Here is a 72,089-nt window from a genome sequence, read left to right on the forward strand (position 1 = left end):
ACCTACCCTATTGGCAAGTCCTGGAGGTCCATAGCTCGATCGACGTGATGCACCTGATGAAGAATCTTTGTGTGAACCTGCTAGGCTTTATGGGTGTGTATGGAAAGCCTAAGGACACATTTGAAGCACGACAGGACCTGCGTTGTTTGAGAGAAAGAGACAACCTGCATCCAGAGAAGACAGATGATGGACGCCATTACTTACGTCCTGCTAGCTACACTCTAAGCAAAGAGGAGAAGGAAATCATGTTTGAATGCTTAAACAACATCAAGGTACCATCTGGATTCTCCTCGAATATAAAGGGTATTATAAATGTGCCAGAGAAGAAATTCTGTAACTTAAAGTCCCATGACTGTCACGTTCTCATGACGCAATTACTTCCAGTTGCATTAAGAGGAATTCTACCTCCAAATGTACGTCTAGCCACCGTAAAGCTATGTGCATTCCTCAATGCAATTTCTCAGAAGGCAATTGATCCAACTGATCTAGCTAAACTATAGAATGATGTGGTTCAATGTCTCGTCAGCTTTGAGTTAGTGTTCCCTCCTTCCTTCTTTGATATTATGACACACCTCCTAGTTCACCTAGTCAAGGAGATTTTCACTCTCGGTCCTGTGTTCCTACACAACATGTTCCCCTTAGAGAGATTCATGGGAGTCCTGAAGAAATATGTTCACAACCGTGCTCGCCCAGAAGGAAGCATCGCCAAGGGCTATGGAACAGAAGAGGTCATTGAGTTCTGTGTTGACTTTATTCCGGACCTTGACTCGATTGGTGTTCCTGAATCGAGACATGAGGGGAGACTAAGCGGAAATGGGACACTAGGGAGGAAAACATATATTGGTACGGATGATGATTATTTCAATAAAGCGCACTACACAGTTCTACAGAACTCCTCTTTGGTAGATCCGTATATTGAGACACACAAGGATCTCTTACGATCCGAGTTTCCAGGGAAGACTGAAGCTTGAATTACGCATAAGCACATGGAAACTTTCGGCGGTTGGTTGCGAAAAAAATGTCAAGGTGATGAGAGCATCCATGAGCAACTATATTTATTGGCTATGCAACCATCATGGCATATCGTCACATACAAAGGGTACGAGATAAATGGGAACATATTCTACATAGTAGCCCAAGATAAAAGGAGTACCAACCAAAACAGTGGTGTCCGCATAGATGCCACAGACCCGAATGGGAATAAGCAGACATATTATGGACGCATAGATGAAATATGGGAACTAGAATATGCACCTACTTTGAAGATCCCATTGTTCAAGTGCCAATGGGTCAAGGTGACCGGAGGCGGGGTAACAGTAGACAACGAGTATGGAATGACAACAGTAGACCTTAGTAATATTGGGTACAAAGACGAACCATTTGTCCTTGCCAAGGATGTGAATCAGGTGTTCTATGTCAATGATATGTCTACCAAACCAAAAAGAGGGAAAAACGATAATGACTCAACCAAAGAGCCAAAGCGCCACATAGTTCTTTCAGGGAAAAGAGTCATCGTGGGAATTGAGGACAAGTCGGACATGTCAGAAGAATATGAAAAGGATGACCGAATTCCGCCCTTCAAAGTGAACAAAGACCCTAGCATCTTGGTAAATGATGAGGACACTCCATGGTTACGAAGCGATCATAACCAAGGGACATACGTAAAGAAGAAGTTCACTGCTGTGCCCACTTGATGATATAGTGATTTAATATAGTGTGTGTTTGAGATATTATGTAATAATTGTGAATTCAGATGTTTATTATGTCATGTTTCAAATTAAATCAATGTTTGATTTGGTGGGATTTCTCTCTCAAAAAGGTAAATTAGGATACTGAGTGATGAAAAATTAAAATATTAACGTTAAAATGATGTGAAAACAAATTTCCTGTCCAAAACCAATAATTTTAATAATTTTAATTAAACACTACATTTTTGCATTAACGAAATAATAAATATTAGTTACATTATGTTTTATAATTCTAACAAAAAATAAAAAAAGTTTAGTTATCAATTTTTCCTATGTGCAATAAACAAAAATAAAATTCATATTTTTAACAAAATAATTTTATGCCTTTTATTTAATTTACTATGTATTTAATAAAAACTATTGCATTTCTATTGTATTTAACAAGACTATTGCTTAAAACAGGCGGGAAACGAAACTGCAGGCCACCTTTACTCCCGGGTGGGAAGCCCACCCGGGAGTAAAGGTGGGCTGCAGTTTCGTGGCCCGCCAAAAAAAAGCCTTTACTCCCGGTGCGTGTTACCAACCGGGAGTAAAGGTATACCTTTACTCCCGGTTGGTAACACGCACCGGGAGTAAAGGCACCTTTACTCCCGGTTGGTAATACGCACCGGGAGTAAAGGGTTTTTACTCCCGGTTGGTGGCTGGCACCGGGAGTAATTCTCCTCTGCTATATAACCTCCAGCGCCTGGCAGATCGATTCGCTCGTCTTCTTCATCGTCGAACACCGCCACCCTCTTCTTCCTCGCGCCGCGTCCGTTCGCCTTTCGTGACACCGGCGCCGCCGTCTTCTTCCTCGTGCGGCCTCCACCGCGCGCGCCCGTGCCCCTCCTCCGCGCTTGCCCGTGGCCCTCCACCGCGCCCTCCTCCGCGCCCGAGGCCCTCCACCGCGCGTTGCCCCACCACGCCGGCCCGAGGCCCTCCAGTACGTACACTGCCGAGCTTGATCGAGGTGATATATTCGTCGATCTCTTTGTACATTTGTCCGAGCCCTCCACTGCCGAGTTATAGATCACGTCGAAAACTACAACTTTGGTGTAAGCCATGTCAACGGTCGAGGTCGATTGAAAATTCCAAATTTTGAATCACAAAATCTAGAAACTAAAAATGAATATTTGGAACTCTAAATGATTTTAAATAAAAACATATCTTAAGGCAAGTTTTGAATATTTGGAACTCTAAATGACAAGTATAATTAAGGATCACCAATGAAATTACTTTAGAAATTAATTAGATCGATGTAAATCCATGGCTTGTATAATAAACACGCTATATATTATTTGGAAACAACGCTACGAACCATCCGCTAATGATCCAGCCCATCAACCGCCATATATTCATCACTATATGATATGCCATTATTTCAAGATGCAGTTTCAATAGAAGAATTTTTTCTATCTTCATAGATCAATGTTTGTTAACGAAATTTTATCCAAATATATTCATGTAGGGTCTTTTTTTTGAAGGATTTGTTGTAGGATATATAATGGTCAAATAGGAACTCAATTTTGATACCCAGTTTGTAAACTAAGCGTTTTTTAGTTTATCAAAAATATCACATGTGATGATGTTAGCAGTTTTTGTTGGACTTGCATGCATGGCTACAGACAAATGAAGGAAAACTTCAATGTTTCTTCATTTGTGAACTTTGAATATACAGATATAATATATTAATGTTGCTAAAGTAATATGAGCATTACATATTTTTTTCCGGGAAGACTATCTTCAAACTTTATATCATAGCATCAGAGATCGCCTGTAGAAGAAGAAAATAAATTCTTATCTTTTTGGAAATAGTAATGGTTATATGAGCAATAAGACACATATACTTACATTTCATAATGACTTATACTTACATTATTAACATAGAATTTTCTCATATGATGAATGACTACATGGTTCACATGGTACATAGGATCACAACATCACGCACCGACACCGCCCCGGCCCGCCTCACGTCGTCGTCGTCGTCAGCATGCCGGCCCGCCTCACGTCATCGTCGTCAGCACACCGGCCACCGCGCCGACACGTATATATACGTCATTTGTATTCATATGCATTTCGTCCATGCGTTTCTATGTATACGGCGGAGCACCGCCGCCCTCGTTCACCCATGTGTACAGACATATATACGGCGGAGTGGAGCACCGCCACTCTTGTCACACCGCCCTTTCTCGTGCCCTAATTCGCCCTAGTACCGACGTAGTTCGTCCTAGTGTGGCGAATTGCGTTCGTGATCGAGGGGCAAGATTTAATAATGCATATTGTTTGTAGATTTTACGCATGTAATAAGCAAAGATTTGACGTACTATATATTGGTTTTGTTTTTTGAAGCTAGATGGCCGACCCGAGAAATATGGATGAGGAGGAGTTGATGATGAATTTGATCAACACTGGCACTCAAGTTGCCGGCGATGATGGTGCTAAAAATAACGTGCAAGAGGATGTAAATGACGGGAGTCAGTACTTAGCTCTTGAACAAAATGAGCAACAACATATTGGCCAAGTATATATTTTTTATTATTAGCTATATATATATGTTATCATATGTCTTATGTGTGCTCATGACATTAAAAATAATGTTTATGTTTTGTAGCCCTCTGGATCGACATCAACAACTACAACGAAGAGTAAAAATGTTCGAGGTCCCAAAAAGCCATTGGAGGGTCGCTTCATCATCTCGGAGTTCAATGTGGATACAGGAGAACCGGGGGGGGGGGGCGAATAAAATAAAATTTGTGCACCACTGTGGTTACCTTGTACGGGACCGGCTCCTGATTAGTACCCGTGAATGGAAGAAGAAGACCAATGCTCCTCATATTAGTTTTGTCTCCGATCGTGACAAGGCGTTAATTTGGAATGATGTCTTGGTACATTTCACGCTCCAAACAGATGATTATGATGATATAATAGATGGTGATGAATTGAAGGAGCGAGTTAGGGATTGGGCAATGAAGAAGATGGCCACCCAGTTTTAGACTTGGAAGAAACACCTATACACGACGTATGTCAAGAAGAACATAGCACCAGATTTTACTGTCCCAGGCCTGATCTCAAAGCAGAGGCCCTATTGGGATGAGTTTGTACAGTACAAGACTTCGGAAGAGGGTGTGAGTCGGGTGATAAAGAACCAACGTAATGCCCAACAGAAGACATACCACCATACCTTGGGATCAGGTGGCTACCCGACTGCCATTAAGAAGTGGAACAAAATGGAAGCAGACCTTCTTGCCAAGGGTATCAGACCAGAATCACTCGAGTGGGGAGAACGTGCAAAGAATTGGTTTTTCGCTCATGGGGGAACACTAGACCAGGAGACAGGGAAGTGCGTTTATGGCGCAAGACTGCAAGAAGCAGCAGAAAGATTGTTTTATGCTCAGAGAGCTACTACTAGTGGTGCGTTCAGGCCCAACAGAGAGAAGGATGAGCTGACATACGCCATCGGGACTATTGAACATGGTGGCCGAACTAGAGGCAAAGGAAGTGTCTCGTGGGAGCATGGATTCCCTCAGGATAGACCTTCCTACAGAAGTCGCCAGAGAAAGAAGGAAGAAGAGGCACACCGGCTCCAGAGGTTGGAGGAAGCGGTGCGTGAAGCACAGGAGCGGGAAAAAAAACCTTGAAGCGAGAATGCAGGAGGAAATCAAAAGGCAAGTGCAAATAGCAGTGAGTGCAAGCAAGCAGGCATCAGAGCCAGGAATCAACATTAGCCAATCTGTTCAGTTGAAAAGCAGCTGCGCTTCCACGGAGATATCAAATCAAGGGGACACAGGACTGCGCTTCCCTGTGGATGACGTCACTGAACCTTGTACAACGTGTGAGCTACACATTCCGAAGGAGAATTCCACAATCAAGGTGGCTATCGGTCTTGTTAATCCTATCGACCGAACCAAGACACCAAGGATTCATGGGAATATAATCCAAGAAGGATATGCTACCATCTCGGTAGATAAAGCTGAAAAAGGTTTTAGTGATTTGCCTCTTGACATTCCTGGAGGTGATGGCTAGAAGACTCTAGGAGAAGCGGAGAAGACATTCATTCTATGGCGCAAGCGCTACATCATCATTCCAGGGATGTCGGCTCCACCTCCTCCTGAACTACCTCACCATAGGTACGTGCGGATGAAAACACTACATCATTAATTTGTATTGGCTTAAATAATTAACAATCTGCTCATAATAATATGTCATTCCTTTTTTTGTAGCAGATCCTCCCCCAACCTAAATCCAATTGTTCAATCGCAGATCATCATAGTGCTCTGTACAATGACATTGTGTTGGAAGACGAGGCTGCATCCACACCCTCTCCAAGGAGGTCTCCAACGCCGCAGCCGCCACCTCCAAGGAGGTCTCCAACGCCGCTGCCAACACCTCCAAGGAGGTCTCCAACGCCTCCCCCGCCCCCGCCTACCAAGAAGCCTAGCAAGAGGCCAGCCCCTCAAACGAAGAACCAGTCCCCGCCTGCAAAGAAAGCCACCGTGAAACCAAGGGCTATTCCCAAAATAATATCTGAAGAGAAGGAAGAAGGAACTGATGCATATAAAAAAGACATGTCTAGATTCTATGACAAACTTAAAATGAATCAAGAAGCAAGGAGAAACCCAGAGAAACCGTACTTCTTCGTAGCTCCGGATATTTTAAGAAAAAAGGTGACTTCTTACCAGCAACAACAGCGGGAATCTCGTAAGCCGTCCAAATCAACGTTATCAGACTATGACCGCACTCTCACCAAGTCAATTGAGGCGGCACAGAAAAAGAAGCGGGCAGGGAAAGGAGTTGCCCAACTCGGACAACAAGCGCACCAATCAATCCCCCCGCTAGTTGTTGGTAATGAATATGGTTCGAATTTAGGATTAATGCATCAGGCAAACATACCTCCGGATGTCGATTTGGATCACCTTGGTGAATTTCTTGATGAGACTGGTCTCGACCTTTACCAGATGTTTGGTGATGGAAACATTGAGAGTGCAGCGGAGGTTGATATTTGGAAGAAAAAATTTATACTAGGCCAGAGTCTATACAACCCTCAAGCCTTATCTGATCTGGGGACGCAAATGTACCTGCTAAACAAGTGGTACATGCAGGCGTCTACCAGTGGAGACTTCTGCATTGGTGTCAGAATTAGAGATGAACATTGGTTCCGTGGCGATGATGTTATGTATGTTGACTTTGCAGAATTTCATCAACTATGCCACCTGACCTCTCTGGATAAAGTTATCATTAGTTGCTATTGCCTGTAAGTAATAATTCTTTCGATCTATTATTAAACTCATCATATGTGTGTATATGCATATAAATTATCCTAACAAGTACTATATATATGCAGATTTACAATGACAGAGCTCAGAAAGGAAGGCTGCAATGAAATTTGTTTTGTTGATCCCCATATAGTATTCAAAGACCCAATTACTCCAATGACTAATTGGAAGTCTGAGTCAGAGAGTAACATCATGAACTTCTTAGTGAACCAACGCCACAAGAAGGATATACTCTTTCCCTATAACTTCAAGTGAGTGTTAATCATGTCGATCATAGCCTTAATGGCTCATATGTTGATTCTAGTTAATTAATGAGTGTTATGCGTTATATCCTATAAACACATGCAGCAATCACTGGATATTGATGGACATCGATCTGGTGAAAAGTCACTTGATAATCTATGACTCGATGAGAAAACCACAACAAGACTACCAAGATATGATAGATATTATCCAGAGGTAATTTTGGGATCTCTAGCAACTATATATACACACAAACATGATGATTAACTATATCTGATGACGTGGCAAATTTTTTATTGGGCAGTGTTTGGAAAACCTTTATTGAGAAGCAACACATGGAAAAATGCAAAGCGCCACTGAATGTAATCCCTTTGAAACTAAGTCCCTTGAATCGCATCATCTTTATTAATTAAACATATAGCTTTCACCGGATCACCAGATTGGATGACAAATCTTTTTCTCGTAAAGTGGTGTCTGAGGCAGGAACAGGGGAACAACTACTGTGGTTACTATGTTTGCAAGTTTATCAAGGTGCTCTCCCAAAGAACTCCTACAGAGAGACTCAAAGTACGTTAAAAATACACTATATATTCATTTAATTATTATTATTGATTGTGTTACTATGTCTTTATATATATATATATATGTACATATATTAATTTATTTTCCTTTAATTCAAACCTGTAGACTCGATGGTTGGAGGAAAAGGTCATACGTCAAGACCAAATCAAAGCAATTCAAGAGTCTATAGCCGGATTTTTTAATGAGCAGGTCATCGATTCCAAGGGCGAGTTCTACTTCGACCCAACACTGCCATTGAAGCCAAGCTAGAGGATGAGAGGAAACTTGTTATGTCACAACAACTATAATGCAATCTTTTGTAATATATGCACATGAAATAATATAATGTAAAATACACATATGCATGCATGCATGTAAATATATATATGATGCATGCATGCATATATATATATATATATTTCTATGCTTGAATTGTGTGATTTAATATGTTCATTGTGCTTGAACCGAAGCATACTATATGCGCGTATAAATGTATAATTAGCATCGTACAATACGACTTCGAAAACCTATTTTGAAAAGAAAACAAAAAAATGAAAAGAAAAGAAAAAAGAAAAAATCCTTTAGTCCGAGTTCGTATTACCAACCGGGACTAAAGGTGCCGGCCATCGTGGCATGTCAGGAGGCACCTTTAGTCCCGGTTGGTGTTACCCACCGGGACTAAAGGTCCTCCTTTAGTCCCGGTTCCTGACCCGGGACTAAAGGACCCCCCTTTAGTCCCGGATGCTTACTCCCGGGTGGGGAACCGGGACTAGAGGGGGTTCCCCACCGGGAGTAAAGCTCGGTTCTCTACCAGTGCTCGCATTCATGTGAGTACCTCTCATCACTACGGGATACACGAGCTTTGCCGAGTGCCAAGGGCACTCGACAAACCCCCAAAAACACTCAGCAAAGCGTTTGCCGAGTGTTACACTCGGCAAAGGTTTTGTTGGCAAAGAGTTGTTTGCCGAGTGTCAAACATCGGGCACTCGGCAAAGACTATGCCGAGTCCCCAAAAAACACTCAGCAAACATTTTTCGGGAAAAAAAACAAGTCGCCAGCGGCAACACCACGCCGCCGCCGCTGCCGCCGCCACCACCGCCGCTGCCGCCGCCACCACCATGCCCTGCCACCCGTCACCACCACGCCGCCCGCAGCGAGCTCCTCCCTGCCGGATCCGCTATCAAAGGGCACCTCCCCACTGAATCCGCCGCCTCCACGCTGCTGCTCCCCGCCGGATCCGCCCGCCGCCGCCGTGGATCTGATCACCGGCGAGGGAGAGAGTGAGGGAGATTTAGAGAGGAAAAGAGAGGGATATGGGGAGAGCTAACCTACCTCGGACCCACGCCGGCCGCCGCAACCCCATCGTCACCGGATCTGAGCCCTAGCAGCTGGATCCGACGCATGCCGCCGTCGCGAGGCCCACCCGCCGCGGATCTGCCGCCGTGGAGCTCCCTAGGGCCCTCCTTGTCGTATCCAATGCCAGCCGCCGTCGCGAGGACCACCCGCCGCGGATCCATCGGCCTAGAGCTCGCCTTGGCCCTCCACGCCGGCAGGGGAAGAAGGGAGGGGAGGGGCGCCCGGCAGGGAAGAAGAAGGGGGAGGGGAGGGGCCGGGGCTAGGGCCGGCCCATGGCGGGAGGAGTAGAGCCGGATCTGGGGCGGTGCCGGTGAGAGGAGGGAGGTGGCGGATCCGGGGCGGCGTGATGGATCCGGGGCAAGGAGGGGAGGGGCCAGGGCTGGCCGCCGGCGGGAGGAGAGGAGGGGAGGGAGGGGCCGGATTTGGGACGGTGCCGGCGAGAGGAGGGAGGAGGCGGATCCGGGCCGGCGGGAGGAGAGGATGGTAGGGGCCAGGGCCGGCCGCCGGCGGGAGGCAGTGAGAGGGAGCGGGGGCTGGGAGAGGGCGCGCGTGTGAGCGGGAGGATAGGAGGGGAGGGGCCGCGTGTGACCGGCGGGTGTATGATTTTAGGGCGTGGGTGCGTGGGGCTTTGCCGAGTGTCTTGGATCGGCAAAGTTTTTTCCTCATTTTTTCCTTTCCCCTTCTTTTCTAGAAATTTTTTTATTTCTTTGCCGAGTGTAAAAAAAAACACACGGCAAACCTCTTATTTGCCGAGTGTTTTTTTGACACTTGGCAAACCCCTTATTTACCGAGTGTTTTTTTTGCCGAGTATTTTTAGCTCAGCACTCGGCAAAGAGCTTGTTTGCCGAGTGCCCGAGGAAATATAGTGGGCAAATATAAAAACACTCGGTAAATTTGAGGATTCCGGTAGTGCATGCTCGTTATTTCACATATTACACAGTAGCGATATCCACATTGTGAATGCTTTTACTTGCTACAAGTAGCTGCCCTTACTTCATTAGTTTTACTCTATGCCGCAACACTCTGATTGTTCTCCCATAATAGTTAAGCAACTATTTGAATTAGCGACATGAATTTTAGCTACGCGACTAGAATTTAAGTCAACGAGCTGAGTTCTGGTTTACCTTTTTCCCTCAACATGCGTCTGGATGTGGTCAACAAGAGCCAGTGGCTGAATATCCAAACTAAGATAGTGGGATATCTTAAAATCCACGTGTACAGCTTTCAGAATCTTGTCTTCACCTCCCTTTCGCGAGACGAACACGCGGGATTGACAATGAAATTTTTCTTCGATCTGGTTGCAAACTTCGCCGGCAAGGGTGGTTTTCCCCAGTCCTCCAGCTCCTACAATCACGACCAACATGAAACCAATATTTATTACGGGATTGTCATCGTCGCTACCTGCTTTTGGCGCATCGCCAATGTTGAGCCAGCTGATGATCTTGTCCCTCGGATGATCAATATCCACGAGACGACTGACATCTTGCAAACGGAGAGGCAATTGACGGGCGTCCACCCCGCCACCGCCGGAATCCTTATTCAATATGTTCCACATGCCTTCCGCAGAAGCAGACGCATGTACGGCGTTTCCGATGTCTTCTTCCTTCGAATAATAATCTCTGATGCTCCAGATTTTCTGCAGTATCACTTTGATTTGACGATTTTCATCAGAAGTATGATTCTTGTCACCGCGATGCTCAAGCTCTCCCGTGAGATCCTCCATATCACAGATGAGCTCGCGCGCGTCGACAATCCATTTCGTCTTATCTCCATCTGGATCATCCAAACCATCTGAGGGCACGCGGAGCTGGCATGCTATATATGGCTTTTATCTTTGTCTCCAGCTTCTTCATGTCTTCATCACCGTAGCGGGGGCTGATATGTTTCCAGAAGCCCTTAACGGCCGACCCCGCAAGAGCCCCCAGCATCTTCGTCACAAACGCTTGCACCATTGTTGTGATGGAACAATGAATTAGTAAGTGGTAGTAGGTATGGTCGATAGCTCTTTGTAGCCCCCAATCTTATTTAGCGCGCGTGTGCCCGTAAGGTTAGCGCGGCGTGGGTGGGGGGTGGGGGGTGCGGGGGGGGCAGTGTGCGGAACAGCCGGCGGCGAGGTCACCATGTACGGGGCGGTGCACGAGGTGGCGGCGGAGGTGGTGATTGCGCGCTTGCTCGTGGTGCTTGTAGAATGAGCACATTTTCAGCTCTGCTAATAATACCAGTACAACCAACTAATCAGGGACGAAGGTAGGAAAAAATTTAGGAGGGGCTAAACAACGGCAATTAGCAAGAAAATAGGTTCAACAAATCTTAGCCCCTCCTACCTGTACATCTACAGCTGAAATTTCAGACGGCAGCTCTACAGGGCTTCGCTCGCTCGCGAGCGGTAGGGGGGCTGGAGCCCCCCTAGCCCCACCGCTGGCTCCGTGCCTGCAACTAATAACAGGTATATAATATAAATAAAGAAGTACAACGTGACAAGGTGGGCCCTACCTCGAGCGGGTGTTGTCGCTTGTCGGCAAAGTTTCTCATTTTGTATTCATCCTACAAAATGATAGTCATGGTGCCCGAGACAAAAACAATAAAGATTCCCATACAGTTCCTCACTTTCGCGCGTGGCACCATGTGTGGATGCTCGCGATGGAGCCTTTACATCTGCAAAGGCGTGCAAGCATGATGGTTCTCCTCTATTGTATACAAAGATAGATGGCTTATTGCTCTCATGAAAAGCTAGTCTCTTGACAGTCCCTTAGTATTTAGTTGGTCACTACTTATATTTTCTCTAATCATCTACCTTTGATTAGGACCACCACTACTACAGAAAATAGCTAGCCATATGCCCTGGAACTGTCTGTTCAACACGAGTCGGCAATGAACAAGCAAAACGGTGCCTGTTCGATAAATCTTATAAGCTTGTTTATGACCAAAATAAGATGAAACCAGTGGCCAAGCGGTTCAATTTTTCTGCAGTTTATTTTGGCCCGGCATATTCCCACCATTCTCGTTGTTAATAAGAAACAGAAACTGGATCAAACAAAGCTTTTACCCATCTGTACAGCTTCAAATGCTAATATACTGGAAACCACATTATCCCTATGTGCTCAAGAACCGTCAAGGAAGCTGAAAAAACCGTCAGGGAAATAAATTCTGTCGGGCAACCAACAGGCAAATCCCGTCAAGGATAGCTCGACAAAGAAATTCTTTTTGCCTTTGAGTTTCCCGTCAGAAAGATATCTCTGACAGTATTATTTTGACAGCAAGCTCACAGAAAAATTGTGCGTCCTTGGGTTTAGGAAACCATCAAGTTAAATGTTTTCCCGTCAAAGATATAAGTATTTTCTCTGTGGGTTTCGTACAATACTCTGTCAGGCAGCCCTCAGGAAATGTATAGCTTTTTCTGTCGCTGCCACACTATTTCTTTGTAGGTTGGCCTTCAAGGTATTTGTAATTTTTGTGTCACAATAGAACCATCAAAGAAAACTGGTTGTTGACAGAAAATTGACACCATTCTCATTGATTTCCAGCTGATTCCAAGAAGCACAAATGTACCAAACAACATAAGACACATTTATAGCACATAGATTAGAATTTCCACCAAATCATTGTACCACCATCCTACCACCAGCACATGCTTCCTAAGTTATTCATGTACAGCCATGTTACATGCCACATCCTGGTTTTAGCTAAGACCATCTAACATTGTACTAATAAGTTATCTAAGCTCAACCATACATGTTCAGAAGACAAAAGACAGCTACTAACACATAAGCTGTTCAAAAGACAAGTCCTCGCCGTCCATATGTCCTCGCTGTCCATGTCGCACCATAGGTGTCCCCATCAACATGAGATGAACTAGTGGGTAGCTGCAAAACAGATAGTACTATGTAAGTATGAGTAGGACTTTAAATTTTCTATAGATTAAAAGGGTAACCTACTCATTCTGTAGCATTGCTTATGGAATTGTTCTCTGTAACTGTTTTGACTGAACTGAGTGCTATTTGAGTGATTCTCGATCTAGTAGAACTATCTGATCTAGTGTATCTATAAAACACTAATCTTCCTTTGGTAAATACTATATAAGTACCTTGATAGGTCACTATGTAGGTACCATGATAGGTCAATAAAAAAGTATGAAATATTACTAAATGAACTGATTACAAAGAAGGGTAAAGAGCAAATACATGAGAATCTTTTAGCACCTTGTGATGCCATTGTAACTGACAAGAGGCTGGATGTCCGCACCATAAGCCGTCTCGTTAGCAATTATGTAGCATCACACTTATCAAGCATGAGAATACTTAAACAGAATGTGTATTATCAGCTTATGAAGTACAATCCTAGTGGAAAAACTCCACAGGAAATTTCTTACTAATCCTAATGTTCTGTACAATACTAGCTACTAAACCAAATTATGCTGGACCTACTATTTAACCAAGTCATGCAGGATCTCATCTTTGCATTTTCCTCGGTAAAACTCGATCATTTACAGGAACTGAAAAAACAATCATTAGAGTTAAAAAAGAAGACAGTAGTGTGCAAAAGATAATGAGGCATAGCTGATTGGAATGTATTATAATTTAAGGACTTCATTTTTTCCATAATGGAAAATCAGTTTCAGCTTGGACAACGCTACCATACTAAAATTGATCACTTAGAATAGGTACAGAGAAGATCGTATCTCCTTTGAAAATGAAAAATTCATTACACTGAAAATACAAGGCCATACACAAAGATCAAACATGAGCAGCTTTTTAAGCATTCATGGTGCTCTCTGCAGCAATCCATCATCTCTGCACCTGACTTGAACTCAGCAAGGTACCTGCAAAATCATCATGAGGAGAAATCAGATACCAAGATATATGTGCAGTGGCAGTGTAGTGTGTGTGTGGGTTTAGAGTTGTGTGTGTGGCTTTGTGTTGTTTTGTATGGGTTCTTGTCCCATTTTTATCTTCTTAATATAATGATGCACAGCTCTCCTGCGTTTTCGAGAAAAAATATATATATATGTGCAGTAGGGGGATAAAAATCCATGGATCACAAATTCATATTCTTCAAGCTTCTACTATAAGAGACACATCACATCATGTATCATATAGACAAATTCATAGATAGCAACCTCAGCATGCACCATAAATAAAAGCAATTATGATTATGATGATTTTGCTACTGAACCAAGTCATGCTAGACCTACCTACCAAACAAGACATGCAGTACATACCTTCATAGTGTAGAAAGTAATCAATCCTAGGCATAATTTGGTTTAAAAAAATTGAACACAAGAATCAACAAGTCAAAAAAAAAAAACAACACTATTTTAACTTGTCCCAGATTAGAAATTACCAGCATGTTGTATTCAATCAAAAAAGAATTATGGCCTAGCATCTAAGTACTTCAGATTCAATTTCGAGCAGATCTGCATGGACAAGGTCTAAACTAATATAGTGAAATCGAGACAAAATTCTACACCCATGCATACTACATATGGAATTTTACCAATCAAGCATAGACAACAACTACAGCTGGGGAGGCAAGAGGCATGACATTGGGGAAAACTTGCCTGAACTCCCAGCAGCCGCCGCGTTGCCTGAAATCTCCCCAGAGCAGCAACAAATTGTGCAGCCACCTTCCTCGACCTCGCCCTAGAGCATCAGATGTTCATAGCCGCCATTTGTTGAACTTGCCCCGAATCCACAACAACTGGATCTGAGAGGGGAGCGAAGGAAGCACGCGAATCTGAGAGGGGAACCAGAAAGAAGCAGTCGGATCTTGGAGGGATGGAGGCGGTTGGCGGAGTGCGGGAGGGGAGCTACTTATGGCAAAGACGTTCCCGGCGACCCGGTGGCTTGGAGGTCGCCTCTCGTGATGAACCGCTGCATGAGCCAGCGGGAGAGGCGTGGATCCTTTGGGGCTGGTCGGCGGCGTGTAGGCAGGAGGTGGCGGTGGCGACGAGGACGCGGCCGACGGTGGCCAGGAGGATGCCGCCGCACCGCCGGAGGCGCCCGTTGGGCCAGCCTGGAGGAGATCAACACTAAGGGGGTGTTTGGTTGCCCCTCCTAAATTTTAGTTGCTGTCCCATCGAATGTTTAGACACATGCACGGAGTATTAAATATAGACTAATTACAAAACTAATTGCATAGTTTGCGACTAATTTGCGAGACGAATCTTTTAAGCCTAATTAGTCCATGATTTGACTATGTTTTGCTATAGTAAACATGTGCTAATGACGGATTAATTAGGCTTAAAAAATTCATCTCGTGGAGTACTGACGGATTATGTAATTTTTTTTATTAGTATCCGAACACCCCATGAAACATCCTCCCGACATACCTTCTAAATTTTAGTCACCGGATCCAAACACCCCCTAACACCCGTGGGTTGGAGGAGCCGCTGCGTTCGTGAGCATGGGTTCGGGAGGAATGTGAGGAGGCGGCGGCAGACGGTGGATTGGGAAAGGAAAGGATAAGGACGGGGCTTTTGAAGGGATGTTTTTTGGCTTTGGAGGCGCGAACCATTAAAAATAATGCGCGTGCAGCCAAAATTTTCGCACCACTAATTACTCTGTCAAATTGCACATGTATCAAAAAAATTGCACAGAAAAAATTGCTTTAATTATCCTGTGAGCCAATTTTCCTATGTGTTCCATCAAAACCTACATGGATATTTCTTTTTCCCTGTGAGGCATGTGAACTCACAGGTTAAATATTAATTTCCTTGTGAGTTCTGCTGCACTCGACAGAAAAAATGTCCAGGACACAGGAAAAATGCAGTTTCCAGTACATGGAGTATCTGCCTTAAAACATCCTAATATAATCTATAACCACTGCTGGTTGCAAACCTCTTAACGCTGCTGGTTTCACGAGCCGATAGTGTGCAAGCGGCAGTTATAATTTCAACTACCAGTGCCGGTAAACTACTGTTAGTATTGATGTTTTAACAAAAGAAAAAAAGACGCAACAACCTGCAGGCGCCACAACTGCTGTGTTCCGCCAGCACGTCATACGGCCATAGCTCGCACGCCATCCGCTGCGCAGCACAGCACGCCACTCGCTACCGCCGTACTCCGAGCTAGCGCCATCATGCTCACCACTGCAAGCGCTTGTAAGCGCTACGCCGGATGCCGTCAGGCTTTCACGAAGTGCCATGCACCACCGAATCTGGGATAGGAAGAGAGAATGGATCCACAGTTGTGGTAGCCGTGGCGCTGCAAGGACCCATGCGCCTGTACGTCGTTGGGCCCACCTCCACTTGTGCCCATATATAGCCAGCGTGCTACAGGGTCTAAGCTACCGCACTACCATTACCCACGCGTGCCTCCGTGTCTCAGGCACAAACATCTACGCACTAGGGGCCGCCGTTTGGATGTCACCCTGGCCTGGGCGTGCCTGCCAGGCAGCAGCATCCGACCGGACGCCTGGGATGGCTGCCTGGGCCAGGAGCATCGGGTGGCTCACCTTGGCCCCAAGAGGAGATGGAGATAAAGAGGGTTGGCAGAGAGAATGGTTGTGGGAGAGTGGAGTGCGAGAGGATGATCGAGGGTGGTAGCACTACGCCAGAACATGCAATACTGCTAGAGCATTACTGCTGGTTGTGCTAGAACTGGCAGTGTTTGCTTATCACTATCGGTTCGTAAACCTAGGATCTTGAAAGTGACGGGTCAAACCACATACCGACAGTGAAACGTGTCATATCACTGGCAGCTCATGCTAAGACATCATAGTGATATATCACTACCGGGTCAAGCCACGAGCCGGAAGTAATACTTTGATATCACTGCCAGCTTTTAGGTTGACCCGGCAGTGTCTTTTAATTGTTGGATCCACCAAACCATCAAATGATTTATTCTCCACCGTTGACCCACCAACCACCATTACTTCTAGTTATAAAAACGGTGTCTGGGCGCCTCCACGGCCAGAGCAGAAAGCTAGGTCCCCTGCATGCATCTGTGCCAACCATTAATTAATTTGTGTATATTCTCTATATGTGTTCTTTGGGTGGGAGAAAGCTCTCCACATACACCTTCCGTTTTATAGTCAAGATTATGCATAAGAGGTACTAGAAGAAAGTTTGTGAAGATAGAGCCACGCCGAAGCCAGGACACGCTGGTAGGGCTGTTATGTTGTGGCCAGCTGCCAGAGGCATGGGTTCATCATGGCTCCAAACCCTTGGCTATTGGTCAGCGTTGAGCCAGAGACATGGACTCATCATGGCTCGCAGCCAAAGTGGCCCTCCACCCCCTCTGCCATGCTCTTGCACCTTTAAGACCCACTCTAGCGCTACAAGAATGTCTGTGAGGTGGTTATATTATAATGTGTTTGTGGACTTCGATCCTAACATTAACCTAGCTGGTAAAAGGTTGTAGCTTTCCCGAAAAGGTCTATGTTATCATATAAATTTATTGTAAGGTCTTTGTTATCTTAGGTTTTATCTATCCTAAATCTTTCTAAATTCATATTTGTTATTGTTCAAGAGTGTCAGATTTATTTCGAATGATTCACTATTTACCGGAACCTTTCTAAATTTATTGTAAGGTATATAAAACATGCATCATAATAAAAAACATGGAAATATTTTTTAGTACATCTTTACCGGCAGTTTTTTGAACATTTTTATGTGAAACAAGGATTGAAACAAATTATCTACCAGTATTGGTCGGTGTTTATATATCCAAAGGTGGACAGCTCCTGCATGTACGGGATTATTAGTGTTAGTCTGAGATAGGATGGCAGCTATCTGAACAATGATTAGGTTTGTGTACATGTGGCAGTAAGGCCCCATCACTGCCGGTTGAAATTATGAATCGGCTGTGATATTGGATCATCGCTATAAGTTTATAAGAGTAACCGTTAGTGATGTTGGATCATTATTGCCAGCTATTAAAAGAAACCCGACAGTGTTATTGATATAGTACAAAACCCCAAACCAAGCCCTTCTTCCTCCTCCGCCCAGACCGAGCACATCCATATTGGAAGGTGGTGTCTTTTAGTTCTCCACTGTTATGGCCATTTCTCACCAAATTGCTCATGGAGGGGCTAGATTTTTGAAGGATTTGTTGGTGGCTAATAAATGCTAATTCTAACCATCAACATTGCAGCAAAGTAAAGATTAAATCAACATCGAGTGTAGTATTTTGTTACAAAATAATGTGGTTCCACTTGTACATGAAAGTATTTGGATGCAGTGGAAAATTTGCAAAATGTTCAAATATGAAGCTCTAGGAGTACGCGGGAGAAGGCAGGGCAACCAGGGGCTGCCTAACGGGGTTGGCTGACCCCACCAAGGACGCCCGACCTGGTGTGGCCCCTCCACGTCATCAATCTGTGGCAGAAGTGAAGAAGCACACTTTCTTATGATCACAACCCTTGATCCCATGTCCGTTTGATGTGAGAGCTCACAAGGTTGACCACAAGGATCCATGGTCCCACCATTCACAATTGGACCAGACAAACCGACGTTCAACCACCATACCACAATTGTCACCGACTTGGAGGAATGCTGGGAGTCGTTGGATGCCATGGCAGTGGATCCATAAGGTTGGCCGACCCTATAGGTGGTTGCTTGACCCCACCTGCTAGCTCCATGGCCTCAGCTCAGCTACAAATACCCCTTGCTCATGTACACTATAAATAGGAGCATTTGGCTCAGTTGTAAAGAAGTTAAGAGAAGAATCACTTGAGAAGCTAGTAGTCCACTCTTTAGTAGTTAGGCTAGTAGTGGGAGTTGAGTGAGTTGAGCTCATCTCAGAGTCCGAAAGCAGTCTTTAGGAGTCTCTGGTGTAGCTCTTATATCTCTTTAGTAAGACTTTTATTATTTCAATATATTACTTTCGATTTGTGTACTATTTCAAGTCTTGCTACATTAAGTACTAGTCTTGATCTCTAGTTATACTTTGGTGATACTTATAACTTCCTTGTTTAGTATAATTGCCTCTCACAACACGGGATCTTCGTCACAAGCTGATGCTCTAGTCTTAGCACGAGATTACACAAGTATCCAATAGTGTAAGCGTGATGCTTATACTACCGGTTACCTTGGATTGTGGCTAGTTCTCCGGATAGTTTGTGGTAAGTTATTAAATCATAGGGATCATTGCATATCCATGTTAATCAATCTTCTCGGTTGATAGGGTGAACTACGCCTCGAAGTGGTGTTGCATGCTACCTTATTATTTTTAGTTTATCTGTATCACTATTGTTCCTGGCTAGAGTTGTGCTTGATTAGCAGTATCTTAGGTTTCTTATACTTACTCCGTGATCTTCCATTAGCTATGACATGTCTCTACATTTCTCTACTTGATCGTACCCCTCTACTGTGGCACATGGCCCTCGCGAGGGTTCTGCCATGCCCACAGAACTAGCACCTCGTTTCATCCACTCGACCGACATGGTGCTAACCCCGGGGTCATGTAGAGGTCCACGTAGTGGCAGTCGCAACCTCCCCTCGCTTAAGTTATACTCACAGGATCAATTGTAGAAGTACAGTCCAAGAACCAATCATCAAGATTCATATAACTCACCATCATACAACCAAGACTAATTTAACAAGTTACATCATTGCTATAAAGGGGACTAGAAAAATAGGGTGAGGTTACATATAAGCCAACTCATCATTATTAACCCGACGTTCTAGACTCACTCATACTCTCTAGCAAATAATCATCAGAGTGACTGCAGCTTGTAGGGGACGCCCATCCCGCCGTCTACAAATCTTCGACTTCACCCAAGCTTAGCCTAGGTGGTCACCAATTCTAAAGTACCTGTAAAAGCTTAACAGCAGTACCATGAGTACGATTGTACTCAAAGAACTTATTCCAACATAAATATTTCGTGGATGCAAAGGAGATTAATAGGCATTTGTTATTTGCATAAAAGCATGGTGTATGTTAATAAATGATATGATCATGCATCTAACTTAACTAGTTATGAGTAGTGAACAAATATGACAATTAAGTGATCTGTATCATATTCCATCTCTTTAGGAAAGTTTATTCGATCTCACTACACTGAGCCTAGAACAAAGAACAACCGAACAACTCAGTCTAAAGACTTTGGGCTTTCGAAAAGATCTCTGTAGAGGTGTACAATTGTACAATTCTACGAGGGAGAGCGACAACGGTCGTGGAAGACCGTGTTCCCTTCCTCGTAGAATCGGAGCTCTTCCTTGACCAAGTACGGTGCCGTCCGGTGGAGAAATGCTCGCCGAGATGATCACGTAAGCAAGGTCAACTAGTACGGATGGTTATTTATTCACATGTCCCGATATCATCGCAGTAGTCTATCAATCACCATACCTAAACGTAGTATATATAAATAAAAACTTAGAAAATAGTTAGAAAATTATAGAAAATCCGTACTAGTTGAACTTGCGGACCGTGTTCAGCTCGGCAAGCATGTTCTCTGTTGAGCGGTAACGGACATCAAGGAGGAGCTTTGATTCTACGAGGGAGAGCGACAACGGTCGTGGGAGACCGTGTTCCCTTCCTCGTAGAATCGGAGCTCTTCCTTGACCAAGTACGGTGCCGTCCGGTGGAGAAATGCTCGCCGAGATGATCACGTAAGCAAGTTCAACTAGTACGGATGGTTATTTATTCACATGTCCCGATATCGTCGCAGTAGTCTGTCAATCACCGTACTTTTTATTTTAACTTTTTATGAAATGAAAAACTTAGAAAATAGTTAGAAAATTATAGAAAATCCATACTAGTTGAACTAGCGGACCATGTTCATTTCGGCGAGCATGTTCTCTGCCGAGCGGTAACGGACGTCAAGGAGGAGCTTTGATTCTACGAGGGAGAGCGGCAACGGTCGTGGAAGACTGTGTTCCCTTCCTCGTAGAATTGGAGCTCTTCCGTGGCCAAGTACGGTGCCGTCCGGTGGAGAAATGCTCGCCGAGATGATCATGTAAGCAAGGTCAACTAGTACGGATGGTTATTTATTCACACGTCCCGATATCGTCGCAGTAGTCTGTTATGTGTGTACACTCCCATTCTTCTGTTAATTTGCGGAAATATCATGTGAATTACTTACCTGTCGCAGTAAAAGACGAGAACACAATGACCATTAAAAATATCATTGTTTAGAGATCTAGATAATTTTATAGTTTGTTAATTTTATTTGTTTATAAAAGGAGAAATTTATAGTGTATTAAAAAATGAGTATAGAGAGTAGATGGCAACTGCTTCCGGGTCCTCGGCCTCTCATGGGTTTCCAAAGCGACTTAGGCCGGGCCTTCCTCTCATTCCATGCGGCAAGTGTCGTGATGAGACGAAGATTGTGATGGAGTACCGAGTGAAGAAGGAGGGTCCCAACAAGGATCGTATCTTCTACAAGTGTCCGGATCGCAATGTGAGTTATTTTATCGTATTTAATGATTATGGTTAGTTTATACCTATTTTCATGATGGTTGTGATTAAAGTTCTAATTTTTTGTTTTAATTTCAGTGGGATGGCAGTGGACGATGTTCAGGCTTCTACTGGGAGGAAGAGTATGTTGAACTCGTGCAAAAATATCTTGCACAACAGGCAGATACGGCGGCTAATGAGGCAGTGATCCAGCCGAAGAAGCCCAAAGATGTTGCACAATCGGGGGATCTGTCTGTTTTAGTTGAGATTGGTCGCGAAATCCTTGTGCTCCTGAAATGTATTTTAACTTTAGTTCTTTTAGTGGTAGTTGGGATTGTCTACATTGTAGCGATGCTTTCATAAATTTGTATCTTTTGTAGTGGCACGCATGTTGTATAAATAATTAATTATGATCTAGGTTTTAATATGATATTTATGTCATGTAATGCAGATGAGCCGTCATTGGATGTATAATGCTGATCGCCGCTCCCAAGAGTTCATTGACGGCGTGCATTCTTTGTTACGTGCGGCCGAGGCAAACAAACGCGACGGTTTCATGTGCTGCCCATGTGCCATATGTAAGAATACGGTGGAATATCCTTGCTCAAGGACTCTTCATTCACACTTGTTCAAGTCGGGTTTCATGCCAAACTATATTTGTTGGACAAAGCACGGAGAAACCGGTGTTGTAATGGAAGAAGGTGAAGAAGAACAATGGGACGATAATGATATTATTCATGATGGTGCGTGCTTCAATGATACTGCAATGGGAGAAGCTGAAGAAGAGGTAGCCGCAGAAGATGAGCCGGCTAATGATCTTTGTCAGGTCATTCGTGACGCACAAAGAGAATGTGAAAGTGAAAAGGAGAAGATCAAGTTCGAGCGGATGCTAGAAGATCACAAGAAATTGTTGTACCCAACTTGTGATGCAGGGCAGAAAAAGTTGGGAACCACACTAGAATTGCTGCAATGGAAGGCAAAGAATGGTGTATCTGACAAGGGATTTGGAGAGTTACTAAAAATCCAAAAGAAGATGCTTCCAAAGTACAATGAATTGCCCGCCACTACCTACGAAGCAAACAAGTTGTCTGTCCTATGGGGCTAGAAATAGAGAAGATACATGCATGTCCTAATGACTGCATCCTGTACCGTGGCAAAGAGTACGAGAAATTGGATGCATGCCCGATATGCCATGCGTCGCGGTATAAGATCAGGCGAGATGACCCTGGTGATGTTGAGGGCGAACGTCCGCGTAAGAAAATCCCTGCCAAGGTTATGTGGTATGCTCCTATAATACCACGCTTGAAACGTCTGTTCAGAAACAAAGAACATGCAAAATTGTTGCGATGGCACAAAGAAGACCGTAAGGTAGACAATATGTTGAGATACCCTGCTGATGGGTCCCAGTGGAGAGCAATCGACAGAGAATTCCCGGAGTTTGCAAATGACGCAAGAAACTTAAGGTTTGCTTTAAGTACAGATGGTATCAATCCTTTTGGAGAGCAGAACAGTAGTCATAGCACTTGGCCTGTTACTCTAAGTATCTACAACATTCCTCCTTGGTTATGCATGAAGCGGAAGTTCATTATGATGCCTGTGCTCATCCAAGACCCGAAGCAACCTGGCAATGACATCGATGTGTACCTGAGACCACTTATTGATGAACTTCTCATTTTGTGGAATAAAGAAGGTGTACGTGTGTGGGATGAGTACAAACAGGAACACTTTGATCTGCGAGCATTGTTGTTCGTAACAATCAATGACTGGCCTGCTCTAAGTAATCTTTTAGGACAGTCAAACAAGGGATATAATGCATGCACACACTGCTTCGGTGATATTAGAGGTGTATTCTTGAAAAAATGTCGAAAGTTCATGTACCTTGGCCATCGTCGATTTCTTCCTACAAATCACCCCGTAAGAAAGAAAGGCAAGCATTTTAAAGGGAAGGCAGACCACCTGACCAAGCCTCGCAACCGAACCGGTGAGGATGTACTCGATATGGTCAATGATGTGAAAGTCGTCTTTGGAAAAGGACATGGAAGCCAACCTATTCCGAAAGACGCTAACGGTCACGCACCCATGTGGAAGAAGAAGTCCATATTTTGGGACCTACCCTATTGGCAAGTCCTGGAGGTCCGTAGCTCGATCGACGTGATGCACCTGACGAAGAAATTTTGATGTGAACCTGCTAGGGTTTATGGGTGTGTATGGAAAGCCTAAGGACACATTTGAAGCACGACAGGACTTGCATTGTTTGAGAGAAAGAGACAACCTGCATCCAGAGAAGACAGATGATGGACGCCATTACTTACGTCCTGCTAGCTACACTCTAAGCAAAGAGGAGAAGGAAATCATGTTTGAATGCTTAAACAACATCAAGGTACCATCTGGATTCTCCTCGAATATAAAGGGTATTATAAATGTGCCAGAGAAGAAATTCTGTAACTTAAAGTCCCATGACTGTCACGTTCTCATGACGCAATTACTTCCAGTTGCATTCAGAGGAATTCTACCTCCAAATGTACATCTAGCCACCGTGAAGCTATGTGCATTCCTCAATACAATTTCTCAGAAGGCAATTGATCCAACTGATCTAGCTAAACTACAGAATGATGTGGTTCAATGTCTCGTCAGCTTTGAGTTGGTGTTCCCTCCTTCCTTCTTTGATATTATGACACACCTCCTAGTTCACCTAGTCAAGGAGATTTTCACTCTCGGTCCTATGTTCCTACACAACATGTTCCCCTTAGAGAGATTCATGGGAGTCCTGAAGAAATATGTTCACAACCGTGCTCGCCCAGAAGGAACATCGCCAAGGGCTATGGAATAGAAGAGGTCATTGAGTTCTGTGTTGACTTTATTCCCGACCTTGACTCGATTGGTGTTGCTGAATCGAGACATGAGGGGAGACTAAGCGGAAAGGGGACACTAGGGAGGAAAATATATATTGGTACGGATGATGATTATTTCAATAAAGTGCACTACACAGTTCTACAGAACTCCTCTTTGGTAGATCCGTATATTGAGACACACAAGGATCTCTTACGATCCGAGTTTCCAGGGAAGACTGAAGCTTAGATTACGCATAAACACAAGGAAACTTTTGGCGGTTGGTTGCAAAAAAAATGTCAAGGTGATGAGAGCATCCATGAGCAACTGTATTTATTGGCTATGCAACCATCATGGCATATCGTCACATACAAAGGGTACGAGATAAATGAGAACATATTCTACACAGTAGCCCAAGATAAAAGGAGTACCAACCAAAACAGTGGTGTCCGCATAGATGCCACAGACCCGAGTGAGAATAAGCAGACATATTATGGACGCATAGATGAAATATGGGAACTAGAATATGCACCTACTTTGAAGATCCCATTGTTCAAGTGCCAATGGGTCAAGGTGACCGGAGGCGGGGTAACAGTAGACAACGAGTATGGAATGACAACAGTAGACCTTAGTAATATTGGGTACAAAGATGAACCATTCGTCCTTGCCAAGGATGTGAATCAGGTGTTCTATGTCAATGATATGTCTACCAAACCAAAAAGAGGGAAAAACGATAATGACTCAACCAAAGAGCCAAAGCGCCACATAGTTCTTTCAGGGAAAAGAGTCATCGTGGGAATTGAGGATAAGTCGGACATGTCAGAAGAATATGAAAAGGATGACCGAATTCCGCCCTTCAAAGTGAACAAAGACCCTAGCATCTTGGTAAATGATGAGGACACTCCATGGTTATGAAGCGATCATAACCAAGGGACATACGTAAAGAAGAAGTTCACTGCTGTGCCCACTTGATGATATAGTGATTTAATATAGTGTGTGTTTGAGATATTATGTAATAATTGTGAATTCAGATGTTTATTATGTCATGTTTCAAATTAAATCAATGTTTGATTTGGTGGGATTTCTCTCTCAAAAAGGTAAATTAGGATACTGAGTGATGAAAAATTAAAATATTAACGTTAAAATGATGTGAAAACAAATTTCCTGTCCAAAACCAATAGTTTTAATAATTTTAATTAAACACTACATTTTTGCATTAACAAAATAATAAATATTAGTTACATTATGTTTTATAATTCTAACAAAAAATAAAAACAGTTAGGTTTTAGATTTTTCCTATGTGCAATAAACAAAGAGAAAATTCATATTTTTAACAAAATAATTTTATGCCTTTTATTTAATTTACTATGTATTTAACAAAAACTATTGCATTTCTATTGTATTTAACAAGACTATTGCTTAAAACAGGCGGGAAATAAAACTGCAGGCCACCTTTACTCCCGGGTGGGAAGCCCACCCGGGAGTAAAGGTGGGCTGCAGTTTCGTGGCCCGCCAAAAAAACCCTTTACTCCCGGTTGGTAATACGCACCGGGAGTAAAGGGTTTTTACTCCCGGTTGGTGGCTGGCACCGGGAGTAATTCTCTCTGATATATAACCTCTAGTGCTTGGCGCAGATCGATCCGCTCGTCTTCTTCCTCGTCGAACACCGCCGCCCTCTTCTTGCTCGCACCGCGTCCGTTTGCCTTCCGTGACACCGGCGCCGCCCTCTTCTTCCTCGTGCGGCCTCCACCGCGCGCGCCCATGCCCCTCCTCCGCGCGCGCCCGTGGCCCTCCACCGCGCCCTCCTCCGCGCCCGAGGCCCTCCACCGCACGTAGTTGCCCCACCGCGTCCGAGGCCCTCCACTGCCGAGCTCGAGGTGATATGTTCGTCGATCTCTTTGTACATTCGCCTGAGCCCTCCACTGCCGAGTTATAGATCACGTCGAAAACTACAACTTTGGTGTAAGCCATGTCAACGCTCGAGGTCGATTGAAAATTCCAAATTTTGAATCACAAAATCTAGGAACTGAAAATGAATATTTGGAACTCTAAATGATTTTAAATAAAAAACATATCTTAACGCAAGTTTTGAATATTTGGATATTATATGGATAAATTAGCAAGTTTAATTAGAGTGTCAAAAACTGCATTTTATGGTACTAAAATACATTTTAAGATCACTGGGACCTGAACTCATGACAAGTTTAATTAAGGACCACCAATGAAATTACTTTAGAAATTAATTAGATCGATGTAAATCCATGGCTTGTATAATAAACACGCTATATATTATTTGGAAACAACGCTACGAACCATCCGCTAATGAACTTTCGTACAAACTCCTCAGGATGGCAACCATTGTCGTTGTCACTAAAGCTGAAAATGATCCAGCCCATCAACCGCCATATATTCATCACTATATGATATGCCATTATTCCAAGATGCAGTTTCAATAGAAGAATTTTTTCTGTCTTCATAGATCAATGTTTGTTAACGAAATTTTATCCAAATATATTCATGTAGGGTCTTTTTTTTGAAGGATTTGTTGTAGGATATATAATGGTCAAATAGGAACTCAATTTTGATACCCAGTTTGTAAACTAAGCGTTTTTTAGTTTATAAAAAATATCACATGTGATGATGTAAGCAGTTTTGGTTGGACTTGCATGCATGGCTACAGACAAATGAAGGAAAACTTCAACGTTTCTTCATTTGTGAACTTTGAATATACAAATATAATATATTAATGTTGCTAAAGTAATGTGAGCATTACATATTTTTTCCGGGAAGACTATCTTCAAACTTTATATCATAGCATCAGAGATCGCCTGTAGAAGAAGAAAATAAATTCTTATCATTTCGGAAATAGTAATGGTTATATTAGCAATAAGACACATATACTTACATTTCATAATGACTTATACTTACATTATTAACATAGAATTTTCTCATATGATGAATGACTACATGGTTCACATGGTACATAGGATCACAACATCACGCACCGACACCGCCCCGGCCCGCCTCACGTCGTCGTCGTCGTCAGCACGCCGGCCCGCCTCACATTGTCGTCGTCAGCATACCGGCCACCGCGCCAACATGTATATATACGTCATTTGTATTCATATGCATGTATATATACGTCGTGGAGCACCGCCGCCATCGTTCGTCCATGCGTTTCTATGTATACGGCGGAGCACCGCCGCCCTCGTTCACCCATGTGTACAGACATATATACGGCGGAGTGGAGCACCGCCACTCTTGTCACACCACCCTTTCTCGTGGCCTAGTTGATCAACATTCGTATTATCGTTATCGTTAATGCTAAACAATCACACCAGGGCGAACCGCGCTGTTGATGTCACCGACGTGGTTCGCCCTAGTCACCGACGCAATTTGCCCTCGGCCGTTTATGTATAGCCCTAATTCGCCCTAGTACCAACGTAGTTCGTCCTAGTGTGGCGAATTGCGTCCGTGACCGAGGGGCAAGATTTAATAATGCATATTGTTCATAGATTTTACGCATGTAAGCAAAGATTTGATGTACTATATATTGGTTTTGTTTTTTGAAGCTAGATGGCCGACCCGAGAAACATGGATGAGGAGGAGTTGATGATGAATTTGATCAACACTGGCACTCAAGTTGCCGGCGATGATGGTGCTAAAAATAACGTGCAAGAGGATGTAGATGACGGGTGTCAGTACTTAGCTCTTGAACAAAATGAGCAACAACATATTGGCCAAGTATATATTTTTTATTATTAGCTATATATATTATCATATGTCTTATGTGTGCTCATGACATTAAAAATAATGTTTATGTTTTGTAGCCCTCTGGATCAACATCAACAACTACAACGAAGAGTAAAAATGTTCGAGGTCCCAAAAAGCCATTGGAGGGCCGCTTCATCATCTTGGAGTTCAATGTGGATACAGGAGAATCGGGGGGGGGGGGGGGGGGGGGGGCGAATAAAATGAAATTTGTGCACCACTGTGGTTACCTTGTACGGGACCGGCTCCCGATTAGTACCCGTGAATGGAAGAAGAAGACCAATGCTCCTCATATCAGTTTTGTCTCCGATTGTGACAAGGCGTTAATTTGGAATGATGTCTTGGTACATTTCACGCTCCAAACAGATGGTTATGATGATATAATAGATGGTGATGAATTGAAGGAGCGAGTTAGGGATTGGGCAATGAAGAAGATGGTCACCCAGTTTCAGACTTGGAAGAAACACCTATACACGACGTATGTCAAGAAGAACATAGCACCAGATTTTACTGTCCCAGGCCCGATCTCAAAGCAGAGGCCCTATTGGGATGAGTTTGTACAGTACAAGACTTCGGAAGAGGGTGTGAGTCGGGTGATAAAGAACCAACGTAATGCCCAACAGAAGACATACCACCATACCTTGGGATCAGGTGGCTACCCGACTGCCATTAAGAAGTGGAACAAAATGGAAGCAGACCTTCTTGCCAAGGGTATCAAACCAGAATCACTCGAGTGGGGAGAACGTGCAAAGAATTGGTTTTTCGGTCATGGGGGAACACTAGACCAGGAGACAGGGAAGTGCGTTTATGGCGCAAGACTGCAAGAAGCAGCAGAAAGATTGTTTTATGCTCAGAGAGCTACTGCTAGTGGTGCGTTCAGGCCCAACAGAGAGAAGGATGAGCTGACATACGCCATTGGGACTATTGAACATGGTGGTCGAACTAGAGGCAAAGGAAGTATCTCGTGGGAGCATGGATTCCTTCAGGACAGACCTTCCTACAGAAGTCACCAGAGAAAGAAGGAAGAAGAGGCACAACGGCTCCAGAGGTTGGTGGAAGCGGTGCGTGGAGCACAGGAGCGGGAAAAAAACCTTGAAGCGCGAATGCAGGAGGAAATCAGAAGGCAAGTGCAAATAGCAGTGAGTGCAAGCAAGCAGGCATCAGAGCCAAGAATCAACATTAGCCAATCTGTTCAGTTGAAAAGCAGCTGCGCTTCCATGGAGATACCAAATTAAGGGGACACAGGACTGCGCTTCCCTGTGGATGACGTCACTGAACCTTGTACAACGTGTGAGCTACACATTCCAAAGGAGAATTCCACAATCAAGGTGGCTATCGGTCTTGTTAATCCTATCGACCGAACCAAGACACCAAGGATTCATGGGAATATAATCCAAGAAGGATATGCTACCATCTCGGTAGATAAAGCTGAAAAAGGTTTTAGTGATTTGCCTCTTAACATTCCTAGAGGTGATGGCGAGAAGACTCTAGGAGAAGCGGAGAAGACATTCATTCTATGGCGCAAGCGCTACATCATCATTCCAGGGATGTCGGCTCCACCTCCTCCTGAACTACCTCACCATAGGTACGTGCAGATGAAAACAATACATCATTAATTTGTATTGGCTTAAATAATTAACAATCTGCTCATAATAATATGTCATTCCTTTTTTGTAGCAGATTCTCCCCCAACCTAAATCCAATTGTTCAATCGCCAGATCATCATAGTGCTCTGTACGATGACATTGTGTTGGAAGACGAGGCTGCATCCACACCATCTCCAAGGAGGTCTCCAACGCCGCAGCCGCCACCTCCAAGGAGGTCTCCAATGCCGCTGCCAACACCTCCAAGGAGGTCTCCAACGCCTCCCCCGCCCCCGCCTACCAAAAAGCCTAGCAAGAGGCCAGCCCCTCAAACGAAGAACCAGTCCCCGCCTGCAAAGAAAGCCACCGTGAAACCAAGGGCTATTCCCAAAATAATATCTGAAGAGAAGGAAGAAGGAACTGATGCATATAAAAAAGACATGTCTAGATTCTATGACAAACTTAAAATGAATCAAGAAGCAAGGAGAAACCCGGAGAAACCGTACTTCTTCGTAGCTCCAGATATTCTAAGAAAAAATGTGACTTCTTACCAGCAACAATAGCGGGAATCTCGTAAGCCGTCCAAATCAACGTTATCAGACTATGACCGCACTCTCACCAAGTCAATTGAGGCGGCACAGAAAAAGAAGCGGGCAGGGAAAGGAGTTGCCCAACTCGGACAACAAGCGCACCAATCAATCCCCCCGCTAGTTGTTGGTAATGAATATGGTTCGAATTTAGGATTAATGCATCAGGCAAACATACCTCCGGATGTCGATTTGGATCACCTTGGTGAATTTCTTGATGAGACTGGTCTCGACCTTTACCAGATGTTTGGTGATGGAAACATTGAGAGTGCGGCGGAGGTTGATATTTGGAAGAAAAAATTTGTACTAGGCCAGAGGTCTATACAACCCTCAAGCCTTATCTGATCTGGGGACGCAAATGTACCTGCTAAACAAGTGGTACATGCAGGCGTCTACCAGTGGAGACTTCTGCGTTGGTGTCAGAATTAGAGACGAACATTGGTTCCGTGGCGATGATGTTATGTATGTTGACTTTGCAGAATTTCATCAACTATGCCACCTGACCTCTCTGGACAAAGTTATCATTAGCTGCTATTGCCTGTAAGTAATAATTCTTTCGATCTATTATTAAACTCATCATATGTGTGTATATGCATATAAATTATCCTAACAAGTACTATATATATGCAGATTTACAATGACAGAGCTCAGAAAGGAAGGCTGCAATGAAATTGGTTTTGTTGATCCCCATATAGTATTCGAAGACCCAATTACTCCAAAGACTAATTGGAAGTCTGAGTCAGAGAGTAACCTCATGAACTTCTTAGTGAACCAACGCCACAAGAAGGATATACTCTTTCCCTATAACTTCAAGTGAGTGTTAATCATGTCGATCATATCCTTAATGGCTCATATGTTGATTCTAGTTAATTAATGAGTGTTATGCGTTATATCCTATAAACACATGTAGCAATCACTGGATATTGATGGACATCGATCTGGTGAAAAGTCACTTGATAATCTATGACTCGATGAGAAAACCACAACAAGACTACCAAGATATGATAGATATTATCCAGAGGTAATTTTGGGATCTCTAGCAACTATATATACACACAAACATGATGATTAACTATATCTGATGACGTGGCAAATTTTTTATTGGGCAGTGTTTGGAAAACCTTTATTGAGAAGCAACACATGGAAAAATGCAAAGCGCCACTGAATGTAATCCCTTTGAAAGTAAGTCCCCTGAATCGCATCATCTTTATTAATTAAACATATAGCTTTCACCGGATCACCAGATTGGATGACAAATCTTTTTCTCGTAAAGTGGTGTCTGAGGCAGGAACAGGGGAACAACTACTGTGGTTACTATGTTTGCAAGTTTATCAAGGTGCTCTCCCAAAGAACTCCTATAGAGAGACTCAAAGTACGTTAAAAATACACTATATATTCATTTAATTATTATTATTGATTGTGTTACTATGTCTTTATATATATATATATGTACATATATTAATTTATTTTCCTTTAATTCAAACCTGTAGACTCGATGGTTGGAGGAAAAGGTCATACGGCAAGACCAAATCAAAGCAATTCAAGAGTCTATAGCCGGATTTTTTAATGAGCAGGTCATCGATTCCAAGGGCGAGTTCTACTTCGACCCAACACTGCCATTGAAGCCAAGCTAGAGGATGAGAGGAAACTTGTTATGTCACAACAACTATAATGCAATCTTTTGTAATATATGCACATGAAATAATATAATTAAAATACACATATGCATGCATGCATGTAAATATATATATGATGCATGCATGCATATATATATATATATATATATATATATATATATATATATATATATATATATTTCTATGCTTGAATTGTGTGATTTAAAACGTTCATTGTGCTTGAACCGAAACATACTATATGCGCATATAAATATATAATTAGCAGCGTACAATACGACTTCGAAAACCTATTTTGAAAAGAAAACAAAAAATGAAAAGAAAAGAAAAAAGAAAAAACCTTTAGTCCCGGTTCGTATTACCAACCGGGACTAAAGGTGCCGGCCATCGTGGCATGTCAGGAGGCACCTTTAGTCCCGGTTGGTGTTACCCACCGGGACTAAAGGTCCTCCTTTAGTCCCGGTTCCTAACCCGGGACTAAAGGACCCCCCCTTTAGTCCCGGATGCTTGCTCCCGGGTGGGGAACCGGGACTAGAGGGGGTTCCCCACCGGGAGTAAAGCTCGGTTCTCTACCAGTGGTGGCTAGCGTTGTAGGGAGATATTCGCACTCTCTGCTCAATCCCTAATCAAAATTTGGTTATCTTGTGCCCAATCCATGATGATCTTCCCAAGTTTGTGTCATCTAATGGTCCATATAAATTTTTCATAGCTCTATGATGAAACTGAGACAGACATGCCATGCAGTTCCTCTGTTCAGAAATCTGTCCATATCTTTGCTTACATGAAGTGGAATCTCTCGCTCCTGCACGAGTTCATATTGTGTCTTTGCTTTCACGTTGCTTCACATTGTCGTTTGTAAAATACTGTCAAGACACATGAAAGAAGAAAGGAATCAGATCGACCACCGAGAGCCAAAGCAAATAAAGTATATATAATAATTTACATGTGTATCACTAAGTATTCCCGAGTAGTGGGTTTAGGTAGTGCGAGAATAATCTGACATACTATTTGCTGGCCTACGTACTAAAGAATCTTTGTAAGTGCGTGTGAGCTTTAAGACATCTCCCCGTCAATTTCTTGGAACAAGGTTATTAGACAACACATGTGGTCCATGCATGTGTTGTGAGGGAATCCAACATTATTTAACCTACTACTAGCTTTATTTAATTGTCTGGGTAACACTGAGTCAAACTTCCAACCAACCCGGCCCCTCAATCCACTTCCTTTTTTGGTTCATATTTATTTATATACGCGTGTATGGACAAGCACATGAGCTCCACTGCATGCAAGGTCATCTACTTTTATATTTTTTTGAGAATACTTTTATCCTTTTATATTAACACCCTTGTATTGAAATAAAAAATATAGATATATAGACACAGAGGGATAGGCATCAATTCATGGATCCAAACCTTGAGTAAAACTCTATTACCGGCTCTTGCTATTCACCTGCAACATGGTTTAACAAACCTTGAGTACTTGAGGGTACTCAACAAGACTTAACCGACATAAAGAAAAGACTCCAAAGGTATGCATCCTTAAGGGTTACAAAAAGGGTTTAGCAAGAATCAAAGTTTGCTTTTGCATAAAAGCTTACTACTTGTGGATCTTTACTTTTAATATTTTAACTTGACATATATGATTGATAGTACCCCATATGTACCAAAAATAAATCAGCCATTTCATTTATCATCTCATGTCATTTCCATAAGTAATCATGTTTCATTTATTAAACTACAATGTAGGACAGAGGATCGAGTCTCCATAACCGAGGAGCAACGACGATTCGAATCGATTAAACCCAGATGGGGATTCCCAACCACACGACATATGCAGGTCCCAGAACTACATATATCAACCCTTCCCTAGGATCCTCCAAAACATGAATGGGTTCGCACCACCCGAGAGAACAGTACTCCACCACCCTATGCCGTCCCAGACGGTTTTGCAGGGTGGGTACACGCTACTCTCGCCATCTCGCCACTCCCAGTGTGCGTTATCCTCTCTCATAATCGAATAGCCTAGGTATCGAGCTTACCGGAGTATGTGGCTAGTACTGCAAAGTCTCGAACACATACAAGCCTACAACGAACGGTCCTTAATCAACACAGACGGGACAAGCACGACCAGGAAAACCCTGACTGCTTAACCACCAGAAACATACCCAAGTCCCGTCCAGTTTCAAATTAATCATGTCTCACATGTATCCATTCCTTTATATCCGAGAAAGAGTAAGGTTTGAATGATGAACTCATCATTCGACATCTAGTGTTTAAGCATGGCTAAGCATTAACTAATCAAGAATCTTTAAATGATATCAAGCATAGGCATTTGAAACATCAAGGTAAGTAATGCAGCAATTTGGTTTCAACCACATCCTATTTACTTAATGCACAAGTTATAAGACTCAAGTGATAAAAGTAATTGTAAATACAAGGATGAGTTTATATACTCCGGGGCTTGCCTTGGTTAACTGAAATGTTAGGATCCTCAGAAGAACCACAGATATCAAAACCAACCTCAACAGGTGGATACTCCTCTAAAACGGGATCAGCAGTAGCAACAACCTCCTCACTCGGATTCACTACACGTGATAAAAGATGCATGCTCAACATTATGATCATAACATGATGCATGATAGATACATGCAAGTGCATAGATGAAATCAAACAAATTCAAAGCAACTTGAATACAACTTTCCTTCACTTTTCAAAAAGAGTTACATGAAATAACATTTTTTCCTTTTATTACATAATACATGTCACTACTTGATATAAGAAAGTTATATTGATCTTCAAATTGAACAATAGATTTTTGTAGTTCAATTGACCTCATTGATTAGTTAGAATTCACCAAAATCCTTTAATCATTTTCTACATCATTTGGTGTTTATTTAATACTTTAAAACATTTTAAACACACTTGAATTAATTATGAAATTTTTAAATTTTAAATTAATGTCAACTTTTGTGAAGACAGGTATTACCACATAACATTTACACAAAAAGTTTCATGAATAAATAATCTTTAATTTGTCCTACAAAAATCAATTACATAGCATTTTTCCATTAAAACTTGTAATTTTTAAGCATAGCAAAAGTACTTAAAATGATCAACTAATATTTTCCTAGATAGAGCATATGATGAGGTGGCTACACAAAAATTTTCATGATTTAATCTCATCCCATTATTTAATTATGACTTAAACAAGTTCTAATATCATTTAATCATTTCTGGAAAAAGAATAAACCGAATCAACACTGTGTACTCTCTCTCTCTCAGCCAGTGTCACTAACATGTGGGTCACCCATGTCGGCATAGTGCCCCCGTGCTCAACAGCGATGACCGCGGGTTTGACCGTCGATATCTCGCCGCCGGTGAGGTTGCCGGCCACGGCGAGGGCACCATCATGTTCCCCACCTCACGGCGCGTCGGTTGGTGGTACTAGCTGAACCAAATACGGCTCGGTCCGAGCTCGGCGCCAGCCATGGTGGCTCGGCAGTGAAGGAGACGACGGCGTTCGGCCGACTCCGGTGAACTCAAGCGGACAAAGCTGGTCAAGGGGCTTCACAAGGTGATGGATGAGCTGTCAGAGCATGCAATCGAGCTGAGATTGAGCAGAGGCAGCGAATTTTGTTGGCAAGAGCGGGCGACGGCGACGGCTAACAGAGAGAAGAAAAGGGACGGCAGCGTCGCTGAGGCCTTTATACGGGCAGGGCGGGCAGTTGAGGCGTGCCAGCGACTGTGTGAGGTCGGCAACGCGCTCAAGGACGTGCCGAGGGTCTAGAAACTGCTTGGCGGCGGCGACTTTGAGCACGGCAACGGCTAGGTGGCGCTCTGGTGTTGCTGGGCTACTGTAGCAGACAGGGAGAAGCTTCCCCTTTCAAATTTCTCTTAAATTTGTTAAGTAAAGTGGTGAGCTCCTTTAAGCAAAGTTGTTGAACATAAAAAGATCTTCAACTTTGGTTTAAGGATCAAATTGAAATTCAAAACAGTTTGGAAAATATGGATTGAAACTCAAACAAATGTGCACTGTTCATTCATTTAAATTGAGAATTCAAATTAGTTGTTTAGCTATTTTTGAGGAATTATCTAGTAATTAATCCTATTCGAAACTATCCAACCAACTTCACCATTTCAAAATACAAGTTTTGTACCAATTCATAGAATCAAATTTGCCAACTTTTATTTAAGAAAATTGATTTGAAAATTCCCCAAATAATGAACTTTCCAAAATTTGAATCATGAGATGCTTATATGCCATGATACTTGATGATTATGCATGATAATGTCCATGATTAAAGTTTTACTAAGTGCTAAACATCTGGGATGTTACAGGCTATTCATGTTTTCAATGATTTTGCCCGGCTCTGGGTGGGTACATTGCTTCTAGATCGACTGTTCTATTGTAGTGATGAAGTTGTTATTCTTGCGCTTGCTATCCTTCGTCTTCAAATAGAAGGAGGCATCTTCGCTTTCGTTGGTTGCCTTCTTCTTGCCCCTGGTTTTGCCGACATGGGCATCATTTGTCTCGCCACCATTTGCATAGCTGATGCCGATGTCTAGGAGCTTGTGCGATGTAGCAAAAAATTTTTGGCTAATCCTGTGGACCAGCTCGAGGCATCTGACTCCTCTCATGAAGGCGTCCGTGGCCTTATACTCCACGATTTCGGGGAGCCCATTGCCCTTACGGGTGTACCGTTGGATGTATTCGTGGATTCGTTCCCCGTGCTCTCATCGGCAGTTGGAAAGGTCCCATGCGGTACAAGGCTTGGTGTATGCTCCCTCAAAGTTGTCACCGAAGAGGCGCTCAAGGTGACAACTTTCCTTGTGTGGCGTCACGTGGGAGATGCTCCAGCCAAGCGTGAGCTAAGTCGGCGAGGTATAATGGGGCGTATTGTTCGGCGTAAAGAGAGTCTATCACACCAACGACGCTCATGGCGTTTTGCAGATGCCCTACCAAATAGTCACACGTGAAAATGACTTGTGGAGCCAAAACCAAGCAAAAAGTGGTGAAGTCAAAGGCATTTTGGTCTAGAAGCCAAAACCACAAAAATGTGGCTTTTTCTGGCTTCACAATTTTTGGAAAAGCCCTAATCTGGCCATCCTAGAATGGGATCAACCTTCCTATGCACTATGGATAGAATGACAAAGATGTCATGTAAGCCTTCACATAGTTTACACGTAACTTCTTAATGCTTAAAAGTTGTTAAGGTTTATGTCAATATTGATTCTTAATTCATTCTAAATCAAGGTCCTAGTAGTCCCCGCTGAGTATTAGTGAAGGCTACCCGAAACGTTTCTAGTCAGGTTAAGATGCCCTTGTGGCTAGCGTTGTAGGGAGATATTCGCACTCTGTGCTCAATCCTTAATCAAAATTTGGTTATCTTGTGCCCAATCCATTATGATCTTCCCAAGTTTGTGTCATCTAATGGTCCATATAAATTTTTCATAGCTCTATGATGAAACTGAGACAGACATGCCATGCAGTTCCTCTGTTCAGAAATCTGTCCATATCTTTGCTTACATGAAGTGGAATCTCTCGCTCCTGCACGAGTTCATATTGTGTCTTTGCTTTCACGTTGCTTCACATTGTCGTTTGTAAAATACTGTCAAGACACACGAAAGAAGAAAGGAATCAGATCGACCACCGAGAGCCAAAGCAAATAAAGTATATATAATAATTTACAAGTGTATCACTAAGTATTCCCGAGTAGTGGGTTTAGGTAGTGCGAGAATAATCTGACATACTATTTGCTGGCCTACGTACTAAAGAATCTTTGTAAGTGCGTGTGAGCTTTAAGACATCTCCCCGTCAATTTCTTGGAACAAGGTTATTAGACAACACATGTGGTCCATGCATGTGTTGTGAGGGAATCCAACATTATTTAACCTACTACTAGCTTTATTTAATTGTCTGGGTAACACTGAGTCAAACTTCCAACCAACCCGGCCCCTCAATCCACTTCCTTTTTTGGTTCATATTTATTTATATACGCGTGTATGGACAAGCACATGAGCTCCACTGCATGCAAGGTCATCTACTTTTATATTTTTTTGAGAATACTTTTATCCTTTTATATTAACACCCTTGTATTGAAATAAAAAATATAGATATATAGACACAGAGGGATAGGCATCAATTCATGGATCCTCTTCTCTCAACTTCCTATTTATTACTCCGAATGCCCCTCCCACGAAAGCACGCACCCATCGCCGCTGAACCCTATCCTCTGACTCTGATCCCAACCGTTTCCTACACTCGTAGTCGTAGGCCATGGCGACGCGGCCTGATGACCTGCTGCCAGTTGAGATCTGCGAGGTGTGGGCAGCCAACCTCGAGGACGAGTTCGCCAAGATCCGCGACATCATCGAGCACTACCCTTACGTCGCTGTGGACGTGCAGCACCCCGGCGTGGTGCACCGCCCTCTCCGTCCGGAGCTGCTGAGCAAGTCGCTGGCCGAGTACAACTACGCCACCATGAAGGCCAACGTCGACGTGCTCACGGTCATCCAGATTGGCCTCACCTTCTCCGACGAGCACGGCACGCAGCCGATGCTTGATGAGTCGGAGTCGGACAGACGCCACCCCTGCGCCTGGCAGTTCAACTTCCGAGGGTTTGACCCTCGGACCGACATCGCGGACGCAAACCACATCGAGCTGCTCCGGCGCAGTGGGATCGACTTCACCCGCCACGGCGCCGAGGGAGTCGATCCACGACGCTTTGCCGAGCTGCTCCTGTCGTCCAGTGTCGTCCCCAATATGGATCTCCACTGGGTGACGTTCGATGGTCGCTACGGCGTCGGCTACCTGCTCAAGTTGCTCACTGCGGGAAGCCTACCTGACATGATGTCCGGATTTTTCGATCTCGTCAAGATATACTTCCCTAGCATATACGACATCAAGCACCTGATGAAGTTCTGCGGTGTCACCGACAGCGGGCTGGATGATCTTGCCAATATTCTTGATGTCAAGTCCGCTCGAATCTGCTACAAGGCGGGCTCTGATTCGTTTCTGACAGCGCTGTGCTTCAATAAGCTTCGTCAGGGCTTCTTCAACGGGTCAGCCGAGAAATATGGCTGTGAGTTGTTTGGGTTGGAGCAGTGAACAGCACTTCTGCGAGTCACTGAACAACAAACAAAAAATGCTCAGCTCCTTTATCGGCTAGTTGAGGTCCCGTGATGGTTTGAATCTGCCCGCCACCCACCAGGTGGACTCGGACTTTCTACTATGTTATTACAATCTCGTTTTTTCTTTTGTTTGGTTTGGGTTGTCTCCTCGTTCTAGTTAGGACAATCTCGTGTACGTGTGTTGGAGCCATGGAGTCAGGCAGAGTCTATGGTTTTGCCCATGTTGCGTTTTGTGGCGGCAATCCGCGTTGTGTGCTTTGTGTGCAGTGTGCGCAGACACCGCTGGCATGCCACGGAATGGCTGGGCTCACTATTTTGTATCACCACAATAAGATGACAAACTCAGAAAAGCTGCTATGGATACTGCAGATCCTTATTTACACTGTCAAAAACAGATTTCCTGACGTAGCAGTGGCTACAGTTGCTACTCAAGAGCCTCTAGGAATTGAGTACGTTTTTATAAATGGTTGTAGAAATCGATTTATAGAGCCAGTTGATAACATGTTTCACCTCTGTACAAATTGATTTATAAGCCTACTGATAATATGGTCTGTCTCTGAAAATCGATTAAATAAAAACAATAAAAAGGTACCATACATGTACGTCAACCGTAGCGGCACACCTCAGCTGAGCGCCCCACGACCTGCCGACCAACGCATCGCCACCGTACCCACAGATACTGCGCCTGTATGACTGTATGTGCCACGGATGCCACCGGCGCATTCTGATGGTTGTTGCCTCTACTTTCCGGTGAAGGATGAGTCAATATAGTATTAGAAAACCTATTTTCAGAGCTCGTCTTTTTGCGTTTTCAAAGAATGGACTCCACTACTATGTTCCAGGAGTCAATTCACCCAAAACTGGCCTGGCTGGATTCTCTATTCATGCCCATCACAGCTTGGCTCAGCCCCGTGAAAACCGGCCTAACCGGTTGTAGGATTCGGCCATGCAGGATTTCCTGATACGAGACCGAGTTGATTCCAACTTGGTTCAAACTCATTTTTGTTGTGAGAAATTTGTAGATTCTGCTTCTGAGATATTTTCTACTGGGATAGGACCAAACCCTTTATATATGCTACAGGATCACGGTCGATTGAGTAATCCAACATGCAATCGATAAAAAATACATCTATTACTCTTTTTTCCCTTACCCTAGCTTTTTGAACCCTTTCTATTTGTCAAGAAGCCTAAGTGATGTCCAAACAATGGAATCATGTCCTCTGAAGTTGCTCCTATTGACTGATCTGTGTAGTCAGGTGATCTGCGTCGTCCAATCGATCGGACGGTGACTAGTTCACATGCACTCACTGGTAGAGAACCGAGCTTTACTCCCGGTGGGGAACCCCCTCTAGTCCCGGTTCCCCACCCGGGAGCAAGCATCCGGGACTAAAGGGGGGGTCCTTTAGTCCCGGGTCAGGAACCGGGACTAAAGGAGGACCTTTAGTCCCGGTGGGTAACACCAACCGGGACTAAAGGTGCCTCCTGACATGCCACGATGGCCGGCACCTTTAGTCCCGGTTGGTAATACGAACCGGGACTAAAGGTTTTTTTCTTTTTTCTTTTCTTTTCATTTTTTTGTTTTCTTTTCAAAATAGGTTTTCGAAGTCGTATTGTACGCTGCTAATTATACATTTATATGCGCATATAGTATGTTTCGGTTCAAGCACAATGAACGTATTAAATCACACAATTCAAGCATAGAAATATATATATATATATATATATATATATATATATATATATATATATATATATATATATATATATATATATATATATATATGCATGCATCATATATATATTTACATGCATGCATGCATATGTGTATTTTACATTATATTATTTCATGTGCATATATTACAAAAGATTGCATTATAGTTGTTGTGACATAACAAGTTTCTTCTCATCCTCTAGCTTGGCTTCAATGGCAGTGTTGGGTCGAAGTAGAACTCGCCCTTGGAATCGATGACCTGCTCATTAAAAAATCCGGCTATAGACTCTTGAATTGCTTTGATTTGGTCTTGCCGTATGACCTTTTCCTCCAACCATCGAGTCTACAGGTTTGAATTAAAGGAAAATAAATTAATATATGTATATATATATATATAAAGACATAGTAACACAATCAATAATAATAATTAAATGAATATATAGTGTATTTTTAACGTACTTTGAGTCTCTCTGTAGGAGTTCTTTGGGAGAGCACCTTGATAAACTTGCAAACATAGTAACCACAGTAGTTGTTCCCCTGTTCCTGCCTCAGACACCACTTTACGAGAAAAAGATTTGTCATCCAATCTGGTGATCCGGTGAAAGCTATATGTTTAATTAATAAAGATGATGCGATTCAGGGGACTTACTTTCAATGGGATTACATTCAGTGGCGCTTTGCATTTTTCCATGTGTTGCTTCTCAATAAAGGTTTTCCAAACACTGCCCAATAAAAAATTTGCCACGTCATCAGATATAGTTAATCATCATGTTTGTGTGTATATATAGTTGCTAGAGATCCCGAAATTACCTCTGGATAATATCTATCATATCTTGGTAGTCTTGTTGTGGTTTTCTCATCGAGTCATAGATTATCAAGTGACTTTTCACCAGATCGATGTCCATCAATATCCAGTGATTGCTGCATGTGTTTATAGGATATAACGCATAACACTCATTAATTAACTAGAATCAACATATGAGCCATTAAGGCTATGATCGACATGATTAACACTCACTTGAAGTTATAGGGAAAGAGTATATCCTTCTTGTGGCGTTGGTTCACTAAGAAGTTCATGATGTTACTCTCTGACTCAGACTTCCAATTAGTCATTGGAGTAATTGGGTCTTTGAATACTATATGGGGATCAACAAAACCAATTTCATTGCAGCCTTCCTTTCTGAGCTCTGTCATTGTAAATCTGCATATATATAGTACTTGTTAGGATAATTTATATGCATATGCACACATATGATGAGTTTAATAATAGATCGAAAGAATTATTACTTACAGGCAATAGCAGCTAATGATAACTTTGTCCAGAGAGGTAAGGTGGCATAGTTGATGAAATTCTGCAAAGTCAACATACATAACATCATCGCCACGGAACCAATGTTCGTCTCTAATTCTGACACCAACGCAGAAGTCTCCACTGGTAGACGCCTGCATGTACCACTTGTTTAGCAGGTACATTTGCGTCCCCAGATCAGATAAGGCTTGAGGGTTGTATAGACTCTGGCCTAGTACAAATTTTTTCTTCCAAATATCAACCTCCGCCGCACTCTCAATTTTTCCATCACCAAACATCTGGTAAAGGTCGAGACCAGTCTCATCAAGAAATTCACCAAGGTGATCCAAATCGACATCCGGAGGTATGTTTGCCTGATGCATTAATCCTAAATTCGAACCATATTCATTACCAACAACTAGCGGGGGGATTGATTGGTGCGCTTATTGTCCGAGTTGGGCAACTCCTTTCCCTGCCCACTTCTTTTTCTGTGCCGCCTCAATTGACTTGGTGAGAGTGCAGTCATAGTCTGATAACGTTGATTTGGACGGCTTACGAGATTCCCGCTGTTGATGCTGGTAAGAAGTCACCTTTTTTCTTAAAATATCCGGAGCTACGAAGAAGTACGGTTTCTCTGGGTTTCTCCTTGCTTCTTGATTCATTTTAAGTTTGTCATAGAATCTAGACATGTCTTTTTTATATGCATCAGTTCCTTCTTCCTTCTCTTCAGATATTATTTTGGGAATAGCCCTTGGTTTCACGGTGGCTTTCTTTGCAGGCGGGGACTGATTCTTCGTTTGAGGGGCTGGCCTCTTGCTAGGCTTCTTGGTAGGCGGGGGCGGGGGAGGCGTTGGAGACCTCCTTGGAGGTGTTGGCAGCGGCGTTGGAGACCTCCTTGGAGGTGTTGGCAGCGGCGTTGGAGACCTCCTTGGAGGTGGCGGCTGTGGCGTTGGAGACCTCCTTGGAGAGGGTGTGGATGCAGCCTCGTCTTCCAACACAATGTCATCGTACAGAGCACTATGATGATCTGGCGATTGAACAATTGGATTTAGGTTGGGGGAGGATCTGCTACAAAAAAAGGAATGACATATTATTATGAGCAGATTGTTAATTATTTAAGCCAATACAAATTAATGATGTAGTGTTTTCATCCGCACGTACCTATGGTGAGGTAGTTCAGAAGGAGGTGGAGCCGACATCCCTGGAATGATGATGTAGCGCTTGCGCCATAGAATGAATGTCTTCTCCGCTTCTCCTAGAGTCTTCTCGCCATCACCTCCAGGAATGTCAAGAGGCAAATCACTAAAACCTTTTTCAGCTTTATCTACCGAGATGGTGGCATATCCTTCTTGAATTATATTCCCATGAATCCTTGGTGTCTTGGTTCGGTCGATAGGATTAACAAGACCGATAGCCACCTTGATTGTGGAATTCTCCTTCGGAATGTGTAGCTCACACGTTGTACAAGGTTCAGTGACGTCATCCACAGGGAAGCGCAGTCCTGTGTCCCCTTGATTTGGTATCTCCGTGGAAGCGCAGCTGCTTTTCAACTGAACAGATTGGCTAATGTTGATTCCTGGCTCTGATGCCTGCTTGCTTGCACTCACTGCTATTTGCACTTGCCTTTTGATTTCCTCCTGCATTCTCGCTTCAAGGTTTTTTTCCCGCTCCTGTGCTTCACGCACCGCTTCCTCCAACCTCTGGAGCCGGTGTGCCTCTTCTTCCTTCTTTCTCTGGCGACTTCTGTAGGAAGGTCTGTCCTGAGGGAATCCATGCTCCCACGAGACACTTCCTTTGCCTCTAGTTCGGCCACCATGTTCAATAGTCCCGATGGCGTATGTCAGCTCATCCTTCTCTCTGTTGGGCCTGAACGCACCACTAGCAGCAGCTCTCTGAGCATAAAACAATCTTTCTGCTGCTTCTTGCAGTCTTGCGCCATAAATGCACTTCCCTGTCTCCTGGTCTAGTGTTCCCCCATGAGCGAAAAACCAATTCTTTGCACGTTCTCCCCACTCGAGTGATTCTGGTCTGATACCCTTGGCAAGAAGGTCTGCTTCCATTTTGTTCCACTTCTTAATGGCAGTCGGGTAGCCACCTGATCCCAAGGTATGGTGGTATGTCTTCTGTTGGGCATTACGTTGGTTCTTTATCACCCGACTCACACCCTCTTCTGAAGTCTTGTACTGTACAAACTCATCCCAATAGGGCCTCTGCTTTGAGATCGGGCCTGGGACAGTAAAATCTGGTGCTATGTTCTTCTTGACATACGTCGTGTATAGGTGTTTCTTCCAAGTCTGAAACTGGGTGGCCATCTTCTTCATTGCCCAATCCCTAACTCGCTCCTTCAATTCATCACCATCTATTATATCATCATAATCATCTGTTTGGAGCGTGAAATGTACCAAGACATCATTCCAAATTAACGCCTTGTCACGATCGGAGACAAAACTGATATGAGGAGCATTGGTCTTCTTCTTCCATTCACGGGTACTAATCGGGAGCCGGTCCCGTACAAGGTAACCACAGTGGTGCACAAATTTCATTTTATTCGGCCCCCCCGGTTCTCCTGTATCCACATTGAACTCCGAGATGATGAAGCGACCCTCCAATGGCTTTTTGGGACCTCGAACATTTTTACTCTTCGTTGTAGTTGTTGATGTCGATCCAGAGGGCTACAAAACATAAACATTATTTTTAATGTCATGAGCACACATAAGACATATGATAATATATATATAGCTAATAGTAAAAAATATATACTTGGCCAATATGTTGTTGCTCATTTTGTTCAAGAGCTAAGTACTGACTCCCGTCATCTACATCCTCTTGCACGTTATTTTTAGCACCATCATCGCCGGCAACTTGAGTGCCAGTGTTGATCAAATTCATCATCAACTCCTCCTCATCCATATTTCTCGGGTCGGCCATCTAGCTTCAAAAAACAAAACCAATATATAGTACGTCAAATCTTTGCTTATTACATGCGTAAAATCTACAAACAATATGCATTATTAAATCTTGCCCCTCGATCACGGACGCAATTCGCCACACTAGGACGAACTACGTCGGTACTAGGGCAAATTAGGGCACGAGAAAGGGCGGTGTGACAAGAGTGGCGGTGCTCCACTCCGCCGTATATATGTCTGTACACATGGGTGAACGAGGGCGGCGGTGCTCCGCCGTATACATAGAAACGCATGGACGAAATGCATATGAATACAAATGACGTATATATACGTGTCGGCGCGGTGGCCGGTGTGCTGACGACGATGACGTGAGGCGGGCCGGCGTGCTGACGACGACGACGACGTGAGGCGGGCCGGGGCGGTGTCGGTGCGTGATGTTGTGATCCTATGTACCATGTGATCAACCATGTAGTCATTCATCATATGAGAAAATTCTATGTTAATAATATAAGTATAAGCCATTATGAAATGTAAGTATACGTGTCTTATTGCTCATATAACCATTACTATTTCCGAAATGATAAGAATTTATTTTCTTCTTCTACAGGCGATCTCTGATGCTATGATATAAAGTTTGAAGATAGTCTTCCCGGAAAAAAATATGTAATGCTCATATTACTTTAGCAACATTAATATATTATATCTGTATATTCAAAGTTCACAAATGAAGAAACATGTGATATTTTTGATAAACTAAAAAACGCTTAGTTTATAAACTGGGAATCAAAATTGAGTTCCTATTTGACCATTATATATCCTACAACAAATCCTTCAAAAAAAAGACCCTACATGAATATATTTGGATAAAATTTCGTTAACAAACATTGATCTATGAAGATAGAAAAAATTCTTCTATTGAAACTGCATCTTGAAATAATGGCATATCATATAGTGATGAATATATGGCGGTTGATGGGCTGGATCATTAGCGGATGGTTCGTAGCGTTGTTTCCAAATAATATATAGCGTGTTTATTATACAAGCCATGGATTTACATCGATCTAATTAATTTCTAAAGTAATTTCATTGGTGATTCTTAATTATACTTGTCATTTAGAGTTCCAAATATTCAAAACTTGCCTTAAGATATGTTTTTATTTAAAATCATTTAGAGTTCCAAATATTCATTTTTAGTTTCTATAGATTTTGTGATTCAAAATTTGGAATTTTCAATCGACCTCGACCGTTGACATGGCTTACACCAAAGTTGTAGTTTTCGACGTGATCTATAACTCGGCAGTGGAGGGCTCGGACGAATGTACAAAGAGATCGACGAATATATCACCTCGAAGCTCGGCAGTGTACGTACTGGAGGGCCTCGGGCCGGCGCGGTGGGGCAACGCGCGGTGGAGGGCCTCGGGCGCGGAGGAGGGCGCGGTGGAGGGCCACGGGCAAGCGCGGAGGAGGGGCACGGGCGCGCGCGGTGGAGGCCGCACGAGGAAGAAGACGGCGGCGCCGGTGTCACGGAAGGCGAACGGACGCGGCGCGAGGTCGAAGAAGAGGGCGGCGGTGTTCGACGAGGAAGAAGACGAGCAGATCGATCTGCCAGGCGCTGGAGGTTATATAGCAGAGGAGAATTACTCCCGGTGCCAGCCACCAACCGGGAGTAAAAACCCTTTACTCCCGGTGCGTATTACCAACCGGGAGTAAAGGTGCCTTTACTCCCGGTGCGTGTTACCAACCGGGAGTAAAGGTATACCTTTACTCCCGGTTGGTAACACGCACCGGGAGTAAAGGCTTTTTTTTGGCGGGCCACGAAACTGCAGCCCACCTTTACTCCCGGGTGGGCTTCCCACCCGGGAGTAAAGGTGGCCTGCAGTTTCGTTTCCCGCCTGTTTTAAGCAATAGTCTTGTTAAATACAATAGAAATGCAATAGTTTTTATTAAATACATAGTAAATTAAATAAAAGGCATAAAATTATTTTGTTAAAAATATGAATTTTATTTTTGTTTATTGCACATAGGAAAAATCGATAACCTAACTTTTTTTATTTTTTGTTAGAATTATAAAACATAATGTAACTAATATTTATTATTTCGTTAATGCAAAAATGTAGTGTTTAATTAAAATTATTAAAATTATTGGTTTTGGACAGGAAATTTGTTTTCACATCATTTTAACGTTAATATTTTAATTTTTCATCACTCAGTATCCTAATTTACCTTTTTGAGAGAGAAATCCCACCAAATCAAACATTGATTTAATTTGAAATATGACATAATAAACATCTGAATTCACAATTATTACATAATATCTCAAACACACACTATATTAAATCACTATATCATCAAGTGGGCACAGCAGTGAACTTCTTCTTTACGTATGTCCCTTGGTTATGATCGCTTCGTAACCATGGAGTGTCCTCATCATTTACCAAGATGCTAGGGTCTTTGTTCACTTTGAAGGGCGGAATTCGGTCATCCTTTTCATATTCTTCTGACATGTCCGACTTGTCCTCAATTCCCACGATGACTCTTTTCCCTGAAAGAACTATGTGGCGCTTTGGCTCTTTGGTTGAGTCATTATCGTTTTTCCCTCTTTTTGGTTTGGTAGACATATCATTGACATAGAACACCTGATTCACATCCTTGGCAAGGACGAATGGTTCGTCTTTGTACCCAATATTACTAAGGTCTACTGTTGTCATTCCATACTCGTTGTCTACTGTTACTCCGCCTCCGGTCACCTTGACCCATTGGCACTTGAACAATGGGATCTTCAAAGTAGGTGCATATTCTAGTTCCCATATTTCATCTATGCGTCCATAATATGTCTGCTTATTCCCATTCGGGTCTGTGGCATCTATGCGGATACCACTGTTTTGGTTGGTACTCCTTTTATCTTGGGCTACTGTGTAGAATATGTTCCCATTTATCTCGTACCCTTTGTATGTGACGATATGCCATGATGGTTGCATAGCCAATAAATACAGTTGCTCATGGATGCTCTCATCACCTTGACATTTTTTTCGCAACCAACCGCCGAAAGTTTCCATGTGCTTATGCGTAATCCAAGCTTCAGTCTTGCCTGGAAACTCGGATCGTAAGAGATCCTTGTGTGTCTCAATATACGGATCTACCAAAGAGGAGTTCTGTAGAACTGTGTAGTGCGCTTTATTGAAATAATCATCATCCGTACCAATATATGTTTTCCTCCCTAGTGTCCCCTTTCCGCTTAGTCTCCCCTCATGTCTCGATTCAGGAACACCAATCGAGTCAAGGTCGGGAATAAAGTCAACACAGAACTCAATGACCTCTTCTGTTCCATAGCCCTTGGCGATGCTTCCTTCTGGGCGAGCACGGTTGTGAACATATTTCTTTAGGACTCCCATGAATCTCTCTAAGGGGAACATGTTGTGTAGGAACACAGGACCGAGAGTGAAAATCTCCTTGACTAGGTGAACTAGGAGGTGTGTCATAATATCAAAGAAGGAAGGAGGAAACACTAACTCAAAGCTGACGAGACATTGAACCACATCATTCTGTAGTTTAGCTAGATCAGTTGGATCAATTGCCTTCTGAGAAATTGCATTGAGGAATGCACATAGCTTTACGGTGGCTAGACGTACATTTGGAGGTAGAATTCCTCTTAATGCAACTGGAAGTAATTGCGTCATGAGAACGTGACAGTCATGGGACTTTAAGTTACAGAATTTCTTCTCTGTCACATTTATAATACCCTTTATATTCGAGGAGAATCCAGATGGTACCTTGATGTTGTTTAAGCATTCAAACATGATTTCCTTCTCCTCTTTGCTTAGAGTGTAGCTAGCAGGACGTAAGTAATGGCGTCCATCATCTGTCTTCTCTGGATGCAGGTTGTCTCTTTCTCTCAAACAACGCAGGTCCTGTCGTGCTTCAAATGTGTCCTTAGGCTTTCCATACACACCCATAAAGCCTAGCAGGTTCACACAAAGATTCTTCGTCAGGTGCATCACGTCGATCGAGCTACGGACCTCCAGGACTTGCCAATAGGGTAGGTCCCAAAATATGGACTTTTTCTTCCACATGGGTGCGTGACCGTTAGCGTCTTTCGGAATAGGTTGGCTTCCATGTCCTTTTCCAAAGACGACTTTCACATCATTGACCATATCGAGTACATCCTCACCGGTTCGGTTGCGAGGCTTGGTCAGGTGGTCTGCTTTCCCTTTAAAATGCTTACCTTTCTTTCTTACGGGGTGATTTGCAGGAAGAAATCGACGATGGCCAAGGTACACGACCTTTCGATATTTTTTCAAGAATACACCTCTAATATCACCGAAGCAGTGTGTGCATGCATTATATCCCTTGTTTGACTGTCCTGAAAGATTACTTAGAGCAGGCCAATCATTGATTGTTACGAACAACAATGCTCGCAGATCAAAGTGTTCCTGTTTGTACTCATCCCACACACGTACACCTTCTTTATTCCACAAAATGAGAAGTTCATCAATAAGTGGTCTCAGGTACACATCGATGTCATTGCCAGGTTGCTTCGGGCCTTGGATGAGCACAGGCATCATAATGAACTTCCGCTTCATGCATAACCAAGGAGGAATGTTGTAGATACTTAGAGTAACAGGCCAAGTGCTATGACTACTGTTCTGCTCTCCAAAAGGATTGATACCATCTGTACTTAAAGCAAACCTTAAGTTTCTTGCGTCATTTGCAAACTCCGGGAATTCTCTATCGATTGCTCTCCACTGGGACCCATCAGCAGGGTGTCTCAACATATTGTCTACCTTACGGTCTTCTTTGTGCCATCGTAACAATTTTGCATGTTCTTTGTTTCTGAACAGACGTTTCAAGCGTGGTATTATAGGAGCATACCACATAACCTTGGCAGGGATTTTCTTACGTGGACGTTCGCCCTCAACATCACCAGGGTCATCTCGCCTGATCTTATACCGCGACGCATGGCATACCGGGCATGCATCCAATTTCTCGTACTCTTTGCCACGGTATAGGATGCAGTCATTAGGACATGCATGTATCTTCTCTATTTCTAGCCCCATAGGACAGACAACTTGTTTTGCTTCGTAGGTAGTGGCGGGCAATTCATTGTACTTCGGAAGCATCTTCTTTTGGATTTTTAGTAACTCTCCAAATCCCTTGTCAGATACACCATTCTTTGCCTTCCATTGCAGCAATTCTAGTGTGGTTCCCAACTTTTTCTGCCCTGCATCACAAGTTGGGTACAACAATTTCTTGTGATCTTCTAGCATCCGCTCGAACTTGATCTTCTCCTTTTCACTTTCACATTCTCTTTGTGCATCACGAATGACCTGACAAAGATCATCAGCCGGCTCATCTTCTGCGGCTACCTCTTCTTCAGCTTCTCCCATTGCAGTATCATTGAAGCACGCACCATCAGGAATAATATCATTGTCGTCCCATTGTTCTTCTTCATCTTCTTCCATTACAACACCGGTTTCTCCGTGCTTTGTCCAACAAATATAGTTTGGCATGAAACCCGACTTGAACAAGTGTGAATGAAGAGTCCTTGAGCAAGGATATTCCACCGTATTCTTACATATGGCACATGGGCAGCACATGAAACCGTCGCGTTTGTTTGTCTCGGCCGCACGTAATAAAGAATGCACGCCGTCAATGAACTCTTGTGAGCGGCGATTAGCATTATACATCCAATGACGGCTCATCTGCATTACATGACATAAATATCATATTAAAACCTAGATCATAATTAATTATTTATATAACATGCGTGCCACCACAAAAGATACAAATTTATGAAAGCATCGCTACAATGTAGACAATCCCAACTACCACTAAAAGAACTAAAGCTAAAATACATTTCAGGAGCACAAGGATTTCGCGACCAATCTCAACTAAAACAGACAGATCCCCCGATTGTGCAACATCTTTGGGCTTCTTCGGCTGGATCACTGCCTCATTAGCCGCCGTATCTGCCTGTTGTGCAAGATATTTTTGCACGAGTTCAACATACTCTTCCTCCCAGTAGAAGCCTGAACATCGTCCACTGCCATCCCACTGAAATTAAAACAAAAAACTAGAACTTTAATCACAACCATCATGAAAATAGGTATAAACTAACCATAATCATTAAATACGATAAAATAACTCACATTGCGATCCGGACACTTGTAGAAGATACGATCCTTGTTGGGACCCTCCTTCTTCACTCGGTACTCCATCACAATCTTCATCTCATCACGACACTTGCCGCATGGAATGAGAGGAAGGCCCGGCCTAAGTCGCTTTGGAAACCCATGAGAGGCCGAGGACCCGGAAGCAGTTGCCATCTACTCTCTATACTCATTTTTTAATACACTATAAATTTCTTCTTTAATAAACAAATAAAATTAACAAACTATAAAATTATCTAGATCTCTAAACAATGATATTTTTAATGGTCATTGTGTTCTCGTCTTTTACTGCGGCAGGTAAGTAATTCATATGATATTTCCGCAAATTAACAGAAGAATGGGAATGTACACACATAACAGACTACTACGACGATATCGGGACGTGTGAATAAATAACCATCCGTACTAGTTGACCTTGCTTACGTGATCATCTCGGCGAGCATTTCTCCACCGGACAGCACCGTACTTGGTCAAGGAAGAGCTCCGATTCTATGAGGAAGGGAACACGGTCTCCCACGACCGTTGTCGCTCTCCCTCGTAGAATCAAAGCTCCTCCTTGATGTCCGTTACCGCTCGACAGAGAACATGCTTGCCGAGCTGAACACGGTCCGCAAGTTCAACTAGTACGGATTTTCTATAATTTTCTAACTATTTTCTAAGTTTTTATTTATATATACTACGTTTAGGTACGGTGATTGACAGACTACTACGACGATATCGGGACATGTGAATAAATAACCATCCGTACTAGTTGACCTTGCTTACGTGATCAGCTCGGCGAGGATTTCTCCACCGGACGGCACCGTACTTGGTCAAGGAAGAGCTCCGATTCTACGAGGAAGGGAACACGGTCTTCCACGACCGTTATCGCTCTCCCTCGTAGAATCAAAGCTCCTCCTTGACGTCCGTTACCGCTCGGCAGAGAACATCCTCGCCGACCTGAACACGGTCCGCAAGTTCAACTAGTAAGGATTTGCTATAATTTTCTAACTATTTTCTAACTTTATATTTATATATACTTTAACCTTCTTTCATGTAAATATGCAAGCTTAAAGTGATTTTGAGCTCAAATTGCTTACAAATGAAAAAAAACCACAATAAAGAACCATAAATATATATAGTGAATAAAATGGTATAAGAAAATGGTAAAAAATGAGAGTATGAGATTGGTAACCTTTACAACTGAAGAATCGACGGAGGAATCGAAGAATGGATGGAGGAACAATGGAGGGAGGGAGGAAGCAAGAACACTACTGCAGTGAGCTTCAAAATGTGCTGAGCTCGGGCTCGGGGAGGAAGGAGGAGACGGCCGATTTATAAAGGGAGAACATTTAGTCCCGGTTGATAGATCCAATCGGGACTAAAGGTAACTTTCCAACCCCGGGCGCAGCCACGGCCCGGGAGTAGACCTTTACTCCCGGTTGGAGCCACCAACCGGGAGTAAAAGTATACCTTTAGTCCCGGTTGGTGGCTCCAACTGGGACTAAAGGTCCCTGCCACCTCTGTCTGGCGCAGTAGCCGTTGGGCAGGAACCTTTAGTCCCGGTTGGAGCCACCAACCGGGACTAAAGGTATTTCTAGTCCCAGGGGCAAAAAATTCCGGGACTAGAGCCCATTTTGGCCGAGGATCAAAGGTCTGTTCTCTACTAGTGACTACACCCCCCGACTCCACACGCTGAGCGGGGCGGGTTCTGTAACAGACCGCCAAATTAAACTGGCCCACATACACCTGTCATTGTCTTAAAGACCTCTGACTGCTATGTATGGGAATCAGATAATTCCAGTAGTCTATCACGGGTTCACTTTTCACATCCGATCAGGATCATTACAGAAGACATTGAAGTATTACAACAGTTGATACAAAATGTTACATCAGAGTTATATAGCGGAAGTATTACAAATCATAAGTTTACAAACCATTTGTTTAGTTATTACAAACCATAAGTTATCAGTTTACAAGCCATAGGTTTTGTCTTTCCATACAAAGTAAAGTAGCAGGACTAACATGATCTTATTCAATATGAAAGTAACATCCTGCCCAAGGATGAGAGTATAACAAAACTACTGCCGGCTATCATCCTCCTGAATATGCATACAACAGGGATAAAACTCTATTACCTGCTGTTGTTCACCTGCAACATGGTTTAACAAACCTTGAGTACTTGAGGGTACTCAACAAGACTTAACCGACATAAAGAAAAGACTCCAAAGGTATGCAAGCTTAAGGGATACAAAAATGGTTTTGCAAGAATCAAAGTTTGCTTTTGCATAAAAGCTTACTACTTGTGGATCCTTACTTTCAATATTTTAGATAGACATTAAATCATTGATAGTATCCAACTTGTACCAAAAATAAATCAGTCACTTCATTTATCATCTCATATCATTACCATATGTAACCATGTTCCATTGATTAAACTACGATGCAAAACAGTGATATAGTTTCTCACTATCCAGGAGAGACGGCAATTCGAATCGATGTACATCCAGCTGGAGTTAACCTTAACCAGCACGACATATGCAGGTCCTAGACCTACATATATCAACCATTCTCTAAGATCCCAAAAACATGAATTGGATCGCACCACCCGAGAGTACAGTACTCCACCGCCCTACGCCGTCCCAAACGGTAGCGCAGGGTGGGTACACGCTACTCTCGCCATCTCTCCACTCCCAGTGTGCGTTATCAATTCTCATAATGGGATAGCTAAGGTACTCAGGCTTACCAAAGGCATGCAGTTAAGTACTTTCAATCTCGATCATCAGTTTTACAACGAACGGTCCTCAATCAACACGGACGGAGCACTACAGTGAGACTCCATTCTCGCTGCAACCTAACCCGCCCGGTCTCAAATTAATCATGTCTCATTTTCCATTCATTTATATTCGCAAAAGAGTAAAGGTTTGAATGATGAACTCATCATCCAACATCTAGTATCCAAGCATGGCTAAGCATCAACTAACCTAGAACTTTTAAATGGTACCAAGGAAAGGAATTGGAACATCAAGGTGAGTTAGGCAGCAACTGGTATTCAATCACATCCTATTCACTTAATGCATATGTTATAGGACTCAAGTGATAAAAGTAATTGTAAATACAACGAAAAGTTTAGATGCTCCGGGGCTTGCCTTGGTTAACAGAAATGTCAGGCTCCTCAGAAGAACAACAAATGTCAAATCCAACCTCCACTGGTGGATACTCCTCTGGAACGGGATCAGTAGCAACCTCCTCACTCGGGTTCACTACACGTGATAAAGAATGCATGCTTAACATTATGATCATAACATGATGCATGATAGATGCATACAAGTGCATAGATGAAATCAAACAAGTTTAACAAAACTTGAGTACAACTTGCCTTTGCATAGAACTAGGGTTATATCAAACAGTGTTTCATTTTATTTCATATCACACGTCATCATTTGTTATTAGAAAGGTATTGATCTTCTAATGAACCATGGATGTTTTGGTGTTCCATAGACCTCACTCATTAGTTAAAAGTTACCAAAATGATTTACTTATTTTCTACCTCATTTTGGCATTTATTTAATACATTAAAAGCATTTAAACACACTTGTATTAATTATGGAATTTAGAAATATCAAAATAATATCAAACTTTTTGTGATGACAGGTCTTAACACATAACATTTACACAAAAAGTTTAATAATTAAAGAATTATTATTTTGGTCTACAAAAATCATGTTATTTTTAAGCATATCAAAAGTACTGAAAATGACCATCTCATATTTTTCATGGATAGAGCACTTGATAACAAGGCTACACAAAAAAATTTAGAATTTTATCACATCTACATAATTAATTATGAATTAAACAAACTTTAGCACATTTAATTCATTTCTGAAAAAGAATAAACATTGAAAAACACGTTTCACTCTCTCCTCTCTATCCTCTCTCACTAACAACGGGGACCAAGTCTACCGGCACAGTGATCCCGAGTGCGACAGCGGTGGCAGTGGGTTTGACCAGCGATTTCTCGCCGACGGCGAGGTCTCCGGCGACGGTGAGGGTACCGGCGTGTTCCTCACGAGGAGGAGATTCGATACATGGTATTGGTTGAACAGTTTGAGGCTCGGAGCGAGCTTGCCCGCGTCCATGGCGGCTCGGCAGCGCTGAGCATGGCGGCACGGCGAAGCTCCGGCCATTAGGGCTTCAATTAAAGGCACATATAGCATCAGGGACTCACCCAGACCTAGCTAGGTCACTTGGTTGAAGCAGTGATGCTGCGGGCGGGTCTGTCGGCGTTGAGGATGAAGGCGGCAGTGGCACGGGTGGCTTTCCGGCGTGCTCTGGGCGTTAGAGGTTCAACCAATAAGCTTGGGAGATACAGGGAAGCTAAAACGATTGTTGGATCAAAATCAGACGGCCAGGATTTGTCATAGCAGTTGTATTTATGACGACTGCATGACGAAGAACCATTCGTCAAAGATCATGAGTGGTAAATCTTGTTTAATGACGATTGCATATTTTTTCATCATAATTTTTAATGACGACCTGATTAAAGAGTCGTCACTAAATATTAGTGTGGGCTGGCTTGCTGGGCTGCCCAGGCATGCACGCGCCTGTTGGCCCAAGTGTGCGCAGGCCTGCTGGGCTGCCCCCGCGTGGAGCACACGGTGCAAGCCTATACACAATAATTTAATAAATTATCAATTACATGCTGGTATATACACAATTGACTATGGGACCAGCTATCTAATTTATGTTAAAATTTAAATAAAAATTATGGCAAACTAATATTGTCAATAATTTATGACAACTTCAAAGTAGTATGTTATGACGCAACATAGATCATCATAAACAAACTACTTCTCTAGGTTATAACGATTTTGATTGCGTCTTAATGACGAACACATAATTTTCGTCAGAAAGTTGTTCTCCTCCTGAAAGTCGTCATAAAACAGAATGACTTATTGACGAATTGTCACATCGTCACAAAAAAATTGTCATAGATCATAAGATTTCTTGTAGTGTTTTCAGAAGCAGTTGCTTTCGTGTAAAAGCACCTTGGACCCTGCTTTTGGCTTTTGGCTTTCTACTTTTCGAAATGCATGGAAAGAGAGAGTTGTCTCACAGCTATTTCAAGGGAGATAGAGAGAGGGGCAGGTTTTATACTTCAACCAAACAACTTACCACTTGTCCATAGCAGATAGCTCACAACATTTGTTTTCATAGCTCATTACTCACAACAGCTTTTCAAAGCTCACAGCTAAACCAAACAGATCCTACTAGGTCATTTTAGTGAGAGCTATTGAAGTTGGGCAATAGGTCTTAACTAGATTTAATTTTATTTCCGGGTCTAGACCCTACATCATTGCCAACACATATTAAAATTTGACATAGACACTATCACTACATGTTCTTAATAATAACCGGCACTGATAATAAATCAGCATTGCCCATTTTAAACAACCGGCAGTGATGTAGGTAGCAGAGTTTGCGGGTTTTTAATAGTGTTAGTCACCATTGTTCCCACCTTGCCTAGACCTATGGCCTCAATCTAGATGGACTCTGAGGCATTATTAGCAGATTATGGCTTGAGGTCTCAATCTTGTGGACAAGTGATAGGCACATCCTTTTACTTGGGCATATTCTACAAATGTTGACATTGTTACCACGACCACAAAAAGAAGATTTTAGAAGACAGCTCTTTTTATTTTTAGGGGCGGTAAAAAATTGTGCATGTCTCCCAAAATAGCTAGTCATTTTCGGAGAGTACAATTTATTTTCTAAGGTTGTTTGAGAATACCTATTGCTATTTTCAGAGACAAGACAGGCCCCTTAAGAGGTCTACCTCAAGATAAAGGCCATGATCAGCCAAATAACTCAAGCCTAGAACTAGCCATAGACTAAAAATTCTCCGCCCGCTGGCCCTCCCTCCACTCGCTCTCCCTCTCTCCCCACCCAATAGCGCAACGCTGACCCTCTCCCAACTCTCTCTCGCTCTCTCAACCCACCCATTAGCCGATGGCCCCCTCTTCCTCGGCGCCATTATCTACACTGGCGTTGCCTCTCCCTCCCCTGCACCAGGGGCTAGATCTGGTGAGGGCGGAGTAAATTTTTGTGGCCCCAATGCCTCGATGTCTTGGATGGTGCAGAAGCACCAGAGGCCTTGGGCGAGGTAGGTGCTGAAGCAAGCCGATGATGGTTGGATGCATCGCCGGGGCTCTAAGCACATTGGTCCCCATTGGCGGCCCCGATCGAGGGTAGTGCACATGTAGTCGACATCCTTGATCTTCAAGATCTAAGCACCATCCTCTTCCCCGTCTATTTCACTAGATCTAGCACCCTCTCACTTTGTTGAGCTCATCGAGATGTAGGGCAACGAGATCTAGGTGCTCGACCTAGCGCTAGCCGCGGCGAGCTGCAATTCATCAAGATCGATCGATCATGCTCACACACACAGAGGATGCAAATCCATCTCATGCTCACTCGTTTGCACGGTCACTGCGGGCAGTGCATCTGGCATGGGCGGCGCCACTATAAGGTAAGTCTCTGATCCCATCTCTCCATCTTCCTCTTGTCTACATGCCACTCATTGTCTCTACCTCACCCTCTTCCATATTAGTGGCATCCTCTATGAAGTGGGGACACGGATGAGGACGACGGTAGTGGCAGCACGTGACAGGGCGGGCGGGACAGGGCTCCGACAGCGGTTGGCAGGCTTATCATGGGCTTAGAGGGGACTCGTCATGGGGCCAGAGAGGGCTCAGAGACGAGCTTGGATGGGGCTCGTCATGGGCTTAGAGAGGGCTCGGAGGGGCCTCGTCAAATGAGCTCGGTGAGGGCTTGGAGATGGGCCTGGAGGGGGGGCCGAATTTTTTATTTTTATTTTTTGATTTACAGAGGCAGGCATTCTGAACCGCTTCTGTTGTTGTCTATAAACACATGAGCTTGTCCTGAGGTGGCGGTGTTGACTTCCTCTAGAAAGCCCTGTTAGCTGCCTCTAAAAACTTCAACTGTTATTAGGAATTTCTTGGATGACTATGGAACCTTAACCTGGCCTTTAATTTTAACAGGGTTTTTGGGACGTGACAACGAAGCAAGACTGTTGATAACAGAGTTTTTGGGACGTGACAACAAAGCAAGACTTTTGATGCCATAGGTGGGCTTCGGTGATGGAAAATTTAGAAATCCGCCGCTTTTGACACGGAGTACATGTCTACACGCACTACCGGAGGCGCCCTCTTTGCCGAGGGCCCAGGGCACTCGGCAAAGGCTTTGCCGAGCGCCGCCCTCGGCAAAGAGCCCTCGGAAAAAAATTTAATGGCAAAGAGGCTCTTTGCCGAGGGCCATTTGTCGGGCACTCGGCAAAGCCTTTTCCGAGGGCCAACGGCGACACTCGGCAAAGAAAAGCAGCCGTCAACGTCGCTGCTCCGTTGACGGCGCCTTTGCCGAGTGCCGACAGTTAGGGCACTCGGCAAAGACATTTTTTATTTTTTTTCAAAAACTCTTTGCCGAGTGCCCGATGGCAAGGCACTCGGCAAAGACATTTTTTATTTTTTTTTAAAAACTCTTTCCCGAGTGCCACGGCGGCGCGCACTCGGCAAAGCCATTTTTTAATTTTTTTAGAAAGCTCTTTGCCGAGTGCCTCCCCAGCTTGGCACTCGGCAAAGATTTTTTGCTTTTTTTAAAAAAAAATCTTTGCCGAGTGCAATGTCCTGGCACTCGGCAAAGTTTCCCAGCTTTGCCGAGTGCCATGACCATTGCACTCGGCAAATCAACCGAAATTGTAATTTTTTTTTGTTTTTTGCATTCCACTGACACAAACAGTTCAAATATATATCACATGTCACATATATATCACAAACATCACAATAATCACATATATATCACAACAAAACCATTTTCACACATTATATCACAACCACAACTCAAATAACAACATATCGCAACCACAAGTCAAATATCACAACCACAAGTCACAAATTCACAACCACAGTCCATCAAGTCCAAGCACAAGTCACAACCACAAGTGAAGCTCAAGTCCAAGCACATGACGAAGCACAACTCCTCAAAAAAGCGGCCTATGACACGATGGTGAAGCAAAGGCTCCATCATTCGGTGACGCATGAGCGGGGTTATTCGAACCCACCGACGGAAGCTGCAAAAAGGATAAGAGGTTGCATGTGTGAGATTCATCTAGTAAGTTTCTATGTGAAGCATTGGTGTATGTCATAGCTAGTGCAAGCATCTAGTAAGTTTCTATGTCAAGCATCTAGTAAATTGAGAATGTCAAGCATGGTTGTATGTCATAGCTAGTGCAAGCATGTAGTAAGTTTCTATGTCAAGCATCTAGTAAGTTTCTATGTCAAGCATCTAGTAAGTTTGTATGTCAAGGAAGCATCTAGCAAGAGTGAACTTTCATACTTACAGGAGTGGCTGTAGGAGTAGGTGGTGGAGGAGCTGCCAACGGCAAAGGTACACCCCCTTGCTGGACACTCCACATGAAGGCCTCCATTTCTTGCATCCTCCTCTCCTGGGCCACGAACGCTTCCCTCTGGGCCTGCAGCTGCACCATCTCGGAGAGTGTGTATCCGGAGAACAACAAGGGGTGATGCCGAAACACCATCTCGGACCGGAGCGGACCATGGAAACTAACCCATCTACGCATCCGCGGGCTGTCCAAAAAACGTGGACAATCCGAAACAGATACGGTCGCAGATATACAAAGATCTGTATACCTCCAACCGTATCTCTTTCGGACGGGAGACACCTAACTAGGTTACGCGACCAAAGACCACATACGGATAGAGGGGTTATACCTAGGGTGCCGGTGAGGTCAGGGTAGCGGGGCGGTGGAGAGTCAGTGCAGTGGCGAGTCGACACGGTGCAGGAAGACCCGCAGCGCCGACGAAGACGATCGGGGTCGCCGAGTCCCTCCCATAGGTCCTCCTACAAAAAGGGCAAAAATGGTTAGTGTCGACTCAAACTTTCGGCAGCACCTCCCCTGCACGAGGAGGTTCCCAAAACCTGCAAAAAAACATGGCACAAAGGCCAACAACCACATATATAGCAAACATGGGCACGAAGGCCAACAACCACCAATATATCAAGAGGAGCCATGTACTTTAGTTCTCTTTCCATGCAGATGAAAGTATTGAAGTAGTACAACAACAATTACTACTAACCCTACAACTACTACTAACACTACTACTAACAACCACTGTTCGCCTAAACGGTCGTTTAGCCCATTTAAACACCGTGTAAACGCTACACGGTGGTGCGCCGTTTCCGTTTAATCACCCGTTTACCCCGTTTAATTGGCTGTTTAGCCCGTTTAATGGGACGTTTTGCCCGAATAATGGCTAAACGGTAGGTGACCGACTGTTTACCGTTTAGCGTTTAGGAAAACACTGCTAACAACAACTTAACTACTAACAGTACTAATACTAAGAACTACTTAACTATTAACAACTACTACTACTAACCACTACTACTTACTAACTACTACTATTTACTAACTACTACTACTACTAAGCCTACAACTAACACTACTAACTACTACTAACGACCACTACTACTTACTAACTACTACTATTTACTAACTACTACTACTACTAACCCTACAACTAACACTACTAACTACTACAACTAACACTACAACTAACACTACTAACTACTACTACTAACACTACAACTAACTACTACTAACTACTACTACTACTAACACTACAAGGGTAGGGCTTACCTTGGCGGCAAGAACGGCAAGAGCGAGGGCCGGCGACGACGGCGGGGATGACCGCAGCAGCGCGAGGATCAACGGGCGGTCGGAACGGCGCGAGGATCGATGGGTGGTCGGGTCGGCACCTTCCTCTTCTTCCTCCTCCCCCTTCTCTTTCTTCCTCTTCCTCCCCCCTTCTCTTTCTTCCTCTTGCTCCTCTCCTTCTCCCTCTGCTGGCCGGCCGCAGGGCACGGCGGGGCCGGTGGAGCTCGGGGCCGGCAGGGGATCTCGGGGCCGGCCGGGTCGTTGTCCCCGGGGAGCTCGGAGCCCGGGGCGTCGGCGAGCTCGGGGCGGCGGTCGAGGACCCAGCGCGGGGCCACCGAGGCTGGGCGGGAGCGCCGGTCGGGCGCCGGGGCGAGCGCCGCTAGGACGGGGGCAGGGGCGGGGGGCGCGGGACGGGGGCGTCTGGGCGGGCCCGGCAGGACCTCGCCGGAGGGGGACGACGGCGGGGTCGGCGGCGGCGGCGCGGCGACGCGGGGGCGAGTGGGAGACGAGTGAGGGGGGGTGGGGTTGGGCCGGCCCATCCTGGGCCTTTAGGTTAAAAGATTTGCCGAGTGCCAGGCCCACCGGCACTCGGGAAAGGTTTTTTATTTTTTTTTAAATTCTTTGCCGAGCGCCCTGTGACCTGGCGCTCGGCAAAGGCTTCTTTGCCGAGTGCCAAGGTTGGCACTCGGCAAATTATTTTTTTTTGTTTTTTTCGCCCCATTTTTTTCTGGGGCCTTGCTATAGTAATTAAAACTCCATTTCAAAATTTGGGACAATTTTTAGTTTTTTTACTTTATTTCCTTAATTAGTTTTGTTTCGTTGAATTTTTTTGACTATTTCAAGTTTGAACTGCATGTACATGAAATAATGGAATTTGGTCATTCAAAAAATAGTATTCATGATGTTTAGCGTATGTTGAGGCCGTATCCAGGAACTCGCATGAAATTACGAGCATCTTGTTGTCGTAACATGACGATGTACTTGCGGGAAAAGTGTATTTAAATTATATAAAATCCAAACGAAGTCCAAAAATCACGAAACTTGTCGAGGTGTCTTGTTATCGCATGTGGAGGCCGTGGTAAAAAATTGAGAAAGCTTGGAGCAAGTTGTGACGTCGGATGCCTAAAAGCTAGACATCTCGAAACATTCTCAATTTTTTACCACAACCTACACATGCGATAACATGACACCTCGACAAGTTTCATGATTTTCGGACTTTGTATGGACTTTATATAATTTTAAAACACTTTTCCGGCAAGTGGCTCGTCATGTTACGTGAAGAACATGCACGAAATTTGATGCGGGTTCGTGGATAGAGACTCAACATACACCAAATACCATGAAGAACATTTTTCGAAGCACTAGATTATAATATTCCATGCACTTGCAGTTCAAATTTGAATTATATATAAAAATTCAACATAATCAAATTAATCAACCAAATATAACAAAAAAACTAGAAAAAGCACCAAATTTGAACATGAAGTTGTAGACAATGTAGGCGGGCCCAACAAAAAATTTGGGGTCAAAAAAACAAAAAAAAATTGAAAATTTGCCAAGTGCCAGCTTGGCACTCGGCAAAGACTGTCTTTGCCGAGTGCTGGTCCAGGGGCACTCGGCAAAGAATTTTTTAAAAGAAAATTTTCAAAAACGGTTAAAAAGTCTTTGCCGAGGGCCTAACGGTGATGCCCTCGGCAAAGATTGACGGCAGGGGACGGACGTCGTGTCAGGCGGTGTTGCCAAGGGCCGGCCCTTTGCCGAGGGCTTAGCCCTCGGCAAATAATTATTGTTGTCGTGTGCTTGTCTTTGCCGAGGGTCTGGCCCTCAGCAAAGAGTCTTTGTCGAGGGTTGTTCTTTGCCGAGGGTCAGGCCCTCGGCAAAGACTCTTTGCCGAGTGCCCGAGCATTTGCCCTCGGCAAATCCTCAGGCCCTCGGCAAAGATGCTCTGTCCGGTAGTGACGATCGTTCTATGGAGGGTATACGTGGCGGGCAAGGATACCGTACTCCTGTTACCTACTCGGAGGTAATAGCTCAAATGAATCTGAGCCATCGATTTCTTTGATTTCATGAATTAGTTAAATATATAAATATAATTTAAGAAAAATAGAAAATATTCCCAAATCCCGTTGGTTCCCGTACGGCTACCTTGTTACGACTTCACTCCAGTCGAAGACCCCACCGTGGTATGCGCCAATAAGACCACCAAAGGCCTTTGTGGCACTAGTGGCACACAGAAGTCATGGGTGATCATTGGTACATATTCACCGCGGCATGCTGATCCGCGATTAGTAGCGATTTCAACTTCATGTTCCCGAGTTGCAGAGAACAATCCGAACTGAGGCAACCTTTCCAGATTCGCTCCGCCTTACAGCCTTGCTTCCCATTGTCATTGCCATTGTAGCACGTGTGTGGCCCAGCCCATAAGAGCCATGCAGACTTCATGTCATCCCTACCTTCCTCCAGTATCTCATTGGCTGTCCCTCGTGAGTGCGGCACGCACCTTTTTCTTTGTTTCAGAGTGGGGCGTGTACTAGTACCACTACGTACCACAACACCGGGCGGCTGGCCTTCATGCCGAGTGGGGCGTGTAGGAGAATGAATAAGTAGGCGGACCCTTCCTTCTTTGTTCGTGCGCACCAACAGGAAGCATGGTCGTGCGCCCTGATGTCCTTTGTGTAAACGTCGTCCGTGCAAGACACGGTAGCAGATTGAGTTTTTTTGGGAGCTGGCCGGATGCAACACGTTACGTTAACTAAGAAAAATATTCCCTCCATTCCAAATTATAAGACACTAGTCCATCGACCCGTGCTCTCGCACGGGCTAGAATTTTAAAAGATGTACTATTAATATATTTGATTAATAAAAAATCACTTATATTAAATTATATGTTTTTTCTTTGTTTATTTTCTACAAAATAGACATAATAGATACTTTGTAGTCTATATCTAATGATCACAAACTTATTAATTACTTTTTTTGCAAGGGACTGGCTTATATATTTTTCATGCATATTCATATTTTTACTTTGCAGTGCACCTTGTATATTTTAATATGCAATTAGTTTGAAACCTTGCCATTAACTATGGTGATCCTTGTTGCATCACATATATTAAATCCTGAATCTGAATTTTGATTTTTAACTTTATTTTTATTGACTGCTACAGATTTTTTTCTCAAGTTAAAACTCTTGTGTTTATTGTATCTTTCACTAACTCTCATTTTGGACTGTTTTAAAATAAGGATTTTAGGTTGTATAGTACATTCCTAAATACTACAATCGGATATGCAATCATTTGAAACTTAGCACCATGTCACCTAAGATAAGTGATAGAGCTTGAAATGAGATCTCGGATGGGGGTAGAAGTGCTCAAGGGAATTTTAAATCTTATTAAGCCTTATAACGATCGAATTACTCTAGAGTAATGTTAAAGGGCCAAAAATATAGCCACCAGTAGTCTCGCACAATTCTTAAGATGATTGAATTTTCCTATCAAGGAATTATACGTGCAATTATGGTTATACTATCAATATATTGGTGTCAAACATTTAGTTCAAATACATAAATATAGATAAAGTAACAACCAATATAAATTATGTCATGGTTACTAATATGGTTTTAAAACAACTTTTAGCATCATTAGTATATGAGTTGTTAAGGAAATATTTTGTTGATGAAACATAACATATATATTTATTGCTCATGCATGCTGACACAATGTGTATGCTTACATTAATCAAATCTTAATATATTAATATTGATAGAAGTGGGTAATGTACAAACATCTACATGCTCTATGGTTGTTGAAACAATTTTTAATAGAAGATTTTGATTATCTTTTAGACGTAGATTGGAGAGGATATTTAATTTTTTTAGTAATGATATGAAAATTGGGTAACATAAATTATTTATTGTAATAGGAGAACATGGGTAATTAGATGCAAATTTAGGTCTAATTTTACATCATGTTTCTTAATGGCATATGTGGGTAGTTTAAATATAGAATCATGAGTTATTTTATGTTGTTTTATGTAATAGTAGAGGTGGGTAATTACTTAGAACAGAGAATAGATCCAATAGCCATTATTATCAATGGTGATTAGGTTATACCAAATTGATGGTCAAATGTTTTAGAATTTTGTGAGAAATTTCTAGGATCTATCTTTTATTTTCCTATTGTGTCTCGTGAGGATTAACGTGGAGGCTCCATTAAGGACCTCTAGTTAGCATTTCTAGTATTTATCTTTTTTAGCATGACATTCATTTAGTTTAAACCTAAATATAAAGATATATATTAGATAAAATGGGTAATTTAGATATAAATTTATTGGGTTATTTTGAATTATTTTTCATAATGACAAGTGTGGGTAATTTATATACAAATTTAGAAGGTTATTTTGAATTGTCTTTCGTAATGGCAGAGGTGGGTAAGTTATATGCAAAATTAACGGGTTACTTTAAGTATTTTTCATAATGTTAGAGGTGAGTAATTTTATTATAAGTTACAATAGATTATTCTTCCTTCGAATAATAATCTCTGATGCTCCAGATTTTTTGCAGTATCACTTTGATTTGACGATTTTCATCAGAACTATGATTCTTGTCACCGCGACGCTCAAGCTCTCCCGTGAGATCCTCCATATCACAGATGAGCTCGCGCGCGTCGACAATCCATTTCGTCTTATCTCCATCTGGATCATCCAAACCATCTGAGAGCACGCGGAGCTGGCATGCTATGGCTTTCATCTTTGTCTCCAGCTTCTTCATGTCTTCATCACCGTAGCGGGGGCTGATATGTTTCCAGAAGTCCTTAACGGCCAACCCCGCAAGAGACCCCAGCATCTTCGTCACAAACGCTTGCACCATTGTTGTGATGGAACAATGAATTAGTAAGTGGTAGTACGTATGGTCGATAGCTCTTTGTAGCCCCAAATCTTATTTAGCGCGCGTGCGCCCGTAAGGTTAGGGGGGGGGGGGGGGGGGGGGGGCAGTGGGCGGAACGGCCGGCGGCAAGGTCACCATGTCCGGGGCGGTGCACGAGGCGGCGGCGGAGGTGGTGGTTGCGCTCTTGCTCGTGGTGCTTGTAGAATGAGCACATTTTCAGCTCCGCTTATAATACCAGTCACTACCGGACTCAGGCTCTTTGCCGAGTGCCTGTGACACTCGGCAAGTCCCCATATACACTCAGCAAAGCCTTTGCCGAGTGCAACCCTCGGCAAAGATCACTCGGCAAAGCCGGTGACGGCAAAGGCCTCTTTGCTGAGTGTCTTTTGTTGGGCACTCGGCAAAGGCTTTGCCGAGTGCCCGTAAACCACACGGCAAATAAAAGTTGCCTGACGGCGCCACTTGACGGTGACGGTCGCTTTGCCGAGCGCCTCACGGGGGCACTCGGCAAAGCCCGCTCTCTTTGCCGAGTGTTAATCGCACTATACTCGGCAAAGGAAGGGAGGCTTTGCCGAGTGGATAACTTGTAGCACTCGGTAAAGGAAGCGAGGCTTTGCCGAGTATCTTACGTGTGGCACTCGGCAAAGCCTCCCTGCCTTTGCCGAGTGTCATGGTCACCGCACTCGGCAAAGCCTCCCAGCTTTGCCGAGTGTCTTGGTTATTGCACTCGGCATAGCTGGGAAATTTGCTTTTTTTTGCATGTTTTTTGTTTATTGCATCCACACATACATATATCACACAACCATCACATATATATCCCATATCACACAACAATCACATATATCACACAGCCATCACATATAATCCATAACCATGACAAATATCATCACAAGTTGTCCACAAGTATCACAGTCCACAAATATCATCCAAGTGCCGCCACAAGTGCCACCATTCACAAATAAGCATCACAAGCACAAGTCCATCTACCTCTATTGTTAACGGCCACTCCACCGGTCCCACTGCGACGGAGGTGTGCCCTGAGCTGGAGGTGTGCCATGAACATCATTCAACGCCGCCGATTGCCCCTGCACAAAAGAGAAGTGATTGCATGTGTGAGAGAAGATTTAAGGTAGGTTCTAAAAACTTGAAAAAAGCAACATATTAGTGTCAGTTCGAAATTTTGGCAGCTCCTCCCCTGCACGGTGAGGTGTCCAAAACCTACAACAAAACAACGGTACGATGACCGACAACCACATATGCATATTCACATATCATTGTGCAATTGTCTCAACATATCATTTGGATTCACATTCATATATCCATATCCACATTCACATTTAGATTTAAGGTAGAGAAACTCACAGGAGTGACAGCAGGATCATTTTGTGGAGTGAATATCATCGGTGGCGGAACATAGCCTGAGTGAGCTCCAAGACCTTGAATATACTGAAACATCAGCTCCATCCTTCGTCGATCCTCCTCAGCCCTCGCCTCAGCCTCCTCCCGTCACCTCCTCTCTTCTGCCACCTCGGCCTACAATATTTGACCCCAATGATACAACGCAAAGCAAAGGTATGTAAAAATCAATGAACGACGAATAAAACAGAAATAACCTTGAGTGCCTGCACCGTGTGCTGTGTACAGTCCGGCCGTGTGCGTATGGCCGGGCTCGAGCTCGTGCTCCTTGCTCGAATCTCAGAGAGAGACCTAGTACGGGCCGGGTCGATTGCGCCGTCGCCAATCTAGTACCGCCCGTGCTTCTTCCCTCCTCCCAACCTCATGACAACTTCTCCATCAAGGTCCTCAGAGGTGGGATCATACTCTGGCCCATGGACCTCCCTTGCCATCGCTGTGTACTTAGTGAGGCGGGTGTGGACGGACGAGTTGTTGTACGCCTCGGGCGGGTCCTCCGGGTTGTAGTGGACGTCGGACGTCGCCTTGCCCTTGTGGGCCGTTGCCCACGCCTCAAACTGGGAGACGGGCGCGCCACCATGTGACGCCGACTGCGAAAGAAACAGCAGGATGATTAGAAATTTACACAGTTGAGCTTTAGAATAAAGAAATGGATTCAGCGTACCCATTTAGCTGCGTAGGTCGGGAGGCAAAGGTTGCCTTGATGGTGTGGTGCACCAGGCATCATCAAACGCCACTCCCGGCAAGCGTTGTGCGTCTCCCACCACTCGGGGCTGCACCACTTGTCCACCATTGCCTCCCAGCAGTCTTCGTGCCCAGTGCACCACCACGAAACCACATACACAACATCAAGTATATGTAGATCAAATTAAGCTTATTTAATCTTAGAAAAAATCAGTATTAATCTTATATATTTACCTTCATGTATTGTTCCTTGGTCAGCGTCTCCTTTCTTACCTCTTTTTCGTGACCTTCCTAAACTCGAAGGTCGCGTTGTATGTCACGACGGCCTGGAGGCGCGCCTCGTAGTGCATGTCACCCACGAGTTTGTGACAAGCTTTGTTAGCCGCCGCCATCGCTGCCACCTCCCATCCCGGCTCGCATCTGAAGAAATCCTGTATGTAGACACAATGTATCCTATCATTATTTGAAGAATGTCCAATGAATGCGATGAATTGAGCAGTGTAGTGAGACGAAGACTTACCCACAGCTCCGTAATCACCCGCTCTGCCTTGTGGCCGTAGATCCTGCCATCCCGATCATATGCATCTGCGCAGACGGCGTAGTGGGCAAACGTCCAGGCCGGCTGCCGCACTCTGGCAAAGTCAACAAGGCCAGGGAAGTGTGTCTTGCACAAAAGACCAAGAACGCCATTGGGATGGCGTCCGTGACCACCTGCACCCACAATCATGAAACCCCTGCCCAAGTGATCAAGAAAAATTATTAGTTTCAACATAACAAATGAGAAAATAGTGACAACATGTAAAGTTACTTAATTTGAACCACCGGGTCGAACCATCGGGCGTCTCTCAAGAGGTATCGGTCGCTTCGGGAGTTGCGAGGGACCTCGCTGATAGAGTTTAGCCATGCTAGAGGAAGAGGAGCCCCCTGCTGCCGCACCACAGGAAGAGGAACCCCCCGCCACCTCCTCAGCCTCGTCCTCCTCGTCCTCGTCCTCCTCCTCCTCCACCTCCTCCTCGTCCTCCACCGCCTCCTCGTGCTCCTCGGGCACCTCCTCCTCCTCGGACTCCTCCACCTCCTCCTCCTGCCTCTGTGGCGGAGGAGCCTGACGACCCCTGCGTTTCCTTGGTGGTGGCGGAGGAGCTACCTCCACCACCCTCTTGTATTTCGACTTTACTTTCCTTAAACCCCTTAAGAGACCCCCACCGCCTGGCATCTTTGTTCAATCACCTGCAATTACAAAGAGATACAAAATGAATAAAACATAATTATAAAGAGATGTAAAATAAATAAGATTTATTGCAAAATGAACAAAACATAATTAGAAGGTAACATAATATTACATGTCTTAGAAATAATCATCATGATCGGTATTAGCTGGATCATAAGTCTCATCATCACTATCATGCATGTCTACTTCCATGTTGATATCATGACCATCCGGAGGAGCAATGTTGTCATCACTGTCATTGCCTAATTCTAATCGCCGAAGTAATTCTAAGTCCTTCACATTTTGAACCTCATCCCCATCGTCTTCATCATCAACCCTTTCATTGTCTACTTCCATTCTGACCGGATCGTTTATGTCTATCACAAAGCTCCCTTGTAGCCCATCTTCTTGAAAGAACTCTCCGTCATATGTGTTTGGGTCAAAGTTGTAATCTTTATTGTTTGGGACAGGTAGTTTACTGTGTGGCGATACCTTGTTCACAACATCCCAACCCTTAAGATGCGGGTCGTCTTGGCATGCCCATGGGAGATAATAAACTTGTGTGGCCTGTTGAGCCACGATATAGACATCGTCTCCTGGGTACTTGGAATCCTGTCGAATTTCGACTAGCCCAAGATTAGGGGTCCGTCTTATTTTTTAGGATCAAACCAATGGCATTTAAATATGACAGGATTAAGAGGTTTGTGGCCATGAAACGTGAGTTCGTATATTTCTTCAACTCTTCCATAATAATCGAGCCCATCAAGGGCGAGCATGAAAACTCCGGTATTTGTGGTTCTTCGATTGGGCCGACTCTACTCGTGTCTTGTTGTGTGAAAACGATATCCATTCACGTCATAACCGGTAAATGACATGACCCTAAAGGCACAGCCACTGGCAACCTGACTCAACTCGGCGCTCATAGATGCATCGGTTTGGCCCTGCAAGCTCAAGCAGGATAGTTCGTTATATCATTCGCACGTACGAGCAACTTGTAATGTCAAACTAAGTATGAGCTAAATTAGAACGTGCCTTGCATTTGAACCAAGAAATGAAATTGGGTTTTCCATTTCCCGCACCCCATTTAAGAAGGGTGTGAAATTCCCATGGGGTAGGCGCCCTTGATCGATGCCAGAATTCATGAGTAAATTCCCTGTACCGACGAGAAACAAGGGGGTTGGATGTAGAATAGTAACTAGTCGAGAACAAGTTTGTTGAAAATAGTGACTTACCCCATGTACGGCTCCACTTCTTCGAGGTTGGTCAGTACATATAGCATGATAGTTTGCCACTCTTCATGACTCAAGGTCTTGAGGGTCTTACCACTTGCACTTCTGAGTTGCCCTCGGAAAAGGCTGAGGTTCGATTCATTTTCCCCAGCATTGTAACGAAGGGGTGGATTATGCACGCTAGGAAGGTTGCCACCATAGTATGTTGTTGTGAAGTTTGACACCTCCTCTAGAATCGATGCCTCTGCGATGGAAGCTTCAATCTTGCATTTATTTCTACATTTCTTTCGAACAACCTTTAGGGTTCTCTCAATTGAATAGCACCAACGGCCTGCACAGGCCCCCCCATTCATGCCTCATACGGGAGGTGCAAAATCAAATGCTGCATCGGATTGAAGAAGCCTGGTGGACCAATCTTCTCCAGCCTACAGAGCAACACAGGTGCCATTTTTTCCATGTCTGCAACCATGGCCCGAGATAACTCCTTAGCACAAAGCTGGCGGAAGAAATAGCTCAACTCTGCCAGCACTTGCCAGACATGATCTGGGACATAGCCTCAAACCATCACCGGAAGAAGCCGCTCAAGCCATATGTGGTAGTCATGACTCTTGAGCCCATTGATTCGCATAGTAGATAAGTTCACTCCCCTCCTCAGATTCGCTGCATACCCATCAGGGAACATTAACGTTTGGAATCATTCTAGTACTTCCCTCCTTTGGGGCCTGCTTAACGTGAATTCGGCCTTAGGCCTAGTCCATTTCTTGCCATTTATAGGAGGCTGCATCTCTTGCTTTGGTCTGTCGCATAACGTTGCCAGATCCACTCTAGCCTTAACGTTGTCCTTTGACTTATCAGTGTCCATGATTGTTCCCCAAAGTGCCTTAGCGATATTCTTTTCAGTGTGCATTACATCAATGTTATGTGGAAGAAGAAGGTCATCAAAATAGAGGAGCCTCTCCAAGCCCAACTTGTGAGTCCATGCATGTTGCTCGCCATAACCCACAAAACCACCTTCTACTTCATTGACCTCGAGAGCATCTATCTGAGCACGGACCGCGGCACCTGTCATCATCACCGGTGGAGGGTCTGTAACTTTGAGGCCTTTCGTAAAGTTCTTGGTGTCTTGTCTGAATGCATGATCAAGAGGGAGGAATTGTCGATGTTTGTCAAATGAGGAATACTTGCCACCCTTCTTCAACCAAATAAACTTCAGAGCTATCTTGCATACTGGGCATGGGAACTTGCTGTGAACACACCAGCCACAGAATATTTCATATCCCAGGAAGTCATGCAGGGAGTAGTGGTACCAAACATGCATCTTGAAGCTTCTCTTTGTATCCCGGTCGTATGTCCATACCCCTTCATCCCAAGCATTGAGCAATTCATCAATCACATGCTCCATGAACACACGCATACTATTCCCCGGGTGTTCAGGAATTATCAACGACAAGAATATGTTCTGCCGTTGAAAGATGATGCGGGGGGGGGGGGGGAGGGAGATTGAGCGGGATAACGAACATAGGCCAACAAGTGTATGGGGCAGCCATCATTCCATAAGGATTGAACCCATCTGTTGCCAGCGCAACACGAACATTATGGGCCTCTAGAGCTTTCTCACGATGAATGTCATCAAAATGTTTCCATGATTCACCATCGGAAGGATGTACCATCTTATCTGGATTGTATCGACGTCCATTTTTGTGCCATGTCATCTGTTTTGCGGACTCCTCGGTCATGTATAGCCGTTGGATCCTCGGTACGAACGGAAGGTACCATAGGATTTTCACGGGGATGTCAAGCTGCCTCTTGAGACCATCACCATAGTCTACCTCAAGGA

The 72,089-nt window shown here is 43.7% G+C and overlaps 2 protein-coding genes and 1 long non-coding RNA gene across 4 annotated transcripts; 1 reads left to right on the forward strand and 2 right to left on the reverse strand.

Annotated features, from left to right (window-relative positions):
• Window positions 1-9,328: 9,328 nt before the first annotated feature.
• LOC136480687 (vegetative cell wall protein gp1-like) lies at window positions 9,329-9,829 on the reverse strand. Its single transcript, XM_066478161.1, has one exon. The coding sequence runs from the start codon at window positions 9,827-9,829 to the stop codon at window positions 9,329-9,331; it is 501 nt and encodes a 166-aa protein (XP_066334258.1).
• A 3,004-nt stretch (window positions 9,830-12,833) lies between these two features.
• Window positions 12,834-15,162, reverse strand: LOC136482741 (uncharacterized). Of its 2 annotated transcripts, XR_010765184.1 has the most exons (5): window positions 14,974-15,162; window positions 14,721-14,866; window positions 13,903-13,982; window positions 13,363-13,460; window positions 12,834-13,026 (listed from the first exon to the last, which is right to left on the reverse strand). It is a non-coding gene; the product is annotated as an uncharacterized lncRNA (long non-coding RNA). The 2 variants fall into 2 exon arrangements; XR_010765183.1 differs by lacking the exon at window positions 13,363-13,460.
• Window positions 15,163-38,075: 22,913 nt separating this feature from the next.
• Window positions 38,076-39,424, forward strand: LOC136482742 (probable CCR4-associated factor 1 homolog 7). Its single transcript, XM_066479941.1, has one exon. The coding sequence runs from the start codon at window positions 38,182-38,184 to the stop codon at window positions 39,010-39,012; it is 831 nt and encodes a 276-aa protein (XP_066336038.1). The 5' UTR covers window positions 38,076-38,181; the 3' UTR covers window positions 39,013-39,424.
• Window positions 39,425-72,089: the final 32,665 nt, after the last annotated feature.

The sequence above is a fragment of the Miscanthus floridulus genome, chromosome 9, assembly GCF_019320115.1.
Source record: "Miscanthus floridulus cultivar M001 chromosome 9, ASM1932011v1, whole genome shotgun sequence".
Lineage (NCBI taxonomy): Eukaryota > Viridiplantae > Streptophyta > Magnoliopsida > Poales > Poaceae > Miscanthus > Miscanthus floridulus.

What these genes read in the sequence shown, in the direction of transcription:
- LOC136480687 (XM_066478161.1), bottom strand. Translation starts at nt 9,829, where the DNA reads ATGAGGAAAAAACTTTGCCGATCCAAGACACTCGGCAAAGCCCCACGC.
- LOC136482742 (XM_066479941.1), top strand. Translation starts at nt 38,182, where the DNA reads ATGGCGACGCGGCCTGATGACCTGCTGCCAGTTGAGATCTGCGAGGTG.